The sequence below is a fragment of the Dreissena polymorpha genome, chromosome 2 (assembly GCF_020536995.1).
Source record: "Dreissena polymorpha isolate Duluth1 chromosome 2, UMN_Dpol_1.0, whole genome shotgun sequence".
Taxonomy (NCBI): Eukaryota; Metazoa; Mollusca; class Bivalvia; order Myida; family Dreissenidae; genus Dreissena; species Dreissena polymorpha.
Window position 1 is genome coordinate 85608813 of NC_068356.1, and position 57500 is coordinate 85666312.

Consider the following 57500-nt stretch of genomic DNA (forward strand, 5'->3'; position numbering starts at 1 on the left):
TTGTTACTTTTCGGGCAAAAACTCAGGAGGTAAGATTTCTATTTAGGAAATTCTCATAAAAAGCACTTCTCTTTTTGTGTGATACTATCAATGTTTATTTTATCATATTTTATTTGTCTGCAAACCCATCACAGGTATAAATAATTAACAAAAAGTGCACAACCCTTCACTTATACCTCTTGTGTTAGTTCTACACCCATCCATAATCAAAATTTATTTGGCGGGGGGAGATCAATTAAAACGAATTTGCTTGTTTTTTTTTATAAATTCTTCATATTGACAAATGATTCCACTAAATATCAGTTTAATATCCAGTAATTAAATTGTTAAAAATAATACAGGTTTAACTTAATTCATGGCTTCATCAAGTAAAGGGACATATTAGAAATTGTCATTTTCTTAAACATTATCATGTGCTAGCAATGACTACCTACTTCATTTATGTGGTGAATCTAAAATGTAATTGCTATTTAATGGAGAAAGGGTAATTCGTATCTAAATTATTTCCCGCTGTTAACATTGATTTCCTCTGGAGAAATCTAAAAGCTAATGTTGTATGACACTCTCCAAGGGTGTATGTATAAACATTAGGAGGGTCTATATTGTCTTTTAGTTTCATATTGGGGGATAAACATTTTAGCTATAAAATTAGAGTTCTAACTTGTTTTTCACTATAGGATCATTAATTTTGTGCATAAAAGAATAAGAATGTAACTGTGAGCGTGTATTGAATGTTTGATTAATGGTAGCTTAATTACAATGTGCAGAAAGTGTGGAAAGACTTAAATGGGGACAAATAACCTACCCCCGTGAATCAAATAAACACAGTCACATTGATTATTATTTTGATGATATTATCAACCATCTTTACAAAACTGTATAAATGGTCAACCATTTGTCTCATTCCATGATCTATAATATTGTCAGCAGTCTTCAAAGGCTATTGTGAGGTATTTTTATAGAGCTGCAACGATTCACCAACAGCTCGATTTGATTCGATTTCGATTTCAGACACTCCGATACCGATTTTTTTTATTCGATTCATCTTCAAACCTAGTTATATCATATATTCACTCTTATGCCTCAAAATTCACATTTCTGTTCAAATGTGATTTCAATAAAACACATAAAAAAGAAAAGCAAATAAGGAATTTTAATATAAAAACTTCTGACTAGAAGATTGTGTTGATTACACAATAATATATAAAAAATAAATAAATAATCATAAGAACGTATCTGGAATCAGTTGAATGATAGTACTATCACTATTATACTTTTACCCAAAACCGCTATAAGCTTGTCTACCATTGTACCATGACAGCATCACCTGTTACCTGTAGGACAAATCACATTCTCTAATAAACTTAAGAAAATTCCAACAGAAATAGAACTACTTTTCTGGCTCGCTACTTCAGTAGTTGCACTTGTGCGACCTCTTAGTCTTGCTAAATCAACGTTATGTTTGCGTTTGACATGTTGCAATAGATTAGTGGTTGAGCTGGACTTTGCGTACGCCACATCCGTAAAGCACAGTTTACACTTTGCTTTATCGGTAGGGCTGCCATCCCGAAACCCAAAATACTGCCACACTTTTGATTTTAGCTTCTTAGGCGCATCTGATAATTTCAATTTGTCGGCAACAACTTGTTCAGCCATTTTGACGCTTTTTCCGAAAGTAGACTGTTATGCGCTTATTGATTGGATGACTAAAGTAATAAGCAACCAATCGCGCGGGTCGTAATTACAGGTAAAGAGAAAACCTTCACCTTCCCGTATCAATAGTCAGAATACAGCGTGCTTTACGTATCTATGTATATATATGTATATATGTTAAAGAATCGAATCGAATTTGGTAGGTTTGTTATCGTAAACGAATCAAAGCATTTCAAATCGATTTTCGATGAATCGGATCGAATCGTTGCAGCTCTAGTGAGGTACTATGACTATTTCCACTTTTATGGAAGTTTTTTACTATCCTAAATACAGTGTAGGCAGAGAGTGTTGTCCCAGGTTAGCTTGTGCCGACTGCACAGGCTAATTGGAAACAAAGCAAAACACATACATTAAGCCGCAGTGTTCAAGAGTGTTTTTCTTGTTTTGAGAGGTCTTATAACCACCCAAAGGCACCATGGATGCCAAAATGTATGGTCGATTAGAAATAGTAACCAGTAGGCATAAGACACTGAATATTTCCATTTCCAATTTGGCTGTAAAGCCCCTGATGAAAGATCTCCTAATTGAATAAATAATTTGATCCATAAAGTTAATAGATGTCTTATTGCTAAGGGGGAATTGTATCCAGTCTGCAAATAATTCTTACGAGATATTGTTGCTTTAGAAATGATTCCAGCATATATATTGTATGTAAATTTGGTACTAGAAAGACCGGAATATAGTGTTTCCTTTTCTGATTAAATTTACATAAGTATTTGCACATCTTAAAATTAACTTTTTGCACTTCTGTAGTTTGTTGTATGTTTTATTTAGAGGACATTGTGATGGTAAATTATGAAGGATAACTTGTGAATTATGATTTAGTTGATATGTAAGAGTTAGCTCCCTTGATTATTGTACATTTTGGTTGCCCATATACTTGTTGCTCTGTTGAGAATCAGTAATCTCAATCATATCTTGATCATTCCTTTATAATGGCTATTTTCAGACAAATGGAAGTTTGTGTAAATAAATGAATTGTCTCCATTGTTTAAGTACTCAAAAATTCAAAAAACATTACAGCATTGTTAATTTGGATAAGTTAAAGGTGTTTATAATAACCTTGCCATTTGTTGATTTTGTTTACACCAAGTGACAGCCCATGGATTTTTAGTTCTTGATTTGTAATATTTTTGGTCTATTTTCAGCCAATCAGAAGCTCAGAAAATAGACCAGGAGCATCTCAGGGAATATGCAATGGTCTGATTTAGCCAATCAGAAGCTCAATCTTATTCTGTTTTTGATTGGTCTATTTTCAGCCAGGTGGAAGCTCAGAACATAGATCAGGAGCTGTTCACAGAGTATGCATTCAGTGTGGAGCAGTTGATGGAACTGGCAGGATACAGCTGTGCAGTGGCCATTGCTAAGGTACCCTGAAGTATATGCAATCGATGGAGCTGTGTTCTGGGAAAACTGGGCTTAATGCATGAAGTGTTATCCCAAATTAAACTGTAAAGTCAGGCACTCTGTCAGCTTTTATGGCAATTGTACTTAAAGCAAAGCTCTTTTAAACGAAAATCAAGTCTAAACAGAAATTGTCGTCTCCCTGGGTGGATTGCAAGACTAATCTGTGACTACAACTTATGAACATGGATTAAGTCCATTTTTTCCAGAAAGCAGCTTAAGTATTATTGAGTTGTAATAAAGCATGCAATATGTTTACCTTACTTTAGCATATACATACCCAGCTAATGTGATTTTGTTACCATTCACCATCTGGCATAAGGGTTCAATTTAAGCTCTTTTTTTTATCTACGCAGAATATATATCAGTTTTCTTTTGTCTTCACTTTCAGACTATAAGAATCACTTACCCATGTTCATTTTAGGATGGTAAATGTATAATAAGCAAGGGTCATAAATAATTTTCAACCTCCCATTCATTAAGTTTTCAAGTTGTAACTCTAAATATGAATTGGTAGATTTGCTTCAGCTCAACATGATTACAATGTTGCCATTTATCTTGTATTCCACTGACTCCATCATCTTTATCAAAATTGTTCTTACAGCCACTTTCTGATTATGATCAATGAAGTTACTCTTGATAAGGGATCATACAGAACTATCAAAGGGATATATTTGAATGTTTGCAAATGGTGTTAAATAATTAAGTTCTCAGACATTCATTAACATGTTGGTTGGCAGACTGGATATTGAAACAGTTGGAGGTTTTGCTGCAGTGTCATTGAAATCCAGACATGAGCCCTGCCCTGGGATGTGTAAAATGTCATCCCAGATAAGCCTGTGCAGTTCCACGCTTCCCCTTGTATGGAATGTTTTGTTCAAAGAAGTCTCTTTAAACAGAAATCCATTCTTTGTGCAAACTGTTGTCGAAGATAAGCCTGTGTTTGTGTTCAGGAAGTCTGGTTAGTGCTCAAGGGTCATCATAGCCTTCTGGTTTATATGCAACACATAAAGGTTCATATGCAACACATAAGATTTTGTCATTAAGTTTGTGTACTGATTAATTATTCATCACAGCGTGCTCAAAAATAATGTTTCCCATACAAGACCAAATTTGCAAAAATGCTACATCTACATAATGATCTTCCCTGAAAATATACTGCCATGCAATTTGATCCTATAGGAAACTGTTGTTGTAATCAGAGAATTGCCTGTATTTACATACAAAACCTTTTAGGTCTTATAAATAATTTAGGTAATTATCCCTGTAGTTTCTTGGCCATTTAGAACTACCAGACAGAGCGTTTTTCTTTCGACTGAAAAGTATGTTGTCAATGTAGTTCCCAATTTTGGTACTTCAGAGACATATATCATGTTTGACAGATGTTTGTAATAAAAATGTTGCAGTGTCTGATTGGAAAACAGGAATTTAACATGTTTTATAGTCAACCATTTTCTGCTCAGAAGCAGAGTGAACATGGTTATATACAAACCAGTATATTTTTCATGGTCAGATAGAAATTCCAATTGCCAAAATTTATGTTAAAATATTTCATCAACTTGAAAGTAAACCATGACATGATTTTGGTCTTCTTTTAGATTCCACAGCTTAAGTACCTTATGCTTTTCCAATCTACATTGATATTTATGCATGGATTCTTGTCGATTTGTATTTTATGTAGATGGTTGGACCACTTTTACCAAGATAAACAAGATCAACCAAGTATTATATTAGCTTGCAAAACAAACATTCTTGAAATTCACATTATAAAATAGTTGACATTTGAGTTAGCATTAAAATGCTCATAATTTTGAAAGTTGATTGTACGTCCCTGGGTCACGAACAGGTCAAAGTCAATGAATTGCATACCAAAAAATATATTGTTTTTTTTTCATTTTCATTTTCTTGTGTGTTTTTGTCATCACAATTCAATAAAAACATTTAATTGAAATAAAGCAATTGCATGCACAATGTTATGAATTACATGTACTATATATTATAATAAAAAATGAACATTTACAAACAAGTTAAACAAATTGTGGTAAATTATGTTAGGTCTGAAAAATTCGTAGCAAGTCTTACGCAATTTACTTGTAAGTCAGACAAGATGTTTGACTGAGAATAATTTTTTATGAAGACTTGTTTATGCAAAACATTTTAATCCTCATAATTATTAATGTACTTTTTCTCTTATGTACACAAAATTGTAACATATAAAGTGTTTGTTATGTAGGTTCTATAGGTAGAACATTTTATAGGTAGAACATTTTCATGGTGAATGATCTTTTCAAAGCAGATTTAAAATTTGCAAAAGTATTGTAATGTTCAAACTCAAGATGAGCTATTGGGATCACTGTATGTCCTACAGTGTACATCGTATTATGACAACTTTAAGCTTTAAGCTGTAAGTTAATTCTATAAATTCTATTATGGTTTGGTATTGTGCTGTTTGGGGAAACCTGGAGCACCTGGAGTAAAGCCCACATGTCTGGTATGGTGATCACTATCCTAATCCGATATGACTTGTGTGGGGATTGAATCCTTATGACCTTAGGTGGGAAGCGAGTGTAACAACCCCTAAGTCAGAGAACAGAAGTGTGTCAACTTTGGTTCCCTATATTAATTCCGAAAAGGAAATTTTATTGACTTACTAGTGCTTAATGACACATTTGAACAACTTTTCAAGTCAAAATGGATGGGTTTTTTTTCAAGGAGATTTGATTAGTGCATGTTCAACACATGGAAGGTCATGAATATTATACATATGCTGTAACAGAAGAAGCATAATGAAGTTCCATGTCTATTTCAGAATTACATTTGCTGCACATTTTTCAAATTCAGTGTTACCCATTAGGAAAAAAAATCCCATTCAATTTGCTGCATATTACCGGTAAGTGTTACTTGTTTGCTGCATATTTTTCGAATAAAGTGATACCAATTTGCTGCATATTTTCCACATCCAGTGTTATCCATTAGAAGAAATGACAAAGGACAACCATGCAGTGCTGGTCTGCTGCGGCCCGGGCAATAATGGAGGGGATGGACTTGTGTGCGCCAGACACTTGAAGATGTTTGTAAGTATATGAGGAAGCAATAATTTTCTGGAAGCACCAAGGGTTACAAGGTAGTTTTCTACTGGATTTTGCATTTTTTAACCAGGTTTTCCGAAGGAAAAAACTGGTTATTAGATTGGCGAATGTCGGCTGTTGGGTGGGTGGAACAAGCTTGTCAGGGCAATAACTTTGTCGTTCAATGTGAGATTTTAAAATCATTTGGCACATTTGTTCACCGTCATTAGACGGTGTGTCGGGCAAAAGAATTACATCGATATCTCCAAGGTCAAGAGTCGCCACAAATAAAATAGATTTATTTTGAAACAAGGGGGTAACTATCAACAATCAGTTCAGTTTGAGTTGTCTCCCTTTATCCGGCATTTTTTTTCAAATTGAAAACCTGGTTTTGTGACAATTTTGTCCCTTGTTTCTATCATAAGTTGCTTTTTCAGACAAAAGCTGAATGAAGAGGCATCCATGTAAACTGCACACATTTCTAGTTTCCTTTTCCTTGTTGATTAGAGAAAAAAGAAGACCTTTACTTTTTCACTTGTCCTCAGGGTCTACCAGATTCATTTTTGACTTGTGAGGGCCTATATTTTGTCAGACTATTGTTCATGTCAAGCACTGCACTGTACGAAATTTTGTCTCAATTGTACGTGCCAACCATATTCTATCCAAAGCACCACAGCAAGCCCTTGTTTGACTACCTGTGCAAACTGATTGGGTTTGAATCTTGCATGGATTCAATGCTTACAAACCTACCATATTTTAATTTACCCAAATGGGCTTAATCATGAAAATAATTGGACTATGACTAATTGAGCTGTGCTGTTGGAAAACATGGCTTAATGCATGTATGTACAGCCTGGTCCCTGATTACCCTGTGCAGTCTGCATATACTTATCTGGGACCATCGTCTCTGCTTTTATTGTATTTTTTTCTTAAGGTAGCACACCTCTAATGATTTCCCGTGATTTATTTTACGATCATTGCTGATCTTCAATGATCGGTTATTTCAGAGGTATGCATTTTATTTTTTTCAAACTTCGAATTTTGATATGTGTTTACCTAATTCATTTAGAATACATTATTTTCACTATAAATATTGACTTTGATCCAATTATCATCTGAAAAATATGATTTTGCAATTTCTTCAAAGATTGACGAGCCGTTTTACCTGTTTACTTATGGATATCTAATTTAAAGTTCCACTGATGTGAAGTTGTCGTGGCCGAGTGGTTAAGGGGATGGACTAGAATTTTTTTGGGATCTTCCCGCCCAGGTTCGAATCCTGCTGACATCGCATACTTTTTGCGACGCGTTTTATTTCTTTTCTAACGTAATTTGATTTAATATAGCATATAAGCTATGTTTATTGCTTAATATGTTGAAATTTGTATGCACATCCTTCAATTTTTAAAATTAAAACAACGTAATTGCTAAATTGGGTAATATTGCTGAAAATACGAATGATGCATGTTGCATTTTTATTTTTATTTCAAAAAGTAAACGGTAAATCTGTCTATTTCTTGGTATTTTTGCTGTATATAGTGTTTCTATAAAAAATTAGTTTAAAATATAACTTAAATGATACTATTTTGAATTTTATGACACTTTGTTTTTAACTGACCCAATTTTTACTTGGCTGAAATCACTTTCATTTCATGGCGCTATTCCATAGATAAAAATTTGTAAAAAATAAATGTCTGTAAAAGAATACTTATTTTATCTTGTTTAAATTTTAAACACCTTTACTGCATCTGTACACACCAACTGCATGCCCATATTTGGAAATTTGAATGAATTATGGAACTTTTATATACCCCAGGTGTGAAAATAAACTGGACAAAAGCTGAGCGTGAGGGTGGTTTTGAAAATATCAGTATATTTTTTTTAAAGCATGGAAAGCCTACCTACAAATTTGCATGTAGTTTAGTGAAATGATGCTGATTAGGAAAATAATTAATTAAATTATATTTGGATATGTGCCCATTAGGGGTGCGCTACCTTAAAAGAAAGTGTATTCTTAGCAGAAATCTAGTTTTAAGCGGAGAGTGTTGTCACTGATAAGCTTGTGTGGACTTCACAGGCTAATCTGCAAAGGTTTACAAGCCAACTATATTCTACCATAAACGTGAAAATAATTAGTATAAAACTAAATGTATTCTAGGGTTACAAGCCGACTGTATTTTACCCCAAGCGGCCCAGCCAGGCCCTGTTTGACAACCTCTGGAAGCAATGTGAAGGCATGGACATGCCCCTGCTGTCATTCTTCCCTTCAGAGGCTCACCTCATCACAGACTCCTACAACTTTGTGGTAGACGCTTTGTTTGGATTTAGCTTTAAAGGTAAGTTTTGGTTTAAGTTGTTAAACCACTTTATTGTAAGCCTAGTTTTGTTCAAGATAAATTTATAAGTGAAAACATTAAGTGAAAGGGATAATTTTGTTAAAATAACAAGTTCTTTGACAGATTTTCATCAATCTTTATATTCTTCATGTACATGTTTAATCTTTTTATCTCGATAATATTCAAAATGGTTGACTGGTTTCCTTCTTTGAAGATTGTTCTGTGCAAAATGTTTTCAATTTTCATCGCAAGGTCCATTAAATATGATATGTGTTTTGGAAATTTTCAGGGCCAGTTCGTCCAGAATTTGAACCTGTTATGGAGACATTGAAGAAAGTGGAATCACCAATATGCAGTATTGATGTCCCTTCTGGTATACTGAATACTTATTGCAGTGATATCCTTTTATGAGCCTTGTTCTGGGAAAACAGGGCTTAATTCATGTGCAGTCTGCTCAGGCCAATTTGGGACGAAACCTTCCACTTTTATGGATGTTAGTAGTTAAAGGAATTTTTTAAATGAAAATCCAGTTTAGGTGGAAGGTGTTGTTACTTATTAGCCTCTGCAGACTGCACAGGCTAATTTGCGACAAAACTATGAACATGTGTTAAGTCTTTTCTCAAAACAAGGCTTATTATTGTTACTGAGGCTGCTTTAGTATTTCTTTAAATTACCATGTTAAGTGTTTTTATCCTAAATATATCTCAATGGAATATTCCTTTCATTCATGTATTTATCTTGTAATTATTATTTAATATATTGACTAAATCTTGAAGAAAAAATTCACTAGCCATATTTTTATGCCCCCGAAGGAGGGCATATATAGTGATCACACTGTCCATCTGTCTGTCCTTCCGTCACACTTTTGGGTTTAGGTTTTGAAAAATGCTCATAACTTCTATGTCGCTTCAGATGTAACTTTCATATTGGGTATGCATGTGTAATTTCCATATGCACACAAATTTTGACCCCTTTGACCTTGACCTTGAACTTAGGGTCCGAGTTTAGGTTTCAAAATCTGCATTTAGGTTTCGAAAAAAGCGTTTTTGGGGGGCATTATATCTTTCGATGGAGACAGCTCTTGTTTCTATACCTTGCAATTTCAACTCGTCCCCACAGAAGTAATGTGGCGAGGCCTGAATGGAATCCACGATCCTCAGATTTCCATTGCTTTACCAACTGACCTAAACAGGATGATAAATGTGTTGAATGGTTGTTCCTGTACATTTGAATCATAAAAATTTTAGTACTTGCACACATTTCCTTGACATTCGCAAAAGTGTCTCAGGAACAAGTGTGGATAATTATAAACAGAAATATAAAATAAGAATTGATAAAAGCAAAAGCTCAGCAATGATTTAATAAAAACTTAATAAAAGATAACTTTATGTCTTAATATGTAATGAAGTATTAGCGGTCTATTTGGGCAATTCATATTTTAAAAAGAACATATTTAAGATGAAACTTTTTTTCATTATAGTGCTCATAATCTTATATTCACTAGAATATAAATACCATGCATATTTTTTACCTTTCTGTGTGCTCAAATATATGTTAATTGTAGCCCTTTCCAGTAATTTGGTATAAAATATAATCATGCTCCATACAACTAACTACTAGTTCATCTATTATGCACATTTTCATAGTTTCCTGTAACTTATTCACTAATGTGGCGTTCAAACATTAAACACTTAATCTCGCATTTCTTACGTCTTTACGTTTCATACTCAATATTAAATATAGAACATAATTCTTCAATTGTTAACGTTTCCATTAAACACTTTACCATTCAATATACATTGGCAGTGACATGAAGTTTGATTTTATGTTGTTGTTTTTAACTGATTTAGCTTGTTTAATTTCTTGTACTTAATTTGAGTTAAAAGTATGTTTAAGATCATTTTGTAAAATAAATAAATGTGATTGATCATTTATAGTCTATAGAGCAAAGGGAAACTAGCAGAAAGTTATCTTCCCATTCATATATTAATTCAACGTAGATTAACAAAACAATATATGATGTTGTTTTAAAATTAGGCAGGGGTGTTGAAAACATTGTGAAATCTCTAACTTAATAACATGAAACGTATTATATTGTCTTTAATTTATTTGTAAAGAAATGTACCCTCTGATTTTCATTTTTTAACACAAGCCAGTTCAGGTTGTTGAAAATATTGACAAAAACTCTTTAATTCAAGTGCATTCTTGTATTAAGTTTATTTGCTAATATTCCTATTGGATATGAAAAGAGGGTGAACACTCTTTTAACTAAAAAGTAGAAATGTATTTTAAAAAAAGTATACTCATGCATAAACAAATTGTTCTAATTACACCAGGCTGGGATGTGGAAAATGGGGACGAAAACGGGCTGAAACCTGATCTGCTGATTTCCCTGACTGCCCCAAAGCTCTGTGCCAAGCATTTCACAGGCAAACACCACTACCTGGGCGGGAGATTCGTACCAAAAACCCTAGAACAGAAGTACCAGCTTAACCTGCCAGCGTACCCGGGCACAGACTGTGTGGTCGAATTGAAACCGAATGATGATGCATAGTTGATATCTAGAACTTTGATTAGGAGTGTAGTTTTATTGCATTGTTATTTGTTTTACTTGATACTATGACGTATTTCTTGCAATTCAATGCATTTTAAATTTTTAGCATAGTGTATTTTTGTTCTTTTGTGGGCTGGTGGTCTGATAGATTTGTGGGAATTAATGCATGTGCATATAGTGTCGTCCCAGATTAGTCTGTGCAGTCTGCACAGGCTAATCAGGGATGACACTTTGCGCTTTTAATATATTTTTTGTTTCAAGAAAGTCTGTTCGTAGCAAAAATCCAGTTTAGGCTGAAAGAGTTGTCTCTGATTAGCTTGTTTGGACTGCACAGGTCAATCTTGGACAACACTACGCACATGCATTACACCCTCTTGTCACTGAGCGCGGCTCAATTATTTATTTTTAATAACTTGAGAAAATGAAAAGAGATAAGTTACAAACTTTATATATAGATTCCTTATTCTCTACCATGCAAGGTATTATATATGAGGAATCAAGGTCAAGGTTACGTGTATTAAATGTAAAAAAATCTGCTCATTAGCATGAGTTTGAGTAAAGGCATTTTAATTAAACATCATACACGTATAACTGATGCAATTGTTTGGAGTTGCATTTGGTACATAACATGGATTGGGTCAATATCACATGGAGTTACTAAAATTAGAAATATGCATGGTTTCTGCTTTAAAACACACTAGTATTGCTATTGAGATGTCATATATAGACACTTAGTAGTGTTTCTATGGTTTTGGTGGGGTCAATGTCTAAATTTAAAACAGACAAGTGACATTTTTTCAAAATGTGTACAACTCATTTACTATTGTAATGTTACTTTCGTGTAAATGTCACTTGGCATTCAGCTTTATTAAAGGGGCCTTTTCACAGATTTGGCATGTTTTTGAAGTTTGTCGTTAAATGCTTTATATTGATAAATGTAAACATTTAATTTTAAAAGCTCTAGTAAAAAATCAAAAATAAAATTTAAAAAAGGAAAAAAAAAGTAGCCCGCAGCAGGGCTCGAACCAGTGACCCCCGGAATCCTGAAGTAAAAACGCATTAGCCAACTGAGCTATCCTGCCAAGCATACATAAGATGATCGAGTATTTTATACGCTATATAAGCAATCTTCGTAGTTTCACAAATTTAAACGACAATAACAAAACTCTCCAAATTATTCAATCGTTTCGCGTTGCAACGCTTTATAATTTTTAGGTTTTTAAATCGTCAAAAGATGCATATAATGGCTTTATTAGACCATGGCAAATGTTCAGTAATATTATTTCCTCACAAATAACATAACTAATCCGAAAATTTGCGACTCTGAAACAACTTTTTTCAGTTTTGTCAATTTACCAAACCGTGAAAAGATCCCTTTAAGGTTGCAGTAACACAAATAATAAGAATAGAAATAATATTTCTGTTGAAAAAACATATATTTGTCTCATGTTATGCCCTTGTGTACAATTAATTTGTAAAAGATTAAAACTGCAAAGATTAATTTTGAATTTTATTTTTGATGAAATTCAGCATGCACTTGTTGTTTATGTTTTTGATTAGAATCATACAGATGACATGCACAGTTATGGCGTTTAATAAAACTTTGATATATGTCAATATGTGGCTTAAATACATTATATTATCATAATTATTCCGGCATCAATTTATAGACATTTCACGGATTTTTGTTTGTTATAATAAGCAGATTTTTTTATTTTCTCTTATTTATAATCTTTTTAAATTGAGAATAATATTTTTTCTGGTCATCAAATGTCCTATATCTGAAATGGAATTTCACAATGGAATGTAATGGCATGGTTCTTTCAATAAAGACATGTTCTCTATGTATAAATAATATATGAAAGATTTTAATGAAAATTTGACTTATGTTTAAGAACACTCAGAAAATGTGCAAATGCATTGAATAAATTTTGTTTCATGAAAGAGAATAGTTTGTGTATAGTTTGGAATTTGTATATGTTCTTAAATAAAGTTACAAATCGCCAGGCAGTAAAACTCATGTTTTCATGTTTTAACAAAATTCTGAGACTTTCTATTCATGATGGATATAGAGTTAAACATTGGAAAAGGGAATAGCAGAGGAAAAAGGTTTCTTTCTTTATTATATTTTTTTAATAATTGTGAGATTGATTGATTTTGTAAAATGGATCGTCATAATTCCTTAACTATATGTATGGGCTTTATTATCCCTTATTGTTGTTTAAATTATCCTTGCATTTAGTTGAGGATTCGTCAGGCAGGTTGCATTTCCCAAGGTTTTGAGTTTTTATAACAATTATTGTAGAAATTGTTGTTAAGTCAATGGTTTTAACTTTTTCAATTTGTGGAGAGTTTGTTATGTTATTTGCATTAAATTAAAAAAAAATAACTTTGTTATTCCATTCTTAAAACAAAAGGTTAAAAACTGTGTTGATTGGGTTTACTGAATTAAAATACTCTTTTTTTACATTTCTAACAGTCTTCATGATCACATATACTTATCCTTTTAGTTTCTTTTGTTTTCTGGATATGTTCCCTTAAAAGAACGCGCTATATAGCAGTTGCCCTGTGAGAATGAGTATCTGTGTGAAAATTGCTATTTCAGCCATAACTTTGCCATATATTGATGGATTTTAAAATGAAACGGAAAAACTTTCCAAAACTGACATTTCTCAAATTTACCGTTAATATTTAATTTTAGCCTCTTTGAGATAAAGTATGCAGTTAAAGTCTTATTTATTGATAAGTTTTGCTCAAACAATGCAATTTCACCATGCAATTTATGAGCAGAGTTGGTCTTCCCATGGATTTTTTTTATTTTGCCTTTGGCTTTTTGTGGGTCCCATGAGTTTTTGCCTGCTTTTTAGCTCACCTGAGCACAACATGCTCATGGTGAGCTTTAATAAACGTCTTTTGTCCGTCCGTCGTCAACATTTTGCCTTGTGAACACTCTAGAGGCCACATTTATCAGGGGGGCACGCGTATAGACCAATTCATTGTTATTGTTTTGATTCCGAATTTTCGCGCATGCGCGATGCGCTGGTAGGCAAAAGCACTGGGTACAGTTACGATAAACATTATGTCGTATAGATAACGGCACGTGTTTAGTCAATATATCGTAAACATTAACAACAACATCATAACACCTAAATACTATTAAAGATATTGCATTTTTAATGTCAATATTGTTTAATTAATACATGTATTCTTATCTATAAAAAAAAAATATACTCGTTAGTCATTAGCATCAAGGTAAAGCTAGGTGGTCTGAAGACTAAACACCGACAATTTCATAAAACAAAGCTATGCATTAGCCGTTTATTTCTTGCAGAAGGACATCAAAAATTACAAAAAACAATAATGCATCCCATTATATAATTATAATTATCAATTATATGAGTATGAAAGTGTGATAAAAAAAATATGAGTGAAAGAAGAGGGGTGCATTAAATCTGACATACCGGTACAACAAATCCCTATTAAAAGCGAAGTGCATGACAGTATTTAAATGTTATAATCATTTTCTTTTAAATTGGATGATTTTAAGGTGAATAATACTATAGATGAATCGTAACATACAACTGAAAAACACAACTTCACATGATGCAAATTAACCTGTGAATTCATGTATATTGAAATTTCTTTACTTGTGTATATGAGTGACAAATATCTTACATTTTATAATATATATCTATATTGCTTTTTATTTTTCGTAATTATTATTTAACCCGGTAGTCATACGTAATTTCTTGTTTTCATGATGTCGTTTGTGCATGGCCGTAACATTCAATCTTCAAACGGAATGACGTAGTTTTAATTAATCGGTACCCGCTAAATACGTTTAATGATTATACGTACATTTACCAATTATTAAATACGTTTTGTTATAAATTAATGGTAATCGGGCTAGTATCTTCCCAGCGTACATTTTCTGTTAATATATACTGGACAAATTATTTTATTTTTTTTTACGATATGTAGCATATCTAATTGAACAGTTGAACTTTGGCGGTATATTACTCAACCCCAAATAACTGCTCAATACTACTAGAAAGAGAAGACATGGTGGTATCATCAATTGTGTTTAATGACCAGACTTTCATATACCTCGCCCATATTGTTTTCCCTCTTTATTAACGACATCGAATTCGGTTTGCAAAATGGATTAAACGCCGGAATTACCCTAGATCAAATATCGATATATCTATTATTATTCGCTGACGACGCGGCTTTATTTTCTGAAACACCGGAGGGTCTTCAAGAATCATTAAACAATTTAGAAACCTACTGCGATAAGTGGAATTTAACGGTAAACATTGAAAAAACAAAGGTCATGGTATTCCGAAAAGGTGGCACAATTAGTAAAACATTAATATGGACATATAAAGGTCAAGAAATAGAAATTGTTAACAATTTTAATTACCTTGGAATTGTCATGTCAAGCGGTGGATCTTTTGCGTCCGCAACAAATACATTGTATGGCAAAGCTTTAAAAGCGATGCATTCTTTGTTCACTCTCACAAAAGACATGAACGTACCTATACATATCATGTTAAATTTATTTAACGCATATGTATCATCAATTTTAAACTATAACTGTGAGGTATGGGGATTTATGAAAGCGGAAAACATTGAGCGCGCCCATCGTAAATTTTGTAAAAGAATATTGAATGTTAAGATGTCAACAAACTCATTATCGCTATATGCCGAAGTTGGTCGATTCCCCTTGTATTTAGACAGATATGTCAGGATCGTGAAATACTTTTTGAAATTATATACTGTTAAAGAGGGTAATTGTATTCTTAAACACATTTTATTATCACAGAGATTAGAAATTGAACGCAAAAATAACACAAACAATTGGTCATCGAAAGTAAGGAATATTCTAAACCAAACCGGTTTTAACGATGTATGGCTATTCCCCGAATCTGTGAACTCTAATCAATTAATACCGCTACTTAAAACCAGATTACGAGACCAGTATATCACTAACTGGAATACAAGTGTCACATCATCTAGTTCAATGATTTTATATAAAGAATTGAAACCAATATTCGAAAGATCTGCGTATCTTGATATTGTTGAAAATAAAAAACATAGGAATATTATTGCTAAATTACGTTTGTCGTCTCACAAATTATTAATTGAAACGGGTAGACACCAGAACATTGTCAGAGATCAACGCAAATGTGTTTTATGCAACCTCAATGATATCGAGGATGAATATCACTTTGTTATTAAATGTCCTTATTATGCCGATATTAGGAATACATTAATTCCAAAGTATTACAGATCACGACCTAGTATGTTCAAGTTTATCGAACTACTTAATTGTTCAAACAAAATAGTGTTAAGAAAACTTGCCATTTTTTGTTTAAAATGCTTTAAGCTACGAGAAGATGTGCTATATGTGTAGTATAAATGATATATCTTCCACAAAGACATTAAGCTTAGAATAATGTTGTATTTGTAACAATTATTAAATTTCGTGTTAACATTACATGATCACTTTGTATTAACCCCATCCATGTGACATTCTCACTAAAACATGTTGTATGTCATTACTTTTTAAATTGATCTTTCCTCAAAAGGATGTATGTTTTGTATATAATTGTCACGCATGCTGTTATTGCATATGTATGTTTATGGCGATGAGCTGTATGCTTAAGCTAAAATAAAATATTCTGTTCTGTTCATATACCACCTGTGGTCAGGGACCTAATGTTTGTATAGGTCCCTGCTGTAGTTTATGACACTTTGCTGTTAGTTAAGTAGGGACAATATCTGATCAAAACGAGATAATCGGCTTGTGCCGAACAAAGGGGGCAATTAATCGCCGAAATACAAAGGCTAACACGATTTTAAGATTGATGCAAACAATCAAATCAAACCAATTAAATTAAATTAATTTATTTAATGTGTCAAAGTGTTAGTTTTCCTAGACAGACAGACAAGACTTTTTTTTAGTAATTTCCTTTTTTATTTCCATCGTCAACATAATATATTTTGTATAAAACATATTATGTTTAAAAATACACAAAAGTAGTATATATGTTGTCTTTTTTCCCGATATTAGTTATGGTACATAGCATCTACAAAGACTATGGATGGTGTGAAAATACGTTTAAAACAGTTTCAATTTCGATATATATTTTATTATATTATATATATAATATATATATAATATATATATATATATATTCACACATATGGCCAGTTACGGGGTCTCTGATTTAGAAATAGGTTATGGGGTTCCCACTTTAAATACATGTATCTCCATACCCTTTTTTATCCGATATAAACACGAATTAAGGTATATAGGGGTACCTACTATATTATTGTATATAAATACGTCATTTATTTAACGTCTTATACAAGGAAATATATAGCGAACTTATTTGCGAGGTATATACAATTTCAATTTCAGACGTGATTGTGGTTTTCGATTTAAGACCTTATTGTGAGATTTGATTGCATTACCTCCCCTACACCCCCCTCATAGTAATTAAAGGAGCCTAGAATGCGGGGTTGTATATAGACCCCGTTTTTTATATTGACCTCGTAAGTACAGTCTGAAAACTACCGAGACCGCGTAACTGGCACTATATATTGGTATATATATATATATATATATATATATATATATATATATATATATATATATATATATATATATAAGGGAAAAAGTGTATATATGTTGCTTTAAGGTAGGTGAAACTTTGTCACAAAGTATATTTACATTTTTTTTAGGGTAGGTGTACCCATTGAGCATAAAAAGCGCACAACGAATATAAAATATATGTAATTTATTTTGTGTAGTCGCGATTAATTCCTCTTGTTAAATTATATTATTAAAAGGACACAAGAAAATCTATTTATGGTGTTGTTTTTTTCCTGTTTGCATTTAATAATAAAATATTTTGCCAATAATACTACCAAGTTTATAATGTGTGCATTGATGTAATCAGCTATGGTCAGATTACAGAATGATATAATTGCAAAATTTAGTTCAATGTTTTGGAAGACTTTTTTTAGTTGACTTGCACAATGTACCTCGTCAACATCACAGTCATGTGGTTGATATTGATACGCGCCAGAAAACACATTTTAACAAACACGAGTATTAATAAATCATGTGTATATTGGGGTACATAAGATGAACAATTGGTAAATTACGTTATACGATTTAACAAATTTGATCTGATACTCAAAGATTCCTTAACACATAAACAACGTGTTATTAGTTCAGACCCTGTTCTTTAGTTGCAGCAATTGTACATACTTAATAACAGATGGATTATGGACTATCATAGTGGTAAGTTAATATATGCTGTGTGCATGGAATCGATCTATTTATTGTTTGTTTTCATTCTTATTTGTTTGAGTACAGTACAACAACTTTTGGGATGTTTAAATCTTAAATCTAAAAATGATCGTATACATATCAAAATATATTAAATAATGTATTTAATACACATATAGAGCGTGACAATAAATATCATGCTCGATATCTCCCCTTTGATCGTGTCTTTCTTTTGCCTACCAGAGTGGCACGGATAAAAACACGCAGGTGCGCGTGACGTCACGCGTGAATTGGTCTATACGGGAGCTTACCGCGTTTAAGTGAGAAAGTTGTTGCAAAACTTCAAAGATGGCGTCGTTTGTTGGATTTTCTTAAAGGAAGGGAGGATATTTTCACCAGGTAAGCCCCTTTGTATTTATAATTATTTTAAATGAATACGCCGTTTCGGCTCTCCGGTGTGTGTGCTTTCCTCGGTTTTTTGTTTCAAGTTCGTAGACGTCGGGATAAAAAAAGTTATTGAAGGAAAACCGTCCACAAATCTGTTGTCTACTTACGGGACGTTCGAGAAATTGGATGTACAAATATCATTTTCTCTTATAATACACAGTATTGACACACGTGAACAGTAAAATATAAATAAAATCATGATTATTTCATTTTACCGACGCCGTTTTATCACGGATAATTAATTTATTGGCAAACGTTATTGGTTTAACCCCCTTATTTGGAACTGACTTCCTTTTAAGCACATTTTGGGACCTGACTTCCAAATGACAAACAGCTCTTTCATATGTAAAAGAGCTTGACATGATATACCTACCCATCTTAAATAAAGTGTATATGTGTACTTCAATATTATAGTTTTATAGCATGTTACGTGGTGCAATATAAGTGTTTTCTTAATCACGTTACTTACTGTAGAATAATAATAATACTGTTCGAAAAACCTGCCGACAATTGAATCAATTCACCTATTTTCAAGAAGATGGGTTGTGTGGTGGCTGATGTACGAGATAATAGAACGTTTATCTTTCAGTAATATTATAATTAATTTCATGTATTTTATGACGTGTCGACCTTATTCTGCTATGAACTTTTTTTAACCATTCTTTTACTGTCTTTTCAGATGATGCAGGTTAAAGGGCGAAAATAAGTGCATCTTTCATCGCAGTATATGTAATGAGAAATTTTATATCAGGGGAGGATTGAGATATCATGCCCCATTCATGGAGCACATGAGTTTAAATGTAGAATATGCAAGAAAGAATCCTTCAACAGAGCCGGACTAAAACAGCAAATAAAAAACACGAACATAACAAAGCATGTATAGCTGATGTTTGTAGTGTTTTTGTTTTATTTATAAAGTCTACATAGACACGTCTGACATATAATTGCTATGAGTGCTACTTACTTACACGTTTTATTCCGTATATGTCATGATGCCAGTTTCTCACTTTGCTATGAAAATAAACCATTATCTGTGTTACGTCATTTCTTCCAACGATGTCTCTGCATAAATATTCAATTGTATTCAGCACTTACATACATGATAAAAAAGATTTGGGTCGGATTTAAATCGTTATGCATTTGACATATTAACATTACTTACGATTAGAGAAGGCAATGTTAGGAACAAACGAAATAATCTTTCTAAGTGAACCAATACTTTATTCTCTCAATACAACAGTCATAAATAATATGTATTCACATAAGTATAAAAGAGAAAAAACATACATGTATAAAAATTATATTGATCACTTCTACTGAAATCATATCGTGTATTGCATTTGCACAAATCTTTCTATCCAGTACAAATTCACTTTTTGCGATTATAATATAGTGACCAACTCAGAACTGGTTTAAAAAAGGTCGTCCAAAATGTGTCACATACATGTATCAGTATCGTTATGGTAAAACGCTTCAAATGTCATTGTATTAAATAAGCAATTCATATTTAAGTATCATAAAAAAAAACATCCACCGATATGCATCTTCTAAGCAGATGCCAGGTATTCCAAATTGCTTCATGTATTCCGAATCGCAACAATGGCAGTATTTGGTTACATCAACCTTATACTAGTATCAAACCGGCTTTACCCTCTTCTGTTTTTCATAACACGTTTATTGCACGTATATGTGATTGTTTGGCAAGGTACTTCGACGTAATCTTTTTTGTTTGATTGGTGGGTTTTCATGTACCTATCGCATTCTAGAGCGGTACACACTTCGTTACGCCGTCTTTTTAAATCTTGGCATCCTCAACATATATAACTGGCGTCTAGATATCTGGAAATAGTAAGCATAGTATTCCGTTGGATGCATATTCAAACATAAGTATGTCCATATGTGTTGAAATAAACAGGTAAGAATTACACTGTGTTAATAATACCTTCGATTGTCTTATATTAATCACACTAAACGTTAGCGTTAAGTACGCGATAATAGCCGATTAAACATATAATAATAAAAATTAATAATATAACAATTAATAGAAAAAGATAACTCTTGATTTCTTCAAGTGAAAATGTTTCCCAAGACATTCGCACCAATGCGGAATTCATTCACGAAAGTTATTTCGCATAAAACCTTTTAACATAGGAAAGAGCTGTTTATCATTTGGAAGTCAGGTCCCTAAATGTGCTTAAAAGGAAGTTTAGTTCCAAAAATGGGGGTTAACCCGTTATAATTCGGCATTGAATAAATTAATAGACATAACAACGCGTCGAGATAATAAAATATTCGTTATTTATGTTATATTTTACTGTACACATGCACAAATACTGTTTATTTTGAGAGAAAATGATATTCGAACATCCAACATCTCGAAGGTCAAGAAATTAAACAACAAATTTGTCGACGGTTTTGCTTCAATAACTTTTTTTATTCCGACGTCTACGGTTGTGAAACAAAAAACCGAGGGGAGCACAAACACCGTAGAGCCGAAAGGGCTTATTCATTTAAAAGAAATATAAATATAAACTGGCTTACCGGGTGAAAATATCCGCTACTCCTTAACGAAAAACACTTAAAAGACGCCATCTTTGAAGTTTTGCAACAACTTTCTCACTTAAATGCGGTAAGCTCCCGTATACGCGTGCCCCCCTGATTTATTGTCCGATCGTAATTGAACTTGGTCAGAACATTTGTTCAAATGATAGCTCGACCGAGTTCGAAACATGGTCATGCTGGGTCAAAAACTAGGTCACTAGGTCAAAAAGAAGAAAAACCTTGTGAACACTGTAGAAGTCACATTTGATGCCCAATCTTCATGTAACTTTGTCAAAATGGTTTTCTTAATGATATGTTGGTTGAGTTCAAAAATGGTTCCGGTCCATTGAAAAACATGGCCGTCATGGGGCGGGGCAGTATTCCTTATATGGCTATAGAGAAACCTTGTGAACACTCTAGAAGTCAAAATTTTTGCCCAATCATCATGAAACTTGGTTAAAACATTGGTTTTATTGATATCTCAGACGAGTTCAAAAATGGTCCAGATCGGTGAAAAAACATGGCCGCCAGAAGGCGGTGCAGTTTTCTCTAAATGTATATGGTGAAAATATGTAAACTCTCTAGAAGTCACATTTTTTGTTGAATCTTCACGAAATTTGGTTATAACATTTGTTTCCTGGATACATCGGTTGAGTTCGAAAATGGTTTGGATCAGTAAAAAAACAACGCCGCCAAGGGGGGGGGGGGTCTTTTTCCTTATTTCTATATAGTAAAAAATGCTTGTGAACACTCTAGAAGTCACATTTTTTGCCTAATCATCATGAAATTTTGTCTAAATATCGATTTTATATATATCTCGGTCGAGTTTGAAAACGGTCATGATCGGTGAAAAAACATGGCTGTCAGGGCGCGGGGCAGTTTTCTCAATATGTATATAGTGAAAACATGTGAACAGTGTAGAAGACACATTTTTTGCCCAATCTTCATGAAATTTGGTCAGAAGATTTGTTTCCTGGATACGACGGTTGAGTTAAAAAATGGTTCGGATCGGTAAAAAAACATGGCCGCCATGGGGGCGGGGGTCTTTTTCCTTATATTTATATAGTAAAGAAGCTTGTGAACACTCTAGAAGTCACATTTATTTCCTAATCATCATGAAATTCGGTCAAAACATTGGTTATGCGGATATCTCGGAGGAGTTTGAAAATGGTCGTGATCAGTGAAAAAACATGGCCGCCAGGGGATGGGGCAGATTTTCTCTATATGTTTTAAGTGAAAACATTTAAACATTCTGGACGACACATCTTTCGCAGAATCTTTATGAAATTTGGTCCGAACATTTGTTTTCTGGATACAACGGTTGAGTTCGAAAATGGTTCGAATCGGTAAAAAACATTTCAGCCAGGAGGTGGGGGGGGGTCTATTTCCTTATATTTATATAGTAAAAAAAGCTTGTGAACACTCTATAAGTCACATTTTTTTACCAATCATCATTTTACTTGGTCTAAACATTGGTTTTATAGATATCTTGGTTGAGTTTGAAAATAGTCGTGATCAGTGAAAAAACATAACCGCCACGGGGTGGGGCAGTTTTATCTTAATGCATATAAGAAAACATGTGAACAGTCATATTTTTTGGCCAATCATCATGAAACTTGGTCAAAACATTGGTTTTATTGATATGTCGGATAAGTTTGAAAATGGTCGTGATCAGTAGAAAAAAATGGCCGCCAGTGGATGGGGCAGTTTTCTCTATATGTATGTAAGAAGCATTTTCCTTTATATATTATATTTATATGTTTTTAAAACTCTGGGTTTATAAAAACATGGCTGCCAGGGTGGTTGGGATAATTTTCTATATAGGCCTATTGTGAATAGTTTGGAACACCTTATTTTTAAAGTCTGTCTTCTCATACCAATAATTTGAAATATTTGCTTAAGAGTTTTAATCTTTGTGTCTTTCCATCTTAGTCTCTCAGTATTTGTGCTAAATTTCGTTCTATTTTCTTTTATAGAAAAATATCTTAATTTTATACGGGAAAAAAACCAATGGGAAGGCTAATTTATTTTTTTTTAAATTAACGAAATAATGGCAATGTGGAATAAAAACCAATACATGATCACAAAGAATCTAAAATATCAATATCTTAAAGGAAAAAGGTACTTAAGTTTACGAAATTTCAGTTTCACTAAACTTTTCCGGTTGCCGTTATAACGCATCAATGTCCACTATCATAACACCAATCTCAAAGATCAAGGTCACACTTAAAGGTCAGGGACAAAATTTCGCAAAAAAAGCTTAAAAATAGATACTATCGAGATATCAACCACTTTGGAAAAGAACGATCTTTTATGTAGGTGCAAAAATTGCTAAAAAAAATAAATAAAAAAAATAGTTAAGTTCAATTGATAAAAGTCGAGTATATCAGTTGGACAAAACATCGAATCCCTTCCTAAACAAATATCCGTTGCATCGAACGGTAGTGTCACAAAACGTCCATCACCCAAAGAATTGTGTATGTGTTTGCTTTGTTTGTACCTACATAGTAGTGGTGTTTTTAGCTCACCTGTCACGAAGTGACACGGTGAGCTTATGTGATCGTGTGATGTCCGGCGTCCGTTGTGTGTGTGTCAGTCAACAATTTGATCGTGTAGACAGTAGAGGTCACAATTTCTATGCAATCTTTATGAAATTTGGTCAGAATGTTTATCTTGATGAATTTTGGTTGGGTTTGTATTTGGGTCATCTGGGGTACAAAAACTAGGTCACTAGGTCAAATAATAGAAAAACTTTGTGTAGACAAAAGAGGTCACAGTTTTCATACAATCTGTATGAAATATGTTCAGAATGTTTATCTTGATGAAATCTGGATTAGGATTGTATTTTGGTCATCTAGGGTAAAAAACTAGGTCAAATAATAGAAAAGCCTTGTGTAGACAATAGAGGCCACAGTTTTCAGCCAATCTTTATGAAATTTGGTAAGAATGTTTATCTTGATGAAATCTGGGTTGGGAGTGTATTTGGGTCATCTGGGGTCAACAACTAGGTCACTCGGTCAAATAATAAAAAAAACCTTGTGTAGACAATAGAGGTCACAGTGTTCATCAGATTTTTATAAAATTTGGTCAGAATGTTTATCTTGATAAAATCTGGATTGGGCTTGTATTTGGGTCATCTGGGGTCCAAAATTAGGTCTCTAGATCAAATAATAGAAAAACCTTGTGTAGACAAAAGAAGTCACAGTTTTAAGGTCATTCTTTATGAAATTTGGTCAGAATGTTTATCTTGATGAAATCTGAGTTGGGATTGTATTTGGGTCATCTGGGGTCAACAACTAGGTAAACTAATAGGAATACCTTCTGTAGACAATAGAGGTCACAGTTCTCATCCAATCTTTATGACATTTGGTCAGAATGTGTATCTTGATAAAATCTGGATTGGGATTGTATTTGGGTCATCTGGGGTCAGAAACTAGGTCACTAGCTCAAATAATAGAAAAACCTCGTGTATACAATAGAGGTCACAGTTTTCATCAGATCTTAATAAAATATGGTCAGAATGTTTGTCTTGTTAAATTCTGGGTTGGGATCGAATTTGGGTCATCTAGGGTCTAAAACTAGCTTACTATGTCAAAGTTTAAATAAAAATGAGTAGACAGTAGAGGTCACAGTTTTCATCCAATCTCAATAAAATTTGGCCAGAATGTTAATCTTGATGAAATCTGGGTTGGTATTGTATTTGGGTCATCTGGGGTTAACAACCTAGGTCACTAGGTCAACTCATAGAAAAACCTTGTGTAGACAATAGTTTTCATCTGATCTTAATGAGTCAGGTGAGAGATTCAGGGCCATCATGGCTCTATTGTTTTCGAAATTCTAGCCCATTCCGGAGTAAGTATATTCCAGTCTCAGCCATAAAACATAATTCTTTCTTTAAAAAACTTATTTGTTTGCCGAAGAGCTTCAATGGTTGATTTTTGTTAAAAATCGAATTGTGTGTCATATTGCGAGTATCCCTTATTGTCATATTATTGTCCTTCCTTATTATATCGTGACTTTAAGGTAAAATCCTCAAGAAGTGCTGGACAGTTCAGGTTTTTTCATTTTGAGAAGTTATAATGTATTTGCTGTTTATTAATGACTATTACGACGATTATTTCATGATTCCCGTTTGTCATTGGAAAGTAGGTCATGTTTAACCCAGTCAGAGGCTATGATTATATTGATTATATTAATTACGCAACACATACTTGTTTTGTGTGTTATGGTTTAAAAGTAGGATTAACAAATGTGTTATTATAAGTCGCTTATTTGTGAAAAAAACAACAACACATTTTAAGAACAACACTTGTTAAGGTTTCGTATTTCCATTAAGAAACTAATTTTTAGAACTAGCAAATCCGCATAAAAACAAACATCGGCAACCAATCAGAAGGGCCGATATGATGAGAATAAATGTACATGATAGATGGATAGAGATAGTTGTCGTTGTTGTGTCCAAAATTACACTTTCAACTATAGATTTACGTATATACGTGTTTTACGTGTGCGACGTCGTTAATCGTTGCCTTTTACCGCAACGTTACAACTGCGAATGGTATAGATGCAGATTGCCGCGCTTATTGTCCAATCAGCATGAATGTGATCAATGATTTAATTCATTTTCATAGATCAAATTAACATATAACATGGCATGTAATATTAAACATATAATGGATATTAACATTAATTGATACTTTGCATCGCCAAATGTTTGACGCAAAGCAATGACACTTTGTTGATAATATTTGACAGCGTTTCGTTTAAACTGCATCAACATTAAAATGTAACCCTCAGTAATTTCATACCAGACGAGAGCGAAGCATTTATTTATCACACTAGCGTCCTCATGCCATTGATAATTATATTTTTTATAATTAGATGTAATACTATTGTAATTTATTAAAGCTTTTCTGCAAAAAAAAAAAAAAATTCGGCTTATGCATAGAGCTCTTTATTGTGTCAAATTGTCGGCCTTTCAGTCTTCAGATAATCTTTAATTTGATGCTTATGTCGCGTTTTTAAAGTTGCAAATAAATGTATTAATACATTCGTTTGGCGCTTAATAATATATTTTTGAAATATTATTTAGGTGTTTTTTTTATCGGAGTGTTTTTGTGTGGATTAATTGACTAAACATTTGGTGTCGTTATCCATATGTTTTGCGTTACTTCAAAGACCTATAAAATACAATGTTTAGTATTTTTAGCTTTATAGCTGTTAAATGATTCAAAGATGAAAATATAGATATATCACATAGATCGCATTCTCTTCATCTTCCGAATAATCACATAAAAGGTCGTCAAGATCAATATCACTCTCTCATGATAAAAAGCTCGTTTTTTAACGTGACAAAATTCCATCTAAAAAAATAAATATAAATCCAAACCACAATTTTTTATGTCTGATATCAGTTAGAACAAGAATAATAATGTAAGGCGTATCAAAAATATCATACTTAATATAATATGTAATGATTTTGGAATGTAGATTTTTACCAAATGAGATCAATTACAAACAATTAGCGGTAATTAATTGCGCGAGAATCTTTTATAAGTATTAATTAAAATATAATCTGCTTGATGTTGCGGCTATTAAAATCAACACAACAATACATGCGTGAATTGTTTGTGAAACGTTAAAAGTAACAAGTCTAATCAAAGACATAGTATGAGCGACTGAACCGGCAAATTTTCGCCGATGATTACCACTTGATAACAGATAAAAAAAAACAAATACACGAAAGCATTTTAAACATTTTATTTGTAACAATCAATCTCAACTTAAAACAATCATTTAAACAACAAAAATGTGATAATCGCCTCACATTAATTCATTAAGTAATTTATTTATCCGACAACGGTGAAGCGGGTATTCTCTATGTCTTTGGCTTTTGGAATCGCAGACTCGCACAAGTTAGCAGCAGTGTAATGGCGGACAGTCACGTGACTGACAATATGGCGGCGGTCAATTTATCGATTATGGAACGGTCTATATCCCATTCACCGTCAGTTACTAACGGTGTATCGATTATATCTCAACCGACTACACGATTACTCGGGTAGTATGGAAATTACTCGGGGTGTATGGAAAATACTCCATGGGCTCTAAGTTTTCATATTCTCGAGAGTATAAATAATAGCATTGTTTGTGGTTATTTACCTTCAATTCATTAGATACGAAACTATTCATTTCTGGATTGCTTAATAAACGGTCGTGTTTAATTTAAAAAACAGTGTGTGTTGCAACATTGTAGTTATGATGACATATCTGAAGCCGAAGAGCACTGCAAATGACTGACGTAAAAACTCATACAACACCTTGTAGTTTGCCATTATGTCATTTTACAGAACGTATTAGCAGTACATGTATATTAAGTAGACGTTTAGGTAAATTTAAATCATTATAAATTGATGATTCATTCTAACAAATACCAATTACAATAATACAGTTTCAGTTAATACAACGGTCAAATACATTTAAATTTAAACGTGTTTTTCATGATGTTTGTTATTCTATAAAGCAACAATCAGACAGTCACAGTTAGCAATTTTAAAACATTAAGACAAAAACAACAGAAAACCCTTCTGGAACGATATCAATGGAATGAATTTTGTAATTCTTATTCTGTATAAATGTTCTATAAACTTGACAATCAGGTGTTAGCTTGTTATCTCGTGCATAATAACTCAATTTACTGGTTCACACAATTAAAAGCAAAATCGCGGACGCATAGCACTTCAACAATAACAATGTATATTAGTACAAATATCATCTAAACAATTGTTCTTAACAAACAACGTGCACACATACTATATGTACACGCATTATTTTCATTCAACACAGAAGTAATTTCATATAAAAATCATTTACTTTCATATCTACAAATTACAAACTATTTATTGTCCCCTACCGGTTTCACCGTAGGGGACTTATGGTTTGCGCTCTGTGCGTCTGTCTGTCTGTTTCTCTGTCTGTCTGTCAAACTTTTCTGAATCCTGCGATAACTTGTAAAGTTCTTCATTTTTTTTCATGAAACTTGAAATATGGATAGATGGCAATATGGACATTATGCGCGTCATTTCATTTTGTTCCTACGTAAAAAATTCGGGTTGCTATGACAACAAATAAATAATAAATAAACAAATTCTGACAATGGTGGAGCCGGTAGGGGACATATATTGCTTGGCAATAGGCTTGTTTTACCATGTTATTTATGAAGTTCACTCAGCCACTATTTCAACAATTAATACGCAACCCTGTTATGATATATTTACAAGGTATTGTGACTGTTTACAGTACATAACTACTAAGTTAATTGATTTGTTATACGATATAGTTAAACATATTTAAAACAAACATACACATTGAAGTAAATTTTACGGTAAATTATTTTCTACATCCATATATCTGAACAGTGAAACATTGAAAACAACATAAAACGTCAAGTTTAACATCTCACTTAAAATCCTGGTGAAACGATTATGTTTTTTCGTTCTATTATGTAACCAGTTAACGATACCGCAATGGGTAAAAACGATATAATTTCTTCGTTTGTTTGAAACTTTTGCACAACACGTAGTGGCATGAACTTATAATGGGATTCTCAAAAAGGACGTCTGTATTTTTCATTCCAATCGCAATCTTCGAAAACCCGATGCTTTTAGAACTCGACCACTTCCCTGGAAATGTAAAAGGCATGTGTCCAGTTAAAATAACTGTGTTTTATAAATCATATCTATCTGATAAAATTACAGAAAGCAGTAAGATGATGTCCTTTATGTGATGTGAGTTCCTCGTGCAATCTGTTTGGATAGGTATATTTGAATCAATAATGCACATGCATTAATATTTACGTAAGCCTTTATTATTTTGTTAAATGTTCTATACATACGCGGCCTTTGTGCAACGCAAGTAATGGTTTTCTCCAAATGAGGTATTAGTGTGTTCTCTATTTAATTCATTTCAGTCCACAGAGCCAGATTTTCCTATATTTAATGAATATGTCATTAAGCATGTGCATACTTTTAAGTTAGAAATTCTCAATAATGCAACGATAACTTGAAAAAGTATATAGTTTTATTAAATAAAGATTTAGTTTCAAGAAGCGCATACATGAAAAACAACAAAAGTAGAAAAATAGATATCAATATCTAACATAATGTACGCACGTGGCATATTCCAATGCTGGCAATAATAACGACGCGTCCACGCCTAAAACAATGAATAATTATAGAATACTTATATCATCATACGATACGATAGTGCATAGTACAGAGTATAATAATAATTTGAAAAAAGTCTTATGTTTTTTAATATATTCTGATTTTCGTAATTGTGTAAACAATACACAAAGGTATTAATATGTAATATTCAAAAACTAAGAGTTCATTTACCTGTCATGCGTAAATCCTTGTTTGCAAATCTAAGGTTCACTGTATAAGGAAATAAAAGTATGTGTTTTATTTGTTTGTACATTACTTATAATACATTAACACTTATAGCCGAAATGATATTTATTCATTATTTAAAATTCAGTTCATACTTGTATCTCGTACGAAAAAAAACATATAAAAATTTATATTTGTATACAATGAACGCATATAGATCAACATTGACAATATTCAGCACACAACTTATGTTTATACGGTTTAACATAATAAATTCAACAGTTCAGTACATATTTGGTCTCATACGTTGGTCAGCATCAATTTCTTTTCGCGCTTACCTATTGTTTGAGGACAACCATCTGCAAAGTCGTCTGGTTACATGAAAATTCAAAAGAAGTATATAGCTTTTCGCTGTGATAAAGAAGAAGGTATTGAAGAAAAGTTAAATTGTATAAAAGAATAATTACGACAGTTGTTGCATATGTATTTTTTCTATGTATTATAGATCTTATATTTTTGGCGAAAGAAAACGTTGAACATGCTATGTAAAATGAACCCTCTTTCTCTTTAAAGCCTGTGTCCTATCTTTAATTTCTTTTATCGCTAGTGTACACTATCTGATTAGATAAAACGTCGATACGCACTATTTTGCATACCATATCAAGTATATATCAATGGTATGAATCCCAATCTTTGTACAAGTAGGTTAATTGTAAGATTTTTATTTATATATTTGAAACACTTGTTTTAAAGAAAAAAGCAAAACAACTTACTCCAGCGATTAAGTCTGTAAATCGAATAACTTAGATCAACTGAAATAAAAGCAGTTGCTTAAAAAGAGTATTGAAAAAAACGTAAGTGTGTAAATTATAACACCCACAAACGTTTATAACATACGCACATTCATGAAATGACTATTTCACTCTAAATTATTAGATTTTTTTTTCGAAAATTCAGATATACGATTGCATTGATCTAAATATCTGTTTAGAAAATGCATCTGAAGTATATAGCACATTAAGACAGACGATATGTACCTGTATACGACGAGAGTGAAATTGTAGGCTCATTTTCATCGTCGTCATTAATATTATCTGGAACACAAAACATGATCATAGCTGTATGCACACACTTTGTTATTTACAATGTAAAGTGAATGTACTCGTTAAAGAATTTCGTTTTTTGATCTTACACTCATCACTTTAAAATAAATAAGAATCAAGATTCTATAAAATGCTAAGTTAATAATCAAGTTTGCAGACTTTTCAATAGTACGTGTAATTTCGTTTTCGTTTGATTGTGGTTCAAACCGTGAAAGACATCAATATACCATAACAATTTTACTATGAACGTGTCGCCCACAAATTTCAAATCAAAAGTAAAACTCAATATATATTGCATTGTTATTATCATCAAATGTAATACATTCTATAATATGCAGAGTATTTTTTTATTTATCATTTATCGAAACGCGAACAAATTATTGTAAAAGCCTCTCGGTACATAATTTCAATTTACTTTATTTTGTAGAATGGAATTCTACTGTTGTTACTGCTACTCATGATGTATTTACTTGCTCATAATGGTATTGATGATGATGGTGCCATGTGTCATTTGAGCTTTACTATTGCACTAACCTTGAAATGTGTGATCCGTTTAATAAAAAAATCACTTAGTGGGAATAAAATATAAAACGTAAAAGTTAGAAGTAAAACCCTACCTTCATTAAGGTCACCATCATCATCATCATCATCATCATCATCATCGTTTTCCTCCTCACTATTGTCTCCCTCGTCATCGTGATCATTGTCTCCAGGATCATTTTGTTCATCATCGTTGTCATCTCCATTACCTTGGCCATCATCACCAAGGTCTGGTTTGTGTTCATGATTATCGCAGACATTTTTGCCATTTTGTTCATTACGATTGTTGTCGTTTCCGTCGCGCATTTCGTCACTATCACAGACATACTTGCTTTCTTCTGAAACAGACGTTTGATTTCCGTTAACAATTAAGCTTTTCCGGGTATTATAATTTTTGGTATTAAGTTTTGACGTTTAAAATTAAGCAATAACGGATTTTATAATTGTTCGTACATGTTTTTGGATGACAATAAAGCGGCATGACTGCAAACTTAATAAGCTTTATGCTTCCAACCCGTTTAAAATGGGTGTAAATGCGTTTGTCAACTCCACTTTAACATCTTTCCAAGCTCAATGACATGTATTTGTGAATACATGATCGCCCAGGAAGGAATTGTGTACAAGAAGGATTACTTTTAGCTGCAACCAATATTAATAGAATGAAGCCATTTTATTTTTTTACGTTTTAAGTATATGTAAAGATGATTATTGGAATGATTATTGGAAACCAAGATATAAAATAAGTATTATTTACCTGTATCTTTGTGGTAACATTGGTTTTTCGCGGTAAGATGCTGATGTATTGGATACACAGCTTTTTTGTTCGATATTTTAAGGATTGTCTTTGACGTGTTTTTTTCTTCAACTATGTCTTGTAAAGCATCGATTGTAATAGCTTTTTCGACATAGCTGTTTTGAGAGGCATTTATGCCTATTTTTGGAAACAAATTGAAGATAGCATCTGAGTGTGTTTTGCTTTGTTTCAAGCAGCGTTTTTACAGACAAGCATGTGACCTTTTATCTGTTTTATTACGTAACTGTGAAAATAGTTCTTCAGGAAAACGGAACCTTATTGCATTCACTTTTGTTTGCATCCGCTTGAGCAATTCTTTAGCAAGCGATAGCTTCGTCTCATAATGAATCCAGTGTTGCTTGACGGTTCTGTCTTGCCCTACTACATCATTGATGTCATGAATGTCGGAACAAGTCATGTGCGAACATAATGCGCATGTCACACAACACGATTGCTTATGGGTTTTACAGTAAAATGCAAGTTTGTTTTCCTTATGCACTGGACATCGGAATAAGTCGACACTATCCTCATCCATTCCTGTTCCTAGAGTCGAAATCGAGCTGCCTTCGAACTTCACTGCAATACTATTTTCAATATCGCTAGCAGTTTCATCACTGCTATTGCATACGTCATGTTGATTACAACACGCCATTTTGACTTTCGATTTGCAATCGTGTAATTTAACTTCCTTATAAAACGGTTAAAGAAATAGCAACCAAGTGTTTGTCCTCTTCTTAAAGGCACTCCAACTATTACTCCGTTTAAACGAAACGCGTCTTGCTGTCTAACGTTGTCACTAAATCAACTTACTTCTGTAAAATCAACATTTAAAACGCAGTTTACACAACTTTTAAAAACTAAATGTTTGTGTCATATACGGCATAAGGGTAATCATGTAGATACCACATTGTGCATTGTATTATGAAATGTAATCTGCCTGGTATACAGCTCGTACTGAGATAGTACGCCTGTAGCAATACACAATACTGTCTTAAGCGATGGTTAATTTGAAGTTTATTTGTAGAAAGGCACTTTGACAAATCACTATCTCCATTAAGCGAGTGTTCGTTAAACGCTCTAAAAAAACATATATGCAACGGTCGATCTGTTAAATTGATAAGAACACAAGTTAAGTGTTTATCAGACATGACAATCTTGTCGGATATTCGGATAGATTTAATTGGTGCAAATTGTGTTTATACGAACAATGTCGAATATTCTCAATATTCTCAATAAATAAATAAATCATAAAATATTTCGATAATATATTTTTTACTTGCAATATTTATAATCATAATAATGCTGCCACATATGTGTTTATTTTGATTGATGTTGCAAAAGCGTTTTCATATAATGCAAAACTGTTGAACTGAGTTTTATAGGCTTAAAACGTAAATATAAAGCTACTTAATATCAAACGATTAAAAGATCCAACCACTTAGATATAAGGGGCGAAACGTTTTCAACACGGGGCGATGCATTAGTGGGATGACTCGTTTACAGAGATCGGCACAACATTACACACTTCTTTTTTTCAAATGACGCCTTAGTATTGAAATTAGATATGGTATATTAATATACGACTGATTAATGAGCTTTTACAAATTTGATTTAGGCACATGTATATTTACATCTGCCCATTATTCGACAAAGTGCACATGAAAGTTCAAGTATTAAATGGCGTAACGCAGAGTAAGTGTAAAATTAAGTTCAAAGTGTTTACAGTTTGATTTATATAAAACGACATTGACAATTTAAATCTATATTTGGTAGTTTTACGGTAGCTGAGGCATTATAGGTAAGTACTTTTACTTTTAACCACGCTTAAACGGTATTTCGTATGACACGTTTTAGTATCAATTATATGCACCAGTTAATTGTAAAGGGTTTGTTGAAATATTTTGTGTGTTGTAGTTTTTCAAAATAGAAGAAACTTACAAAACGGTAAAATGTGTACTGTTTTCGTGTTTATCGCCTTACCCAGTTCGCATTAAGAAAGAAACAACTCATGTCGATTTCGTTATATTAATGCATAGGTAACAAGCGAAATAATGTTTGACGTTGTATTTAATGTTAAAGGCATATTATGGTGATTTTCTTTCGAATACAAGGGATACACTAACACTTACGTCGCGTAAAATAAGTGTTAACATTTTTAAAGATAAAACCTATATTATATTACATATTTTTTGTTTTGCCTTGTTTCCTAAATTGTTATTAGATTCTGATATAAAATAGTCCTATTAGTGATTTTATTTTCAACCGTAACTTAAATTATTGATTCTAAACTCTTCACGATTTAAACTGCATTTGTCTATAATATGTTCCACGGCAAGTTGTATCATGTTACGTTGTCAGTTGAGCGCTGTTAATGCGACTCCATTGATCAGACGTAAATAGGCTAAATAGGCTAACTTCACACACGTATTGATCAGGATAACAATTTACGGGACAGTTAATGATAATTTCAAAATTGCATGAACGTATAGTATTGTGCGCTTTTACATTACACCCGAAAATTGTAAACCATCTTCAGTTGCGTTGCTGTTATAATTACTTTTTGAGGGAAATTTTCAGAATTGAAATTCGTGGTGTTATAGTAAACTCTATGTAAATACGCGAATTTAAAATACTGTTTTTTCTAGTGATTGAAAGATGTTCTTACTCGTATTTAGTTAGGTTCAAGGAACATATAGTACAACGTATTTGGGATGACTACCAACTAATGAACATATTGTGTTTCTAAATAATATTTTTTTTAAAGAAGCTCAAATATGGTTTGCTATCTTACCTTTTTTGGTACCAAAATTAGAGTTATATTAATTTCCGATTGCCATGGTAGATAATTAGCGGTCAATACCGTAACAGGTATTTAATACACGTTTGCTGCTCATTATGGTACGAACATGTCCACAATAACAAATATATTTCTACGTTTAATTAAGTTGTATATGTCGAAGTTTACGTATGCCAAAACAATAACAAACAATTAATTTTGATTGCAAATACAATAAAACGATGATAGTTTTATATAACATGCTATAAACATGATGTTCTTAAATCGTATGATTTTCATTTTGAATTATGACATGAATCTATTTAAAAACAAGTAACAATCTCCATCGCTTTAGTTGCGGTCTCAGTGGAACTACCCTCGAAACAAAATCAGTTTCGATGTGCAAACTGTAAGAAATAATGAATAAAACACATACAAATGCACACACAAAGCGTCTTACTCCATGTTTAAATATTGTTCATATGTGCATAGAAATAAACTATATTTTCCAGTTTGGCGTCTCAAACTACACAACGACAATGTAACTGTCGCAATACTTTTAATGTTGGTTAGTTGAATACAATATCACACACCCACCCACGAATCACCTGTAGACGCAGGTTCTATGGTGGTTGTGTATTGCCGATCGGCATTCAGCATCAGCATGGAATCCCTCCGTCGTCAATGTTTCGCCCCTAAACCATGGACATCTCGGGAGGGCGGGGCAACCGTAGCTTCGGTGTGAATGTCGATAGCTCTACTTCTTCCAAGCTGCATCATCTCGCCTCAGCCACAGCCAGCTGGACGACCGCTCTGCAGCGTGTCTTACTTTTTTTATAGTCTGCCGTCTATTCCTGCCAGTAGACCCGACTGCTGACATCACTCGGGGCATACGGATTGTGCACGTAACCATCTAACGCCTACTTTTATGGAGAACAACCAAGTACGCCATGCAGTCTCTGTAATTGCAAGCTTCTAGCAGCTAGGTATACTTGGACTTTTTCTCTCGTTGGCCTACTCGCATCTGGTTTCCCAAGTTACAGTTAACTCGATCATGATGAGTCGTTTCCCGGCCTCTGACCACAACACGATGTCGGGCCTGAGGTTTGTCTGCAAGATACTTGGGAATACCAGCTTGTTGTCAAGGTTAACATTCATGCTCCATGCGGTAGCGCCGTTGAGGATTTAGGTTTTCTGTATCGGCTCTTTCTGTGCAGTTTCAACCGGCTTTACGAAGTTGATCATCTGTTGTCGCGGTGTGCTACTGATTCCTTTTTCCTTTCTTGTTCCAGCCAGTCAGCTACCTCTCTGAAGGGCATTGTCGTGGCGCCACCTGTACCTTCCTTGTGATAGAGCTGTAGGGTAGCAAGACAGAACATGTTCTAGAGTGCCGGAACGGTCACACAGTTTGCATTTAGGATCTGGTATGGGTCCCCAACGGCAGAGATTTGGGGATGATGGTAGGAGGTCATGGACTGACATAAGGATGAAGGAAAGTCTGGTAAAGTTGTACCTCCAGATGTCGTCCCAGGTCAGTTGCCTGTCCATGCTCCCTGTGTTTCTATGTCTACCTTTCTAGTTTGCCTCTTGTTTTCTTCTGACTTTCTGACTTCGGCCTGGATCATGGCGCGCCTCTCTTTCTTGTCTGATCGAATCCACAGAAATGCTTTCGTCGCGCCAAACCCCTCATGTCCGACAGCAGTCAACCCAACAATGTCTCTGAGCTTGAGCGAATCCTCCGCTTGACTTACAGTCTCCGTGGCCACCCATTTACTGCTAGTTACTGAGTACGAACAGGAAAAATATTGCAATTTGCCTAAAACATGCCAACTTATCAACTTAGATAGAGTAAATGCACTTGTTGCCTTCATGGGAATCAAATGCACCATTCATCGATTAATTGTGTATACATATTGCGATACGTATAAACCACCTCGTTATATCTAGAATAAAGTGATAAAACACGTATCACAAAGGCGCAATACGCTATCTTACTTACGATACACACTATTTAACAACATTAAAACTACGATGAACTCCTAAAAATAAATCGTTTTGGTTTTTGTATTTGCGTTTAGTATTTGCAAACGTTTGCCACCTTCAATTCAGTAAATTTCCATTTATAAGAACTAATTACAATTGAACTTGCACTGGTTGCTTTCTGATAACTGTTGCAGTAAAAATATGTTTGTTACGTTTATGAAGCATATTTAAATCTTTCTTACTCCTTGTTTACTTGCCTAATTTCTAGAGATACATCACCAACTTAATAGGATAAGTATATTTTAAAAATATTTAAAAAAACATGAACTTAATAATTAGTTTTTTAATCTTTAAATTTCCATTTAATCACATAATATTTAATACAGGCTATTTTCAATCGGACTGGGGCTCCGCTATAATCGTTCCAATACATAAAAAGGGTGATATTAACTCTCCTAAAAACTATCGAGGAATATCACTGTTAGATATATTTGGTAAATTGTTTACTAGTGTAATTAATAGACGGCTATCGTTCTATGCTAACGCGGTCGCTAAAATACATAAAAGTCAATCCGGATTCCAAGCTGGTTATTCGACATCAGATAACGCCTTTGTACTGCAAACTCTCATTTCCAAAATATTGTCCAACAGACGCGGGAAGTTTTACGTAGGCTTTATTGATTTTAAAAGTGAATTTGACTCAGTAAATCGCAGTATTCTATGCCAAATCCTACAAGAAGCTAACATACAAGGTAAACTTTTAAATATACTAAAGGGGATGTATGAAAACGTCAAGGCTTGCGTTCGATGCAGTAACGGGTAAACTGACTACATTGATTGCAAAATTGGTCTCAAACAAGGGTGTTTGATCTCACCCCAATTATTTTCATTGTTTTCTAAACGAATTAGAACAAAAATTATTAAATAATGGTTAGAGAGGGATACAAATGTCACCAAATTATGCTGAAATTTACTGCGTATGTTCTCAGATGATGCTGCCCTTCTAGCTGATACGGTTTTGGGTTAACAGCGTTAACTCGATTCATTGCACCAATTCTGTACGAGAACTGGATTACACGTGAACACATAAAAAACAAAGATTATGGTCTTCAGAAAGGGGGTAAACCAGCTATGAATGAACTCTGGAGTTATGCGGGTACTTTAATTGACTTTGTTCAGTCCTTTACCTACGTTGGTGTCTGCTTCTTTCCTTCTCTTTCACTAAATAAAATGGCCAGAGAAATGCAATTAAGGGGAGGCGTGCCTTGAATTGCATATTGTCGTCATTGTATAAACATGGTCAACTATCTAATTCGTCTTCTTTAAACTGTTTGCCAGTAAAAAAAAGTCCTGCTTTATTACATAGAAGTTAAATTGGGGTTTTTACAGAAATTTATGTATCGAATCGGTCCACCGACATGCCTGCAAAAGGTTCCTTTGCGTTGGTGACAAAACATCAAATATCACGAGCCTCGGGGATTGTGGTCGCTACCCTATTGTTATCACTTCACAAATTCGATGCCTAAAATATTGGCTGAAAATTATAAGCATGCCTGACACCAGATACGTAAAAATGCTATAATTTATTATTGGACATACACTTAAATCTCTACTTTAATTGCATAAAAGAAATTAGGAACTAAGAAAAATTGATTTCAATTCATTTGGATTAACCAGCATGTCCCAGACCCACACATATTTTAATATGAATTTAGAGAAAGAGCTTAGTCCCAATACTGACAGAACTGGTGGAGTATAGTTTATACATCTCCCAAACTAGAAGTATGCAAACATATTAAGTCAAATACGAACACGAATCATACCTAGACATCCTATTTGTGCGCAAATTTAGGCGCAGTTTTGCCCAACTTCGTTTCTGATCCCTTCCGATAGAAATCGAAACAGGCAGATATCGCGGTATAACAAGAGGACAACGGCTCTGCGCATTGTGCAATACTGGTGAGATAGAAAGCGAATTACATTTCATATTCAACTGTCCTGTTTTGCAGGATCGACGAAAACAATATATATACAACGTAAATTTTTCATAAACCCAAGTATACATAAATTGTTTATAATGCTGTCAAATTCACCTAAACTAAAACCTAAATTCAGCTATACAACTTGTTAGAATTCTATACGCAGGCATCTAGACTTTTTGTAGGTTATATGCAGGGGCTTTACCGTTGAATATATACATAATAACATATGTAATGTGTATGTATGCAGATAAATGCATATATTTATATACATATAATTACTGTGTGTGGCAAATAAATATACTAATAAACATATGCGAAAAGCTAAGCATCTCAAGTTTAAATCCAACCAACGTGGTATTAAAATAAAACTCACTGTAATGTTTAAGTAATTGTGTTTATTATTTTAATAAAATACAACAGTATACAACTTGTTAAATTAGAAATAGTTTATCACATATGTTTGTCTCTTAATAAGTAATATACACTATATTTATACATGTTTATGTTGAATCACTATAAGGAAAGTTATGTTGTTGTCATTATTATGTATCAGGCTTGTAATATTTTGTGTGATAATGTTGTAAGAACGATTTGATTAACCATATACTGTTTTCTTTTGGATGTGTTTGCTGTTAATTAAAAACTTTGTTGTGTTTGTAATTTATCTATGTTTCAATTTTATGTCTAAAGCATTTCAAATGAATTGGTGTAGTCGCCATAAAGCTTGAATGTTTAGATCTGATATATGTGAGTCTTTTAAAATAAATTGTCCGCTCATCTGTTTCCTATGGTATTACGCGGTTTTGCATTTATTTCACATGTGGTATTGAAAACTTATTTAGTTGAATTATGTAATCGCGGTTACTTGATTCCTCTACGAATTAATGCATTTACTTATTGAAGTTTTTCTTACATTAGGAATACAATTCAATATCTGGTAAAATGATTATAGTTTTAACTGCGCTTAGTACGCAAAACGCAAAACGAATAGCTACGTTCAATACATCGGTCTCTAATATTAGATAGTATTGTTTAGCAGGACCTCATTTAACATGACACTCGGGCACTAGGTTCGTACCACCAATGTCTACCTTAAAAATCGGTATCGATACACGACGTACTATCAGTTCTTAAATATTTAAAAGTGTAATTAGACAATGGATTCTAATTAAATACAACAGAACACATTTGTGTAGCGCATGATTAAGATGTAGGGATGTAAAATACCAATTACTTACATTGTAGCTATCAGTCCCAAGCCTTACATGTACATAAGGGCAAGAGTACACTACTTAAGGAAGATAATACACATTGTGCAATCTTATATCGAGAGTAACCAAAACAATACTAACTTAAAATAAAGCTTGAAGAAAATATTGAAATCTGAAATGCACTGTCCGATATGGTTTATATGTATACAACCCAAAATTTTAAGATCGGGATACAATATGTTTAGAGTGTATAACATTTAATTGCAAATATTGGTTGCATAAATATAATATATAATACAACACGGAAAATTAACAAAGACGCATTGTTTTTTGTATGCAATTTTTTTTCAAAAATATTCCCATTATCATGTCCTATTTTACGCATATATTTAACTTTTCGTATACGTATTGTTACTTTTTATGTATATGAAAAGAACAATTATGACCACACGGTTTATTATAGTGCTGCCCATTTGAAGAATCAAGCATGAGTAAATGTTAATAAAGGACACCAGATGTCTATATGGGATTATATGAAACTCGATTAAATATATATATATATATATATATATATATATATATATATATATATATATATATATATATATATATATATATATATATATATATATATATATATATATATATATATATATATATATATGTTAATATTTATATGTATTTAATGTTAATATTTACATATGGCTTCACCACTGGTTTTATACACAGTAACACAACCTATAAGGTTACGTGCTTTGTTTTCATTTTGCTGTTAATTAAAAGTTTCGGAGTTAATTAGCATCCGGCAATCTGCTTTTCGAAAAGAACATCTATACAGAATTAATATTGCCGATTAACAAATATGACAATCAAGAAACGGTTGCATGCATAATAACACATTATTGGTTTATACTAGTATTGATTCTATTGCATTTTCCGTAAGAAACATTTTCGTTTGATATATTTCAATTACAATAGCGATACTAGTACATTGCGTCTAATTACACATTTACGGATAACTCCGATTGGTGTCAGGAAAGGAATACAGTTTGAACATTGTCTCTAGCTTAAAAGGGGTTGTATCTACAGATTTACAAGCATTGTAATTTATTTCTTTAATGTATATCAAAGATTCAATTAATAAAATAACACTTTAACTCGTTAACAGACAATTATTAGTAAGGCAGACAGTGTGTGTTTCGTTCAACAGTGGTTCATTGTTCTGACTTGATTAACATCACTTTATGTTCCAATAATGGGTACAATGATAAGTGGCCGTGTACTCGCTTGAGTGTAGACGAACGGGCCCACATGGGCCATACAGATAAGGAAATATATTGATGTGACACGCTTTTCGGCTAGATATATGATATTATTCTCTTGAGCAATCGTTTACTATGTTGGTTTTAAATATGATCAAATCTACTCTTCACTATCTTTAAAGGGCTCTATAGATGTAGATATAGCCACGGATAATCAACATGAATATTTTCACGGGTTCATACATTAATATGTTATTTTACGAAAACCTATTAGTGAACTCGGTACGAACACGAAGCAGAAATTCCAAAATTAATTTCTTCTCACCATAGTTGTATTAGAATTCATGTGCGTATTACGGTACTTCAAGTCCATTTGAATGGTTGTACTTTTAGTAATGTTGTTAACGAAATGCGACAAGCAAACGTTTTGAAAAGTAATCCTACATTTTAATATAAGCGGTATTGTCTAATTTAGATAGGACCCTGTAACACTGCGTGTTTGAACCTATTAATACTTAATGACGACCACTTATATCAGATATCTCTGACTTACCGTATTGGTTGAGTGTTTATCTACCGAACCTGGGCCGCTTATTTGAATATAATCTTATTAAATTGGACATTGATCAATACATGGATTAAATCGTTGTATAGAGAAGTTAGAATCGTTTCATTTAGTGTGATATCTGTTTGTTCATTTTTAATTTAAATCATTCATTCTTCAAACGTATTTATTGATTCTATATATAGCAAACACAAGGAATAATACAATTTGATCACGTATAAAGAATAAAAACCGGTTAATTAGGTTAAAAACTGCACGACCGACTGAAACTTCAAATTAAAATATTAAAAGATATTTGACATTAAAATGAAGCTGCAAAACGGAACTTAACACATATTATATATTTAAAAAAAATTCAATTTGGATCTGCCAAACGGATTAAATGATTTTAACGATATCTTGGAAAAATATCGGGATCAAAAGAAAACGCTATATCATGTACGTTTATATTAAAAGAAAACGTTAACATACTTTTATTTAAACGAAAACAAATATGTGCGACGTGGTTCAAGAGGACAAACGGCTTTAAACAAACACGACTCCATCTGATAGAAAACGAAGTATGACGTAAGGGTCACACTAAGAAGTAAATCTCTGATTAATAATTCATCTTTTTTTTCAATTTTCTTTTATTAATTAAATTTCAATTGTTTAACACTGAGCTTCAAGAAACAAATAAAAATCCAAAATCCAATATCATTTTGAAAAATAAAGTTATAAATAGATCACTGTAACTTCTGTTTTGAAAAAGAAACAAGATCGAAGGTGACTTTCATAGTGTCACTTAGATATTTATTTCAGATCTATGTTGATTGCGTATTGTAAATTGTGTTCATCTTGTATTGCCAAACCGTTAACTTTTTGTTTCAATTTTTTGTATTTGTGTTTTGTGTTGTTTTCAGTATTTGACCTTTTCCTACACATTTATTCGTGAAATTTATTTTGCATTATATTCTCATCCGTAAAACATTCATCCTAATCAAATTGAAATGACAATCTCAAATTTGTCATATATAACATAATTAGGCACATAAGTTAATAATAAATGATACGTAGGTGCTGTAAATGGGGATGACAATGCCCAAGCACGAACTGGGGGTCATTTCCATATATGCTAAGGAAACAAAACCACTGTTTTATTAATTGTTTTTTTATTTGTTATCTATTTTCGTTATATTAACACATACCAGCACAAACATTATTTATTTGATACAACTCATTCAAGCGGAAATTTGGTTCGGAAATAATATTTAGGAATAGGAACGTATTGTTTCATCAATATAACAAATAAAAGGATCAATTCACAAATAAAGGCAATATGTGGCACAAATAATACGTGTAGTAGTAAAATACATGCGGTATTATCGGTAAGAAGAATAAAGTAGTAAAATGTTTTTACATACTGACCTCGTGAATAAACTATGTTTTATGCTAGTAAAAGAAACGTCTTGAACAGAAACAAAATCAAATATTACTCAAGGTTAAAATACTTTTGTTCAATTTCAGGTTTCAGCAGCCATACGAGCGATGCGTCTCCAGGTTTCAGTGATATAGAAGTAGATGGAGGTAGACGTGTTGATGACTCAGGCACAATACATATCAGGGCTGAAAACAATTGCTCCGAATTAGAATATGACCCACGTAATTTGATCCATTTATTGCACGTTTGTTTTGTTGATATTGTTAATAAGCTGTTAAAAATACCTTATATAATATTTAAAAATATAAAGTTGCTTACGTAATAAAGAAGTGAAACTGGAGCAGTATTGCATTCTCATTATATACAATTAGTTGGTCCTTTATTTAAGGCAAGTAATCAATTGCCAAAACACTAAAAAAAAGCACAATACAAAACAACATAAACACATATAAGAATAAAGCTGGGGTCACCGCCATGGAACGGCCAATACAAAGCAATGCAAATTTAACGTCATAGCATTGCAACTCAAATTAAACAAAAATAAAAGGGAATTAAAACGCATTCAATTTATTTACCATTTAATTACTCAATGGTAGGAAAGAGACCAAAGTAACAGAGTGACAACTTTTTGAGGAACGACGAAATGAAATTACGAACAAGTGTCAACTACATCTCTTCTTTTTAGAACATGCATTTTTACATTCATGCATTGGTCTTGCAAAATATATTGTCAAAACTACACAATTCTTATAATTGCACAAACATGATTTTCACTACAGTGTGAGCAGGCAAACAACATAACTGCAATATGAGCATCAGTTGACATATAGAGATATAGATAAATAACAAATAAACCACCAAATATTTCTGTTTTCTGTTTCAGAGGTTGACCTACCTACTCCAAATCTGTTTGTTTCAATGTAGGTTAATGTTTTGATTAAAACAGCAGTTTTGCCTATCATAAAATAACTTAACTATTATAACGCCAATGTTGCAAAATATTTTTGTAATTGTTAAATGCATGTATAAACTAAAACAAAATTTGTTAAAAAAATAACCATATAAACATTTTTGCAGTATTGAAGTTTTTTTAATATGTTATCATGTGTTTTATACCAATATGGGTACGAAAACGTGTATAAATGTATACATTGATAAATAAACTATGTATATTTAAAATATATTTCTTTAATATACAGACGCTATAATACTATTATGTTTGATTTATTTCAGGTTCAATGATGTGGTTATGAATGGAGGTTCATCCATTAAGCAAGGTGAGATATATTTTTTATTTTAATCAAGGAATGTGTAATTATTACTAAATGTGCATTTATTGATGTGTTTTTGTTATAATTTGGTTAACCTAAAAATTACCATTCAAAACAATTTTATTAGTTAAACATATGTTCTTTAAAACTATTTGTTATGCTCTTAAAGGTCAATGTTTAAAATAATATTAATACTCACTATTTTTCAACCGAATGCTCATAACTCGTTTATATGATATGAGACATTATCAAGGTTGGAGCTCTTGAAAGGGTCCAAAGATATATCCGAAGCTTCAACTGTCCTCATTTTTAGTAATGCACGAATTTTTTTAGTTTTCAAAACAATAAGATACTGAAATGGTCTCCAAGGGTCATACGGTTTATATAGATGTGCTTATGTATGTCGCAAGGTGCCATAGGTTCTCTTTCATTTCAAGTGAGATGCGCATTTGATATTTGTGAGTGCTTCAGTAGTCTTCTACACGGTGTGTTTGTTAGCACAATGATTTCGGTAACTTGAAAGGTAGATTATCAAGATAATATCAAGATAATAATAATCAGATACTTAAATAACACAAATACTTGAGACATTGTAGTCTCTTCACAAAAGACCCCAAAAGATATTGTTTAGTAGTTCATATTGTTTGAGTTCATATAAATGATTGCTCAACCTATGTAACTTGGTAAAAGTAAGCCTCAGCCTTAATTTCATGTATCGCTGACTTGAAAATCTATCTGATCAGTCTTAAATAGGGATCAAAGTATGACCATGTGTTAAATTGCCCGAATGTTCTTCCTATTTGTGGAAAGTTTATGTTAGTAGTATTTTGCAAATATTTCAAGATGCTTGCTAAATGGAGATTTGTAACATGATTGACATAAAATAAAATTAAAATCAAACTTTAAGAGTAGTTGTTGTGCACGCTAGTTTGTAATATTTTTTCTACAAATACAACACACGTTAACAAGAATAATTTAATCACGGCTTAGTAAACTAGATAAGTAAAAGCCTTTTTAAATATCATGAAAAGAAATATCAGACTGGCCACACTTTATCGAAGCAAAACATATTTAAGAATTTGTATTTTAAACAGGCATGTTAACGCCAATTTAAGTGTTTTTTCTACTACTACTACTACTATTACTACTACTACTACAACTACAACAACAACTACTGCTACTACTACTACTACTACTACTACTACTACTACTACTACTACTACTACTACTACTACTACTACTTCGACTACTACTAGTACAACTACTTCTACTTGTCCGATCAATTAGTTAAAAAATAATTGCTTAAAAGACTTTATCATGGGTATTGCAGTATATACACTGAATGTATTCAGGATTGGTTATTGCAGATTATGTCGGAGAACTACCTCTGCCAAACCTTCCGCACTATGGGATGGATCCCGCCGAACATGCTGTACTAACGGATAGGCGCATCATCTTTGTATCCATCCAAACCAACCAGTGTCAAATGGAAATCATATCACGACCTTATTACATTAATGAACACGAGCATTCATTATTGCATTAAAAGATGTTCTTAATGTTAATTTGATATTTCAATAATTTATCTATGTTGTAGTTATTATGTTTTTATAAACATTTGATCCCAGTACGTGAGAATAGCTATCATGTTTTCAAACCGGTGTTCATTTTCACGATATTCATTGAGGTTATAGTTATCGATGTATTGCAGATTTTATGGAGAATAAGGTTGATTATCTTTTTTTGTCAACGAACATAGAAATACTTAATTTATTTTATAAAAAAATGTTTACTTACGTACGTTTTTTGATGTTGTGAATGATGTGTTCAAGTATTTCTTGCCATAAAAGTATTTAACATATCCCTAGAACTATATTTTAACTGGAAATATGAAAACAAAACATGTTTGCTTTATTTGTATATGATGTTTAAGGATTATTTGTGTATTTATTAGGACAAGTCAATTCAAGAAACATAAGTCATGAACAAATTGTTTTGTGTCTCTTAACAACCGCCTGTCTTTTATTTATGGCAAGTGACCGATCGCCTTCTCAAAACAGATCATTAAATTTAGCAACCGTTTACTTAAGCTGGGGTCATCGCATTGGTACATTTAGTCATGTTTTAAAATCTCAATTGCAATATATTTGTGCTCATTTTTCCCCCTTTACATAATTTGCATTTATCTGGTTGAATATAAAAATTTAGATAGATGTTCAGTGAGTGTTTTGTGTTTTTAGAAAGGAAAAGGGAGACAAATAAATTGTTTTATGAAATATATACATATGGAGAACTTGGTATACGCGTTTTACAATGTAGCTCGTCAATATATATTTTTGACGGGAAATCATCCTTATCAATGAGCTTGATTATAATGCAATCATGTTAGTGAATATAATTTATTGAAGATATAATTATTATAAATTATATATGCGGCCATAAATTCTGTTAAAATGTCATGTTTACATGGGCATATTATTAATGTTTAAATGAAATGTTAGTGTGTAGAACTGTGTTTTAAAAAATGTTGAAATTGTAGACAATAAAACTACACAGAAAACAATTAATGTTTTAAAATGTATGTCAATAAAACTTAAATAGTACAATTTTGCTGCTTTTGAAGCACCTTTACAGTTTTGTCTTTTGTTTAACATTATTTAATCATTTAATTACAAATTTATTAATAACAACGTTAAAGCGGCATATACTAGCAATACTGAATTTACGAAGAAGAATGCGCAGTTCGTATTCAGAGAAACATTCTATATTTCAAATTTTAATTGAAAAATACTGATAACTAGAGGATAAACTATACCTTAGTCAACTTCGTACTAGCCTGATGAAGAACTACTTTTTAAATTTTAAATTCGCTTTGAATTTGAATGTATTTGCGAGTTTGTCCTTGTTTATGTTCAAAAAGAAGTGACGACAAATAACTATTTGAAAAAGTACCGTTAATTCTTACAAATACTAATTATAATGAAGAGTCAATTTGGAAACGTTTCATCATATTATTGAAACTTGTCGTCTTGATGCAAAACGTTATTTTAAAATACAGAGTTTCTTTTAATTTAAAAAAGATGCTTATCCGAGGCCGATATCATGTTCTGCAGGTCAACGAATAAAAATTGAATAAAACAATAAATACCTATAATTAATCTTATTCAAAACACTCTGTCATCTGACATTCTTTTACATTAAAAGAAGCATATTACAATTGTTTAATTGTGACTTCATTTCACACTTTGACCTAGCATCTTTATTCTAAACACGTTTTCTATGCCTATAACGCAGTGTTAATGTTAAGGGTGAATACTACCAAAAATACATATGTAATCCACAGGTATTGCCTGTAATCAATCATAGCGCTTAAATGGTGGATTACTTCATGTAGATTTCTTTTATAACGTTTATTTTTATTGAATTCAATTTTACTAGTATTATTGTTTGTTCAGTATATATTTAGTCTCAAACGTTAGTCATCATAAATGTCTTTTCGCAAGAAAACGTTAATCATGTAATGTAAACTGAACCCTCTTTCGCTTTAAAGCAATACTAGTTCATATCTTACATTTTTAGTTGTTCGCGTAGCGAACAGCTTATGTTGTTGCTGAAAATTTCAAGTCGGTTCGTGTTATCTACGAAAAGCCTACTACCCGCCACACATGCCGTATCCGCGCGAGAAAGAGTTGTATAATATATGCAAGAGGTTTGAGTTCTCCAACTATGTCCATTCACAAATCGAAACATTATGTGAATATCTGTTAAATGGAATAGTTACGAACGGAGCTCATAAAGAAAATAATCAGTAAACAATGTTTGTATTATACGTGACACGGAAGAGATTGTTTATGAATGATTAAAATAGTCCACTATCCGCTGCGTCAAAATGACGTTGTACAGGCCATTCATAATCTGAGGCTATTAATAGATTCGGGAAAACAAAGCAATAGCATAAGGCTGCGCTTGTTTACATTCTCAATGTATAAAACGCTGAACATGATTTCATCAATAACTTCAGGGAAACGATAGAAAACAACAAAAATGTTTCATAATCGCTAAAACTGAATATAAAAAAAATAATTAAATATAACAAGAATTATCTGCTTTGTAACCTCGTACATGCGTCAACAGCGGGGTTAAATTTAATATTTCTGGGATACGCTCTTTTGTTCATAACAGATCTTTTGTATTTACGGGTGCTAACAACGCAATAGAAGTTGGCTAAGCTTGTTTATATTCACAGTTCTCAATTTATAAAACGATGAACATGAGTTCACCAATTACTAAGGGCATACTATAGACAACCTCAAAAATGCTTTATAATCGCTAAAACCGAATATAAAAAAAACGACTAAATATAATCAGAAATATCTTTTAAAAAGGTAGTCGGCGTGAATGCTGACTTTGAAATAAAGTTTGGAATTTACGTTTCAAAATAAATAAATTGAAAACAAACGTTTAACTTGTTTGTATTGTTTCTTTTCACTTGTAATCGCATATTCACCGCATGTGTTATCATCGTCAAACCACAAATTAGTGTCAGTAGATAAAAAATATACTACGGGATTTCACATCATATGTGTCCTCACATGCCTTATTATGAGTATATTTCTTCACTATTGAAATATATCGTATGCTAATATTTGATTTAAACGCAGTTTTCTTTCGACACATTTAAATCACATTTTCATAGACGCGTCATGCGGAAATTGGTCTTATGCGTTTCGGCCAGCGTTTCTTAAACCCAACATGTGCATTTGCGCAGTCTTGTCAGAGGCGATGATGTTCGCTATACAATCACTCAATATGTTAAGGTCTCATTATGTATCTCCTTACCAGACTGAGAGATGCACAGGCTGAATTTGCTATATACATATACGAGTACGGCAAATATTGTGGTTGGATAATTAACGATTTTCCTCTTAGCGTGACACTATACTATTTCGGTAATGTTTGTTTTCTCATCTTGAAAGCAAAACTGCGTTTATCGATAGTAAATTGTATATTCCCCGGACGATTTAGTGAACGAGTACTGACCCTGAAATTTTGCGAGATGGATTTAACGCGTAATTGTAACTGGGCCACAATTTTTGTCGTTTGAAAGAGTTGTCCGGAATTTCTTACACTGAACAGTGCTTCATCCTTTGCGCTGATGTAGCGAAACAGTGATGTAGCCAAAGTTCAGAGGTTTTATCTAGAATCAGCCTATAAAATATTCGAAAATAATCATGCTTGTCGACTGGCGTTATGTAAAAGTCATTCAAGGTGAAAAGCTGGGCAAAACAGCTACGCCGAAAAAGCGCATTAATGCCCTATACCTATGTTTAGGAGAGAGTTGATGACACCGTGTGAACTGCTAGGGTAACAAGTAATGCATAAACAAAAAAGTGCGGGTCGACAGGGCTGTCTTTATGACTACCTCACATGCGAGTAAAAAGTACTGCTCACATATTTTTTTTTATTTATTTTCATCAATTATCTTATTGTATATTTTTAATTTGTATATAGTGTCAAAAATCATGACCATGTTCATCAAACTTTCTATACTTTCAGATCGTCCAAATAGCGCCATGTTGTTGTTATTTTGTCTAAGTTATCTCTTTGAAATAAATAGGATAATAAAAAGCGCACATAAATCTCGACCCGTGCGTTATGACACGCTCTTCATAAATTTGAATGGCGTATGTTCATTTCAAACCTGCGATTATTTTGAACAATAAGTTGCGTCTTAAATTATGCAAAAGCGAACAACTTCAGTGCCTTCAGCGCTTTGATATATTATCGCTAGTGTACACTATCCGATTAGTTAAAACGTCAATAAGAATTAATTTTAATACCATATTAGGTAGATATCAATTGTATGATTCCAAAACCTTTTAAAAGTAGGTTAACTGAACGATTTTGTTCTATTTGTTTTGTTTGTAAATTTGAAACAATATTTTAGTTCAAGAAAAAAAAACATATGGACTTACTTGTGCGATTTAGCCTGTAACATGAGTAACTAAGATCGACTGAAATAACAGCAGATGCTTAAATAGTTTATTTTAAAACGCAAAAAACGTAAGTGTGTAAATTATTACACCCGAAAACGTTTATAACAGAAGCACGTTCATGAAATGACTATTTCACTCTTAATTATAAGATAGGAAAATTTCGAAAAGTCAGACATACGATTGCATTGATATTCATTTATGTTTAGAGAATGAATCTCAAATAAATAACACATCTAGACATCCGATATGTACCTGTATATGACGAGAGTGTTATTGGTGGCTCATTTTCATCGTCGGTATTAATACCATCTATTAAAACAAAATGATAATGCCTTAATATATACACTTAAGTGTATGTACTCGTTAAACAAGTGCGTCCCTCAATATTAAACTTATCAAGTTGAAAAAAAAGAAAAATCAAAATTAAATACCATATGAAAATAATCAAGTTTGTGGACCATTTATTTGTACAATGCACTGTCGTTTTCATCGGATTATGGTTAAAAACGGGAAGGACATCCATATACGTTCACAATTGGACGATGAACGTGTCTCCCATACATTTTGAGATGAACGTAAAACATAATATATTGGAATGTTTTCGCATTGAAGTTAATACATTCTATCATATGCCGCGTCAATTGTATTTATCAATTATGAACGCGAGAATAAATTATTGTATTTACCACTTTCAACATGATTTCAAATAACTTTATTTCGTGGAATGGCATTCTGCTTGTGTTGGTGCTACTAATGATTCTTTACCTGCTCATAATGAAAGTTATAATGGTTATGACATGCGTCATTCGAGCTAAAATTTTGCAATAATCTTTAAATGTCTTAACCGTTGTAAGAACAAGAGCACCGCATAACGGGTGCCATGCTCGGCTGCGACCTTGACCTTTGACCTAGTGACCCAAAAAGGGTATGGCTTGTAGAATGCATCAAGGTGCATCTACATATGAAGTTCAAAGTTGTAGGTGGAAGCACTTTGATTTAAGAGCCAATGTAAAGTTTTTAGCACGACGCCGGCGGACGGCGGACGACGAGCAGGCTATGACAATACCTCGGATTTTCTCCGAAAACAGCCTCGCTAAAAATCACCTTGTGAGTTATAAAAATAATCTCGTTATATATACCATAACGAGGATATACCCATAATCATGTACACACAAATCACTGTTTTTCTCTAAAATGTTATATTAAAGACATAATTCTTATTTGTTGACAATGAAACAGTTAACCACCAGTATAAGATCAACTTTTTTAACTAGTAACATTCTTGGCTTGACATTCTTTTCTATGGTAATTTTATGTTTTATTGTAATTGAAGTGTAATGTAAATATAAACGAACCTTGCCATAGTGTTGATATAATGTGCGATTTCTTCCGAATTCAATGGTTGTGTTTAGCAGCTCGTTGTGCATTGCGCTTCTTTCTGATGGCCTATTTTTACGGTAACAACTTTTTCTTTATTAATCATGTGTTGTGTATTTGCATGCATTCACATAGAACAACAGAAATATGACTCATTAATTATTGTGAAAGTTATAACATAATATTGACTTCTACGCATGTAATACTCTTTTTTAATAAAAAATAAAAACCGTTGCAACAGTGTATATGTGTATATGTTTACAAAATAACTTTGTATTGCTCATTTTGGAGAAGAGTACAGACGTCAACTCCGATTCCGGAAGTTGCATGGGATGATTTCGCCTCGAAAGGAGATGGAGCCAGTGTTTACAGGACATTAAGACCTTGAAACATGGAACTTTGGACATGATAGCCAACTTAGAAGGTTATACAATCTGACATGGTTTGGTTCATATTCATTTCCACAGTCTGCATTGCTTTCCAAAAACGAGTTTTTAATGGGGGAAATCAAGTTTACGTACGGTTCCTAAAGCAAGGATATTAACACTACATAGCTAATACATACCATGTAGTTTATCAAATGCTGCGGGGCTGTTCTTTCCTGAGTACAACAACGCTTTTTAAATGTAAATGAGGAACCTTAATTTGAATAGCTTGATAATATGCATCCGAATTAAATAATTACATTAAATGCTTTGTATAGGTACAAAATAGATCAGTATTTGTCAATGGTGAGTTCAATAAATTAAACTCTTGCCAAACTATTGAATGCTTTATACCTGAGTTGTCCTTCCTGACTTAGATTTTGCCGTCACACTTCTATTCATTTTGTTTCGGTACTATTGATTAAATTATTTTTTTATATATATAGAAATCACAGTTTATAGATTCATTTCAAGTAAGCATTCGTAGGAACAATCCATTCTAACAAAAATAACACAATGTGACTGTGTTTATAATGTTGTATTTGCTTTGAACTCGTGGTGTTATACCTGCCCTTTTTAGGACTTATCAGAGTAGTAACGAAGTCGCCCGTCTTTGAACTTTCAGAAGACAAGATTCTTTATATTATTTTGCTATATAAGTGATTATTAACTAATTATCCCATTGGGTGTGTACAATTTTGACCCATCATTGTCATTATAACAGTAAGTAGAAGTCCCATATACATTACCACATGCGAATTGTGTATGTTTCTGCTAATACATTATAGTTACAATAATAATGTGTCGCTATTCTACGTTGAAAAAGCGGCATATTTGTTAGTGTTTGACCTATGACGATACATTCAAGAGAAAGTATTAGGTTAACGTTAAATATATATAAGAAGGCTTGCGAAAAGTTGCGTCTACGGACAGACAGACAGACGCACAGCCAGACAGACATATCTACAGACAAATAGAAAGGAGAAGATGCGTATTTCAGTATATCCCATGGCTTTATACCGGGGAGTGGGTAAACCGTAATTTGAAGACGCCCTGTTAGACAACTAACTAAATATGTTGTTTTGCATGTAACATCTTTTAAAAATATATTCAATTTATACATCTTAGTGGAGTATTTGCAACCAGAGTACACATATGTAATATGTAGATGGCACGCTATTCAGCACATCAAAATGATCATATTTTAAGTGTTTTATAAACGCATTTATAAGATGATAGTTCTAGATATTTTGACAAATAAGCGAGGATATAGCCCATATTTGTATGTCTTTGCATATACATGCATATAAACGTTGAAGTTCTGTTGAAAACAGTACGCCAGATTCTCATTTAAGTGTAATTCACACTCGTTAATACTCTCTTGCATTACTTTCTGCTTTGCATGGCTGTGAGGTTAATACTTATCGACGCGTATGTTTTGTTGATACATCTGGACTGAGTGTGAGGGTTGGGTTGGTGTAGAAACTGTTTCAGCTTTTTAATAACTATGCAGATCATTTATCATAGCTTTAATCGTGTAAATAAAATATATGCAGTTGGATACATGATACGTATTACTCATTTTGTTTAGATGTTTCATTATTCCTGTACTCCAGTCAGATGACTCTGCACGTCCTAATTTTGAACGTAATTTTTAAATGCCTATTCGATTACTGTTAATGCATTAATATTAATATGTAAAAGTCCTTGCAAACATGTTCAAGCTTCTTCTTATTTGTTCGATATGGTACAATTGCTTCACGTCCTGTATACATTGGCTCAATCTATTGTAGAGGATGCACACTGAACCGATACCACTTCCGGTGTTGTAGCTTTTTACGACACTTGGAATATAACAGCTATTTAACATACGAAAGCGAAATTGACCTTTTTCCAGGTTAATCATATATATTGTTTGTTCTATATTATAATATTGGGATACACCAAATGATTAATTAAGGAACAGTTGCAACCCTTAAAAATAATGGCATCAGACAGAAGAGCAATGTACATTGAGATGGTCAACACAATAAATATAATGTGGAGAATAGGAACATTATGTCAAAAGTATGAATAGGTTCGTACATGTACGAAATATGTAAAACTTATACACACAACTATATATTCAAATGATGAGTTAAACTAAATTGATGCCTCACTTTATTTCCATAGAATAAACCATTCATAAAAAACAAAACATTCAGCCCAAAGTGTGTCCATAAGAACATGTTTGTAAAAATATACATGTGGTGAATGTGTTTGTCTAAAATCAAAATCACTGTTTTCTAGATCCGATAGAGAAATCTAGGGTTATAAACGTGCATTTTGAGATTGAACTACAAACACAAAACATAAAAGAATGTTTTCATTAAAAAATGCGTTTAATCTATTTGTAAAACATTTATGCCTTCAGTTCATTTATAGTTTTGTTGAATTAAACGTTGAAATAAACACTAGAACTGTATCAACTTAGAAAAACTAAATGCATATGTCGCCTGGAATATGCGCCATTCATCGATGACTTGTATGTCTACAAAGTGAAGTACGTTTGACCGAATTCCTTAAATCTATAATACAGTTAAAAAACATGCAGTACAAATGCGCAAATCGTTTCAGATGATCTTCTTACCGATGGAAAATAACCAACATTATGACAACAACATTGAATGAAGAAAAAATGTAACCTTTCGGCAATTGTATTTCATTAAGTATTTGCATATGATTGCTTAATTCGGTTCCGTTAATTGCCATTCATTAGACCTAATAGTAATTATAGATGTATTGCATTATTTAATTCAATGTGGTAGTAGAAATATTGTCTAATAGGGGTATTCCTTTACGACCCGATTCCCCACGATTTGTCCCGATTTCCAATATTTTGCGGTCGGGGACATTCGTAACTCAATCGGCGAAGGTCCTAACTCATTCGTAGCTAGTTGGGGGCGAGTCGTGAGCTCCCAAAAAATCGCGGCCAGTTTTTAAACGTGTTTATAATTTGACCAAGACCTCCAAGACTGAATTTAATTGCAGTTGACTCGTAACAGTTTCGTAGTGCGTTCTTGGGCGTCGTAATGGAATCTTAGGTTATTCGTGACTCAATCGGGGAATCGGTGATCACGTGATCTGTCTACGAATCATTTACGACTTTGTCAAGACTCTCAAGAGTTCACCCCGATTGAGTTGCGAGCCCGCTAAGATTCTCGCGATTTAGTTACAAAACAGTAACAATTTTGTAAACAATGATAAAGAAATAATATTTTTCCATCATGTTTTGTTGTCGAATAACCCACAGTAAGGAGTATAGATGCGTAGGAATTAAATCAAGAATGCGGAGCACGAGTGCTTTGATAACACGAATCTATACTCCTAACTGTGGGTTATTCGACAACAATCCATCATAGAAAAATATTATTTCTATTCTTACACGATTCTTATTGATTTGCTTCAAGCTTTTGGACGTGAAATATATTTTTCAATACTCCGCCCTTCTTAGTACAAAGTTCACTATTTAGTGACGTCATTGAATTGTACAAACATTTGACGTCGTTTTCATTCATAAATATTTTGCAAATTACGTCACTTTCATTGAGAACAACACTCATAGAAACTAAATGACGTCACATGTGTTAATTCTTCTGAAAAGCTGACATGCTATAAATGTTTTCTTCATTACGTTTCTTAACAAACAAATTCTTAGCAGGCGTGGTCATGCCACTAATCACCAAATATACAATTTGTTGTTTCATTACATTTATATACGTGCTACATTTTTTACATTTCTTTAAGAGCGGAATTTAAGCACGTGTATTTTATTGCAATATTTTCTTTATTTATTCGGAACTATTTTCGAAACATTAAGCTCCGCCAATAATTTATTGCAGAATAACCCACACTTTATTTCCTTCTTTGTCTATAGAAAACAAGTCGCGTGCCGTGTTAGAATCAATATCAGTAGATATTGGCGCCGAATTCATGGGTGCGTTCGGTGAGGTCCTAGCTTAGTCGTGACCGATCTGCATTGTTCGTAGTACAGTCGCAGTAGATTCTTACACATCGTAGTGAAGTCGCGACCCTATTCGCAAGACTTCAACCGAACCCCACGATTCTTCGTAACTCAATCGTACCACTGTCGTAACTAAATCGCAGACTGTCACGAGTGTTCCCGATTCAATAAATGTAAGAAAATCGTTGCGAATCGTGGGCTTGTTTTCGTAGTGGAATAGGGCCATAACGTGGATAAATCTTATGTACGATCTTTCTTACACCCAGTTTATGTCGATTTTCTTGAAAAACATCGCTAATTTGATACTAATATATGTTTTATAGCCAAGACATATTTCTTCGCATACTTATAAATTTAAAACATATCCTCTAATTGTTTTATTAAAATCTCGATACTTTCGAAAGTAGGACATTTACATCTGCAATATTCGATTCGCGAGTTTCTTTTTTCATTATCTTTTATGTATTGCCTCAGTAGATACAGTTCATTCAGTTTGAGATTAATTCTAAAATCCATCAACCGGTTTCAATACCCTAAGCTTTGCATTAACCGTTCCGAGGTGGTGATCACAGTGTTTATCAATTTATGTTTATAGATTGTGTTATGTTGTACAAATATTAGATACGATCACACATTTCTGTCCTGATGTAGTTTATGGCGTTTCATTGTTTGCCTTATTAAAGAACAAAAACAAGACTAAATACTGATTGTTTTAATCTTAAACTTTGTGAGTTCATTATAGACACCGATGATATTGTTCTTATGATATAAAATGTACATTTGAATTGACCTGTATATACCTGTTCGTTTAAGTTACAGTTTATTGCCAGTGTATGAAATAATTTTGTAAAATCCTTTAGTATACCTCCACTAATCGCGGACACACATATTTGTCCGATAACATTGCCTTTAGAAAAAAAAACGCATGTTTGATGACGCATTAGAGGGAACGACATCTGTTATACTAATTCATGGTACACAATTAAAAAATGACAACAGGATATTTACGAGCTTACCAAGAATATTGGCCATTAGAC

The 57500-nt window shown here is 32.8% G+C and overlaps 3 protein-coding genes across 10 annotated transcripts; 2 read left to right on the forward strand and 1 right to left on the reverse strand.

The window, feature by feature from the left end:
• Positions 1 to 2942: 2942 nt before the first annotated feature.
• LOC127867918 (NAD(P)H-hydrate epimerase-like) lies at positions 2943 to 13464 on the forward strand. Its single transcript, XM_052409443.1, has 5 exons — positions 2943 to 3081; positions 6081 to 6191; positions 8344 to 8521; positions 8811 to 8894; positions 10858 to 13464. The coding sequence occupies exons 1-5, from the start codon at positions 3040 to 3042 to the stop codon at positions 11073 to 11075; spliced, it is 633 nt and encodes a 210-aa protein (XP_052265403.1). The 5' UTR covers positions 2943 to 3039; the 3' UTR covers positions 11076 to 13464.
• A 13646-nt stretch (positions 13465 to 27110) lies between these two features.
• Positions 27111 to 33123, reverse strand: LOC127867920 (uncharacterized). Of its 2 annotated transcripts, XR_008043803.1 has the most exons (9): positions 32154 to 33123; positions 31477 to 31737; positions 30794 to 30850; positions 30530 to 30568; positions 30095 to 30127; positions 29763 to 29801; positions 29538 to 29580; positions 29261 to 29354; positions 27111 to 29048 (listed from the first exon to the last, which is right to left on the reverse strand). XR_008043803.1 is itself a non-coding variant. In XM_052409445.1 (8 exons), exons 2-8 carry the CDS (start codon positions 31703 to 31705, stop codon positions 29030 to 29032), a joined length of 459 nt encoding a protein of 152 aa, XP_052265405.1. In that variant the 5' UTR covers positions 31706 to 31737; positions 32154 to 33123; the 3' UTR covers positions 27111 to 29029. The 2 variants fall into 2 exon arrangements, 1 of the variants encoding a protein (XP_052265405.1); XM_052409445.1 differs by lacking the exon at positions 29261 to 29354.
• Positions 33124 to 33747: 624 nt separating this feature from the next.
• LOC127867919 (uncharacterized) lies at positions 33748 to 47191 on the forward strand. 7 transcript variants are annotated; one of them, XM_052409444.1, is made up of 5 exons: positions 33748 to 33884; positions 43478 to 43612; positions 44275 to 44311; positions 44625 to 44668; positions 46030 to 47191. In XM_052409444.1, exons 1-5 carry the CDS (start codon positions 33812 to 33814, stop codon positions 46206 to 46208), a joined length of 468 nt encoding a protein of 155 aa, XP_052265404.1. In that variant the 5' UTR covers positions 33748 to 33811; the 3' UTR covers positions 46209 to 47191. The 7 variants fall into 7 exon arrangements, 1 of the variants encoding a protein (XP_052265404.1); XR_008043802.1 differs by lacking the exon at positions 33748 to 33884 and adding an exon at positions 33894 to 33990; XR_008043800.1 differs by lacking the exon at positions 33748 to 33884 and adding an exon at positions 41997 to 42064 and having other exon boundaries at positions 46030 to 47190.
• The last annotated feature ends 10309 nt before the right edge of the window (positions 47192 to 57500 follow it).

Bases quoted from the DNA above. Each gene is read 5' to 3' on its own strand.
- LOC127867919 (XM_052409444.1), top strand. From the start codon at position 33,812: ATGTATATTTACATCTGCCCATTATTCGACAAAGTGCACATGAAAGTT. The intron at 33,885-43,477 runs GTAAGTGTAAAA...GTTCAATTTCAG, and splicing joins ATTAAATGGCGTAACGCAGA to GTTTCAGCAGCCATACGAGC. The intron at 44,312-44,624 runs GTAGGTTAATGT...GATTTATTTCAG, and splicing joins CCAAATCTGTTTGTTTCAAT to GTTCAATGATGTGGTTATGA.
- LOC127867918 (XM_052409443.1), top strand. From the start codon at position 3,040: ATGGAACTGGCAGGATACAGCTGTGCAGTGGCCATTGCTAAG. The intron at 6,192-8,343 runs GTAAGTATATGA...AATGTATTCTAG, and splicing joins CCAGACACTTGAAGATGTTT to GGTTACAAGCCGACTGTATT. The intron at 8,522-8,810 runs GTAAGTTTTGGT...GGAAATTTTCAG, and splicing joins GTTTGGATTTAGCTTTAAAG to GGCCAGTTCGTCCAGAATTT.
- LOC127867920 (XM_052409445.1), bottom strand. From the start codon at position 31,705: ATGCGCGACGGAAACGACAACAATCGTAATGAACAAAATGGCAAAAAT. The intron at 30,128-30,529 runs GTAAGTTGTTTT...TCATGTAACCAG, and splicing joins TTACAGACTTAATCGCTGGA to ACGACTTTGCAGATGGTTGT. The intron at 29,581-29,762 runs GTAAATGAACTC...TCATTGTTTTAG, and splicing joins CAAGGATTTACGCATGACAG to GCGTGGACGCGTCGTTATTA.